Source organism: Thalia democratica, chromosome 5, assembly GCF_965202585.1.
Source record: "Thalia democratica chromosome 5, ktThaDemo2.hap1.1, whole genome shotgun sequence".
Lineage (NCBI taxonomy): Eukaryota > Metazoa > Chordata > Thaliacea > Salpida > Salpidae > Thalia > Thalia democratica.
This window is the reverse complement of record NC_139169.1, coordinates 77,988,017-78,060,105: the sequence shown is the minus strand read 5'-3', so window position 1 is coordinate 78,060,105 and position 72,089 is coordinate 77,988,017. Positions and strand designations below refer to the sequence as shown.

General features: G+C 25.6%; 2 protein-coding genes across 2 annotated transcripts; one reads left to right on the top strand and one right to left on the bottom strand.

Moving 5' to 3' along the window:
• Positions 1 to 13,693: 13,693 nt before the first annotated feature.
• LOC145835409 (coiled-coil domain-containing protein 77-like) lies at positions 13,694 to 29,855 on the bottom strand. The gene is made up of 13 exons (XM_082942981.1): positions 29,738 to 29,855; positions 29,466 to 29,529; positions 27,996 to 28,088; positions 25,113 to 25,244; positions 23,809 to 23,907; positions 23,250 to 23,399; positions 21,827 to 21,937; positions 21,164 to 21,263; positions 19,124 to 19,274; positions 18,617 to 18,715; positions 16,056 to 16,149; positions 15,647 to 15,718; positions 13,694 to 14,144 (listed from the first exon to the last, which is right to left on the bottom strand). The coding sequence occupies exons 1-13, from the start codon at positions 29,824 to 29,826 to the stop codon at positions 13,998 to 14,000; spliced, it is 1,401 nt and encodes a 466-aa protein (XP_082799107.1). The 5' UTR covers positions 29,827 to 29,855; the 3' UTR covers positions 13,694 to 13,997.
• A 2,269-nt stretch (positions 29,856 to 32,124) lies between these two features.
• LOC145835410 (macro domain-containing protein PG1779-like) lies at positions 32,125 to 35,011 on the top strand. Its single transcript, XM_082942982.1, has 2 exons — positions 32,125 to 32,158; positions 34,358 to 35,011. The coding sequence occupies exon 2, from the start codon at positions 34,363 to 34,365 to the stop codon at positions 34,978 to 34,980; it is 618 nt and encodes a 205-aa protein (XP_082799108.1). The 5' UTR covers positions 32,125 to 32,158; positions 34,358 to 34,362; the 3' UTR covers positions 34,981 to 35,011.
• The last annotated feature ends 37,078 nt before the right edge of the window (positions 35,012 to 72,089 follow it).

The window sequence follows — 72,089 nt, the reverse complement described above, 5'->3', positions numbered from 1 at the left end:
AATCAAAGTTAGCTTTCTTTTGAAAAAATTATTGATTATGTTAGTGACAAGTTTAACAAATAAACTAAATAAATAAACACTAATTAATTTAAAAAACATTATAAACATAATTAAAGTCTATATTACTATCCTAGCTTTTACATCGGTTCATGTTTTCTTATTTGTGAGTTAACTTCCAAATATTTAATTGTTTTAAACTAAAAGCAGGTAAACCTCTTTATTATTTACATATTTTTTTATTTGTTATCTACATGTTTTTATTTTATACTTTTTTGGTTCAAACGATACAAAAAAAGTATTCGAGCAACAAGTTAAACTGAAAGTTGTTTGTTAGAATTATTTTTTTATACATTTACAAAGTACAAGATCAAAACAAAAAGTGTTTACTGGGGCAACTTATTGCCAACTGAAATCTTTGCAATTTATTTTTTCAAGTAAAGCTGAATTTTCAGCGAGGCCCTGCCACAATAATGAACCCAAAAATGTTTCAAATTTGATAATTTTGGTAAAGATAAAGGTTTGTTCTTTAAAACAAAAAATATACTGCTTTATATAACATAATAGTATTATTATTTAGAAAAACAAACTTATATTGATAAACTAAAGACGTTTCCCTTTAAAAAAGCTGTTTAAAATATGTATGCCTCTGAAAACAATTACGATTTAGGTAAGTGTTACAGACAGTTGATAAATTTCATTTTCCTTGTTTTTAATTAATTTTATTCTCATTGTACAACTATATAGTTAAACTTCAGACATTAAATGTTATAAAGCCTCACAAAAATTGTAATTAATAGCGCAAGGTTTTCATATATTTATTTTACTAAAATTACAGTGCAACTTAATTTTATTAAAACGGTTTATTTTGAAAGATTTCTTAGGTTGGTTATGAGCAGCAACTAGAATTATTGTTTGGGTATCAATGTTCTTATTAAGTGTTTTGGATAATCAAAAGTTCACTATAATGTTGGAGTTGTATACATGATTGCCATACAAAAAACTAGCTACTCCAGACACATTTAAACTCACGTAAGGTTGTTGTAAAAAAACGTTTCAGAGTTGTTCATAGGGTAAAACAAGGTTTTTCAAACTTTTTACAAGTGGCCCCCTCAAAAATAAAAAAGGTTATGGCCCCTCCGAAAAATACCATTTAAAAACATATAAGACCTGTTTTTGCTCCTCATCTGATACTCAAGAATATCTAGTGTAAGTTTCAAAAACGCCCCCTTTCCCAGCTAATACCCCTGACTTAATAAAAACGCCCCCTTTCCCAGCTATTACCCCTGACTTAATAAAAACGCCCCCGCACACTTTGGGAAACCCTGGTGTAAACTAAAACACTCACCTTTTTTCTCAATAGTTCATTTAATACGTTGAAAATCTCAAAAAAAACTACTACCGTGGTCCAAATAAAAACAGTTTAGTTTTTTAAGTTTCCTAAATTTTAAACAAATTCCTCACAAAATTTCTTTTTCCGTTTATTTTGTTGGGCATAATTATTAGCTATTAAATAATCGATAGTTGTTTCTTTCGGTTGTAAATGATACCTTCAAAACTTTCTACAATTGACATTTCTAATATATAAAACCGTTTTTTTACAAAAAATGTTTACAAAACAGGTGAAATAACAGGATTTTGTTTTATAAATTTAGTTTCGGAGCTGTGGCATTTTAATGTTTTTATTTGTCATATCGTGTTTTGAATACTTTCTCACAGAAGTTTAGCTGCTAGAATGAACCCTCACAAACGTAAATTTTTAATTTTTTCACGATTTGGGAAGATCCACATCAGTGTTTCCCCATTTTAACAGTATTGACTCTTCAGGTGCGACTTTTGTCATCAGAGGGGCGTAAAAGTACTAAAGGAGCAACGTCTAAAATGGGAGATAATTTTTATCAAAGTTTTTTATGAAAACGACTTATCTAAATCAACACAAATAACTTTTTAATTGGAAGGCATGTTTTTTTTGTTAAATATTTTATGCAGGCCGTGTAATTTCTAATAACTGTTTCTGGTGGAATTTTCAAAAAAAAAACTGTTAAGTTACTGTCAACTAGAGAAACATTTTTAACTATGTTATGTTGAGAATTTTATCTCCACAAGATTTGACGAACTAAATTACATTGCAGACTCAATTCGGACCGTACGAAGCCCACCCCTAATCTACACCATTAAAAAATACCCAGTCCCAAAAATCCGTTCAAAACTTAATACAAGTAAAATGTTTTTAACAGAAGTTTGAATTATACAACCAAGTTTTTAAGCGCAACTATCATTTTAACAACAGTTTTGCAAAGCCTCAAAAGACGAAATCAAAACAATTTATAGTTGATTAAAATAAAAACTCTAATAAACAGTTGAAACTGTATTACTAAAAAAAAAACTTCTAAGGAATTTTTATAAGGCTTGCTGTAAAATTAAGCAATTAGTTTTAAGATATAAATCTTTTCAAAACTTGATTTCTGTTTTTGAAATGTAAATACAGATCGTCGTTACCAATTTATCTGAACAATTTTGTAAAGCTAAAATAATCATAAATCGAACCATAATTTTTCAAACATTAGGAAACTTCAAGAACTTATGATTATTAAAAGGAGGTACTTCATAGTAACTTAGATGAGTATGTTTCAATTTATAACTAAAATACCATACTTATAAAATGTAGTAGGGCAACATTTTATAAAAAATAAATAAACTGATCTCGCAAAACATATCTAAGTAACATGTTTAAGTTTCACAAAGAGGCTAATAATACACACTTTAAGACCCTTTGTTACTTACAATAATTTTGATGTTCATAAATTAGAAAAACCTTAACTCTAAAATGCTAGTTTGGAGCTACTGAAACTTTTTTGTAAAACTTAAAGATGCTACTTACATATATTTCGCGAGATTAGTTTATTTATCTCTTTTTTGATTAATTAAAAATTAAAATTATCTACTTAACAAATCTATACAAAAAACAACTAACCAGTACAACAAAAATACACAGAAAAAAAAAGCGAAAGATAACCAAACTGTTAACAGCAAGAAGTAATAATTTTTAGTTAACATTTTAGAAGCATACAATATTAAGTACAACACAAACTGCAAAATTTTGAAAAATAAAACACTCAAGTATAGTTTTTGGTTGAGCTTGAAATTTTTAGATCTAAATTGATCAGAAATTTAACAGTCATAATATTTATATAAAACTGCAGAATATCAAGACTTGTTCACAAAAAGTTCATGTACATTTTACAGTTTTAAACTTTAAGAATACATGTAAATACATATTTATTAAAATAGTTATTATAAGTGTACAATAAAACGTGTGGAGTAATAATTAATTAAGAGTACTTACCTGTAACTTACATTATCTACAACAATATAAATTATCAGTACCTATGTATAATTAGCATATACATAACATCTTTTAAATAAAAATTGATATTATCTATACATATAGAATGATTGGTAGATTAACTTGATTTTACGACTTAAAAACTTTTGTAATGTAATGATTTTGATATATTAATGATTATTAAGAGAGAAAACACGTGGGAATGCTTTTGAAAGGGTTATAGACTTCTACTCATGTTCTTGTCGTTCTAAGGCGCTCTTACTAACAGTCGCTTTTTACCGATTTAAAAAGTTCATATTAGTTTTTAAGATATAAGGTAAAAAGAAAGAATGTTTAAGAAATTTCTTGTAATTACAGAAGGACCAAGTTAAAATAGCGAAAAAATTATATTATTATCTTCTGTTAAGTTTTTATGAAATAGTTCTCAATTTTTTTAGTTTCATCTTAGCCTTATTTTAATTCTTTAAAACTTTTTAAAATTGAGATTTTTTTAAATTATTACAATATATTTTTTCTTATAATGACATAACCTATAGTTCAAGAGTCAACTTCATAAAAAATAAAAGAGAATATAAACTTTTGATAGAATAGTTTTCTACATATTAGAAACTTTTAATTTAGAAAATGTGATATTTATATTTATTTTGAACTTTTTTACAAAGTAAGACTATACAATTTTTTATTTAGTTATACATTTTAAGCTTTCATACAAGAACAAATGTAAAATTTTGTAAAAGAAATCTTTGCCCCTTGTTCCTTTTAGTGAAAAATTATTAATACATACAAGCTAGTTTAATTTCGTAAAACTGCTATATATGTACAGAGATTCTATTACTAAGTATGTAGTTACTATATACGACTAAATTCGTAGAATAAAATATTTAAAACCTTAAAAATTCGTTGCTTACTACTAAAGCTATCAATATTTTAGAGTTAATTATATAGTCATTATAGGGATTTAAGATTATGGTGCTTATGTATGTTAAGGTGCTTATAAATGGCAACCAATAAGTCTTCAGATGTTTTTTTTTTTTTGTAAATTCTACAAAAACACTCTGTGCAAACTTATAAAACATTCGAAGAAACTCTCAGGATAGCACTTTTCGATTTTCTAAAAACCACCCCAATACAAATTGCGTGAGACCTTAAAGATTTTGGCTGGAAATTTTTTACATGTTATAATTATCACAAAAACACATTGTGCTAAAATTAGGACAATTTAAAGAAAATTTTGTGAAGGTTATTGTTGATTTAATGTAATTTTATCACTTTTTGTAAGTTTTCTTGGATTTTCCTTTTTTCTTTAAGAAAGAAGTGCCATCATAAGACTAGAATCGGGTCAGATAAACACTGAGGGACACTTTTGCATGAGAGTATTAAAAAACAAGAAAAAACAAGTTACCGACCGAGGGTAAGGTTTAGGGGTAACAGTGATAGAGTAACAAAAACTAAGGTTATTAAAAATTTGAATAACTAAATTCAACCTGTGCAAAAAGGTATTTGTGCAAAAGTGTCTTCGTGCATAAGTGTCTTTTTGTTCATATCTGACTCCTACACGTAGAGACTATATAGTTAATTTTAAAATATTGATAGCTTTAATAGTAACAAACCAATTTTAAGGTTTTAAGTATTTAATAATACGAATTTAATCGTATTAACTTATATTTTTTTTCGAATTTACAAAATACTTGACATATAAGCATAGTTGGTAAGAGTCAAATTTATCAACTGTTTCTGATCAAATTTAGTTATTTTCAGATGGTGAAAAGTATTAGCTCAAAAATTTAACTCCAAAAACAGTCATAATTTTTTAAACTTAAAATAAATAAAAAACTTTCATTGATAACTTTAGATACAAAAAGCTTCTTGCTGTAATTAACACAAACTATATTGAATATTGGTACTTTTAAATCTTCTCTAGTGAAAATTCTCATCTTTAAATGAAGATGATTGGCTGAATATCCTCATATCCTACAACGAACAGCTAGATTTAAAGTAGCCATCGTTGTGGCAACTCAGTGACTCCTTGAAACTCATTTGAAGCTGAACTCCTGTTGCATGACGAATCCTGACCAACTACAAAATAAATAGAATAAGTTTTTAATATAGATAGACAACTTAGGATCAAAAGTGTTGACATTTTAAATTCAAACTTTGAGCTTTTAAACTGCAAGTTTTTAAAATAGAAAAAAAGTATACTTTAGAAGTTTTGTATGCATGATTAAATAATAAAAAAGTTTAAATACAGTAAAATAAGGCTAAAACTTTCTAAAACTTGCTGTTCATTAAGAATTAATGAAAAAAAATGCTGAGAAATGTGTCTTGAAAGCTTTAATATCAAAATATTTACTACAATTTTTAAACATTTATCAAATAAAAAATTATCAATTGTTTGATTTTTGTTAATTGTTTGAAAATATCAGATTTTTCTCATCAAAACCAGTCACAAATAAAATAACAAATTAGCACATGCATTATTTAAAATACTTAACATTTTTTTTTAAATAATAAATCGTACATCTTAAAAAAAAAACATCAAATTGTGTTTAACTTACGTATTTAGATGCGAACTCTACATTTCCTAGTCTAACTATCAAACATGAAAAAATGGGATCAACCAAAATTTACACTCGCCATCCAAATATAATCTTTAAAATATTTATACTGTTTTGTACAACTTAGTATTAAAATAAAATTTTATGTTTGTTAATTCAAAAAAAAAGTTGCCAACATACAAACCTTGATTATTAATATATGTTTTAAGCTTACTGTAACACATATATGAGTATAACAACTAATTATGTATAGTAAGGTTATTTAACAAAAAAAACGCTAAAAATATTTGGTCCCAGGACCTGGTGTAGGAAGAACCTTTTGGTTATCGAGTTGCACACCACGGATACCTTTTAACGTCTTGTCAAGAACATTGTCTTACACAATTTCATACAAACTTTTAGTTGAAGTTTAGCACTTTTTACTTTTGCTTCAAATAACATTAAATATGCAAGAATGTCTTCACTTAAAAGAATTTAAAAACTTAATTGTCAGAGTGTCTAAGGTGTGTGAAAAACTGTAGAAATCTTAATTACCAGCACAACTTTATTAACACATTTATTTGTTAATTTGATAAAAAATTGGCGTTTAAGTCAGTTTCATAGCGTTCCAAACTTTGAAGCAACTTATGTCCATTAAAGTGGATAATATTAAGTACATAGAACTCAATTCATTAACTATTTAAGTAAACAAAATATTACTGAAAAATAACAATAACTCGAATAATATATTATGATTTTCATAAAACAATTTTTTTAAATATTTTTTATCAAAACTAGTCAAGAAAAACTCAATAAAATAATTAGTTTTCATAAGTTTATAATAAAAGAAAAGGATTTTAAAAAATCTTAATTTTTTTTGTAAGCTGTATAAAATATTAGATATAAAACATAACTCAGCTTTTATAGAACATTGAAATTTTAATTGACTATTGAAATGGAAATTTTTTTATGTTTCTGATACAAACTTATAAATTGAATCCTTGAAGCTTCAAAATTCACTAACAATCTATTTACTTGTTTTAAGGTAGAAACTTTATAAATTTTTTGGAAACATTCCTTTAATGGTTTAAAAATTTAAATCGTTACAAACTTTTAAGTTGTGAAAAAGAATTTAAGACCTAAAATAAACATAGTTGTTACTTTATAAATTATCTTAGAAATAGCTAATAGTAAAATATTAATAATACTGATTAAAAATGAAATAGAGTTTTTACTCGGCGTGCACTTCCTATAAACTCACGAACTTGTCTCTTTTATCTTAAATCTGATATCAAGGATAAAACTCTACAAGATATAAGATGAATTTTTAAAAACAACGTGGACTTTTCAATACCCTTAACCCTGACTAGCTTTAGTTAAGAAACAACTCTGTTTAGCAAAAGGAAGCACTTTAGTACTTCATGTTAAACTAATTTGAATATTATGAAACTTCCACTACTAGTTTATTAAAATTGATAACTTTAGTATGTTACAAAAAGTTATATCTGCTATTAGTATTAGTTCCAAATAGTATGTATAAAATTTATACTATTATTACTACATGTGTAAGACCAAAAAATAATAAATTGTTATACTATTATAAAAATATTATTTATTATATGAAAAAAATATGTAAAAGGCAAGTCTTTTTTGTTTTTCATATTAGTATCATGACATACCTTACAAATTACTTTTTTCAAAAATAATTTTTAGCACCTTAAAAATAGTTTTTTAATATTAAATCATAGTTACAAATTCTTATAATTCAATTTTTATAAAAGCATTTTCAGTAATACATGAGAATTTATAATAATTTGTTACACTTTTATTTCAAGCAACACATGTAGATATTTAATCATAAGCTGATAATGTATCAATGTATACTTTTTTACTAAAAGGATTGCCTAAAAATTACTTCAATATAAATTAGTTTAATAACTAACCTTTTCAAGAGATTTATATTTATTGTAAGAACTTGTATAAAAAATCTTGGTGTACAAGATAATAAGGTTTGTGAAAGGTAGGATGAATATTGAATGTTATGGTAGATTACTTTAAAACTTCAAAATAACTTATTTTTAATAAGAATTACACTACCTAAAGTCCTAAATGCATGTTTATGATTTAAACTAAACATTTTGTTAATAATTTTGTATTTATAAAACAACATGGTAATGTTTTCAAACAACTATTTATGCTTTGTAACTTATTCATTTAATCTTTACGAAAATTTTAGTAAAGTTTTGATATATCATAATAATGTAAAATGTTATGTTAACAGCTTTAAGTTTTGTGTAAACAAAAGACAACCTAAGATATGCTTTATAGATTCATAATTAGATTGGTAGTTTTGTGAATAAACATAGACACAATATTTCTGGCTAATCAGTGATTGAAGTTAGTAATTAAAAAAAAGAAAGATAGTATTGTGTTTGATACTGGTTACAGACGGTTTATAGATAATTTCTGTTTTCACAAACAAACAAAAAATGTTTAAGAAATAATAATAGTAGTGTAAGTATGTCAGAAACAAAATAAAAATTATCTAGAATAGTTTTATAAAAGTGGGCTAATAAATCTATGTTACTATAAGCTGGGAAAATACAAAGCACTGCTTTGATTGAATTACAGTTTAACGATATTTCATTACACAGAAACAACTATAGCAAATTTGTTGATCTATTAAGACTTAAGATTATGATAATTTCTATGGCTGTCTTTATCAACTAACAAGCCTTTGTTTAAATAGAGAAAAGTCTTAAAGTTTAATACTTTTTTTACATAAGAAAATTACAAACATGAGACACTTTGGACATTTTCAAAACTAAATTCTTAGTGTTAAAATAATATTTATAAACTACACTAGTTGTAATGATAACAAGATTTATAAAAAAAAAACTGATTTGTTTTGAAAGAGATTAAAAATAAAAATTTAAAGTTTGCAGTTAGATTAAAAAATATCAACATTTTAAATTATTAGTTTTTTGTTCTATGAGTACATATTTCTAGTATAAGTCCTAAACATTCATGGTTAACAATTCATTTTACTTTGAAATCCTAAATTTATTATGAAATAGTTAAATTCAGCAAACATACATGGTGGCCACTGGTTTTCCAGAATTTTTTCCAGATTTTTAAGTGCAACTTTTTCTGCCACTTTAAAGGGGAAAACTTAGTTCATAAAGTCACTGAAATGATACTGTATTGCTACTTTAGATAATTTTAAAGCAAAAAGAAACTCTCAACAGTGTAAGTTTCTTCTATTGTACAAATTATTATTTTTTGTTTAATAAATTTATTTTTTAATTAAAGTTTGTTAAAAACTACAAGTTTTTATATGATTTTGTTTAAAATTCTTTTTGTTTTGTAAATTACTAAATACCAGGTTTTTAAAAGTATTTTTTGCTAATTTTCCAACTTCAAGTTTTAAAGTAAAGTTGCCACCCTGATACAAACTTAGCTAATTTGAAATAGTATGTTTTAAATAATTTAAAAACTTTCAAAATTTTGACAAAAAAACTATACTATTTGTTCCTTGTTGTTTCCAACATATTCAAAAGCTGTCAAAAGTATACCTATAAAACTTTTCATTGTATTTATTAGTAACTAACACATTACAACTTTCAATAACTATCGATAGCTAAGTTTGAAAATATTTTTACCAGAGCTTGCATTATTTTTAAAATGTTCACTCATTACAATAAAAACATTTCATGTACATTAATAGTTTCTAAGCTATTTTGTAGTAACTACAGAGGTGTAAGTTTTGAGAAACACTAATTTATTGAGTAGTACATAAGCTTTAAACATAATTATTTTGAAAATCTTACAACTTCATATATATTAAAATTTAATTTTTGAAACAATGCCCCACTCAAAAAAGAGATTATCAGTTAATAATAAAATCTTATTCAAATAGAATATTCTACTTGGATAAGATTTATTAATAACTGATGATCTCTTTTTTTTGTGAAACATATTCAAAATAAGATCTTAAAATACTTGAATTTTTATTATTCTCCTTATCAATAAGTTGAGATTGAGACCTATAGCTGTTATCTCTATAGATAAAACTATAACAAACTTTATAAAAACTGTTTATTATTTATAATTGGTAAAACAACAAAAGTTTAGTTATGAGAAGTTAAACCATAAAGTAAATACTTACAGTTCATAATTGAGAATCTTGCTGTATGTCTGAATCCATTCTACTGACCAATTCTTGCTGACAACAATTCAAAATTTGAATAATTTGATTGAAAAAACGTTTTTCAAAACAATGATTCAAAGCTATGTTTTTTAACTACAGTAAAGTATGAGCTGTCAGAGACTAATTTTACCAAGGAGTTAACAACATTTCATTTACTCATTTTACTTAGATTTTCTTCACTTAGAGATTTTATAAACTTGTAAGCTTTAAAGTTTTATAAATTTCCATTAGTCTGTATACTTGTTTTAGTTACTTTTGATTTATTTATAAAATATTAAAAGGCAATATATTGTTTATTGAACGATGAAAAACCGCTCAAAAAGTTTGGTATAAAGACCTGGTGTACGAAAGAACGTTTTTGTTATATAATATGTTTATAATAAACGATACTAAAATAATTTATAAATTGTATACTATGTAGGCATAACAAAGTAACGACTTGACACATTACTTTTCGTTTTAGTATTAAATTAAAAGTATAAAATACCATTTCTGTCTTAAGTAACTTAACTAATCTAAACTAAATCATACGTTTTTTAATCGAAAACTTAAATTTTTAAATGCTATTAAATCTAAAATGTTTAGTAGGAATGCACGCAAAGTTGCTATTTTTTTAGTCCTTGACAAGATGCTAAGCTGTATCCGTGGCGGACTTGGTATACATGAAAAATCGCTAATTACAGCTGATTTATTTCTACACACGCTTGGAGCGCTGTAGTAAAAAGAGATAAAAATATTGAGTTAGAAAAATAAAAAACGAAAAAAACTGTTACTTGAGTGCACTCGACTTGTTATAATTGTTAAGTGTTCTCGACAAATCATTAAACTGCATCCGTGGAGTGTGATTTAAATCAAGTCCTAAGACCAAGTTTTAGAAACTTTTTTTTTTGTCTTTTGATAAACAATAGTATCAAAACAGCAAAAGTTGTTGATCAAAAAGTTAATAAATTTCTAAAATCGATATACAATTTAATATAGATATACTAAAAAGTTTTCACCCGAGCTATGTTGAAATAGTTTATTTGAAAAAACCCAGCTGAGAACGAATAACTTGGTCAATCGTTCCTAGTTCGGTTTAATATGAACCACAACGATCGGAAAAAAATTTCTAGCTGTTTTATATACTGCTGAATACTTGAAGAATGATAGCTTGTTTAACTTAGGTTTTTACGATAATTAGAACCATGTACCTTTATGAAAGAGTTTTAAGTTGTAAAATTGAATATTGGCGAAAGAATATACTTTATAATAGGTTTTTATCAACGTAAACTAACGTTATATTCTTTTAAATTTTTTGATATCTTTTTTAGTTTTACTGAAACAACTTTTTATAAATTCATAGGTATTGTTCTTTTATCATAACCGAAATCCAGCAGTCATGCTTTAGTAAAAAACAATTATATAATAAAATACTTTTTTCTAAATCAGCCAAGGGTATGTTATTTTATAAAAACTTAAAAAGAAGCTAATTTCATTTTAAATAAATAAAAAGACAACTATAACTTTTTATTGGAAAAATATATTGGAAACCAGCTTAAATAAACTAATTTATCAGTATAAAAAGGAATGAGTTTATGCATAACACTACTTTAAGTGTTAGATCAAGTAAAATAGCAAAAAAATTGAAGTTTATTATTTTTAATTATAAGAATTCGATAAATTTTAAATAAACAATAGTTTTAGATAAAAAACTTTTCATAAAGAAAGGTTTGTATCGTTAAATTTACGGTATTTTAGTTGTTTAAAACTTTTTTAATTAAAAGTATATTTTTTCATAAAAAAAGATTAAAATACAGTTATTAAACAGTATAAGTCAATCTAGTTATAAAAGGAAGCGTAGCATATTAAAAAAGAAGCTGAAAAACAAAAATGATTAAGTTTTTAAAGTATGTGATGTCAGTCTTACTTTAGTGATTTTAAGAAGCAGTTTTAATTTATTTAAAATATGTGTTAATTAAATTATAAATATCGAAATGTCATTAAGCTAATCATGAATTGTTAGTAATATCAGTACTTGTAAGTAAGAGCACACAGAATAGACTCATTTTAAGCTTAATAACAACAATCATGATAACTTAAAACTTTGTAATTTCAATTTGGATGCTAGCACGTTAATTTGTGTTATATTGAGCTATGAGAACTTCTACAGGTCTTTAAGATTAATTACAGTATTTACCTGTGCATGCATATCAGTGTGTATAGAAATTCTTTTACTGCACACAGAAAAATTAGTAAGTAGAAACATACTCTTAAATGACGTTTGTCTTGTCTTTCTTTACTATAAAAATGCTACTTGTACTATAGTCTCAAAAAATTAATTATATACTTAAACACTCACAAAACAAGTATCTGTTAATGAAATTATTTTTTAGTCTGCTGTGAAGAATTAATTTCCCAGTAGTTAACAGGTTTCGAAAAAGTTGATGACCACTGCAGCAACTTTTACGGACAACTTTTTTTACATACGTTGTCATTGGTAAAGTTATATTTTGTCACAAAATAAACATACTTAGATGATATTCTCTTAACACTAACAAGTACATTTTAAAAATAGAACAAATAATTAAACAAACACTGAAATGTCGTAACATTTAATAAATTATTACTAAAATTAAACTTAATAATATTTTCTCTATCCTTCTAAGATATAACTTCAACGGATGTTTTATTTTAAAACAATGCCTTTAGATTAAGATGTGCAAATTAAATATTTTATTTACAACCAGGTTTCGGCGACAAAAAATTGCGACCTCTTCAAGTAAAATAAGTCCTTTAAAAAGTATTTATTATCAATTCAAACTTTGTCGGATTGTGCACAACTGTAATAAACTAAAGTTTTTTTAAATAATGGGTTAAGAAGATCAATCATTTTTATTCATAGAGTTTTATAAGACTTTTACAGGGTTGCCATTTGTTTTATCAAAATTTGTTCCAGGTTTTTAAATGTAAACATTTTTGGGTCTATTTTAGTTTAGAGTTAAGTTTAAGGGAGGAAACTGTGTTAAAAACATTGAAAATATACAATATATTTTTTTAAATACGTTTTTAATAAAAAAAAAATTTGATTATAACAAAATACTTGTCTATATAATAGAGTTTTAGTGTCAAATCGAAATTTTACGACTTAATATGGTTAAAAATTCCAGGTTTTTTAGCGATTTTTGTTCAAAATTTTAAGTTTTTTTTTTAATTTCTCAAGTTCAAGGTTTTTTTGCCTAAATTGTCAAATTCCAGGTTTTTCAAGGTAAAATGGCAACCCTGCTTTTATTACCAATACTTACATATCTGTCCGCTTAAATCTCTAAACTTACATATAATTTTCGATCAGTTTTTAACAATATATATTTTTACTTGATAATTCAAAATTTGTTCTCAATATGTTAAACGGTTCACTTTAGCTAAATAAACATTACAATGAATCAAATATGGAATGAAAAATATAGTTATAACTAAAAATATGTTTTAATATGAGTTTTTTCGTCAGTATAAAAAAGGTATATAAAAGTATATCAACGAGTTTAGATTAAAAAAAAGAATTATATAACATTTCAAAATTTCATTTAAAAATCTTACTTAATAATTAACTTATTAGTTCTCTGTGGGAGTTAAAAATATTTATCTAAACTCTAAATTCTCTCACTAGCACGTAGAAAAATTATTTCATTCACATATATACTTTACTGACAGAATGAATTAAAAAAATGAATAAAAATTTTCAAAAACAGATGTTAAGATACAAACATAAATGCAGGAGCGATTTAATAAATTTAACTTATATTTCTTCTTAATTTTTATGTGTAAATGAGTTAGGATAGTTTCAATATATGAACATAAAATACAAAATATGAAATAAAAATACAAACAGAGCTCAGCAGACGAAAATACTTAATAAATTTAATAACTTAATAACTTAATAAATATGTCTGAGGTCGCCTTCTAAAGTGTATAATTTCGATTTTAAATTTTTCAGGTCGCTCTGTATCAAGTTTGATTTTTTCGAAGTTTTCTTGACGACCTGAAGCATTTCGACATCTGAAACTATTCCTCCTACAGTAACCTGTTATGAAAACCATTAAATTTATCAGAAAAATATTAGTAAAAATTATTACTTAAGATTTGTTACATGACATTTGAGTTATTTATAATTAATGTACTTAGGTAATTAAGTCTTTTATGAAAATAACAAACGTAATTTATTATAAAATTATTAGTAAGAATTTATTAACAACACAAATACAATAAAGCTCTTATCTCAAACATTTTATTATTTGTTACTGAATAATTATAAAAAATGTTTTAGGTCATAAAAAAATGAAACAGAGTTTTATGAGTGATATACACATAAAATTTGAAGAAATAATATGAACTTTATACATTGTTAACTTTTTAAAATTCATAAATTTGTATAAACTAGTTTTGATGATCATTACCTTAAGTTAGCTGCAATTATCTGGGTGCTTACTTAAAACATTTAAATTTAACAATCTTCAAAGACACTTTCCTATTTCACTTATTTGAAAAAACTTTGTGTCAGTCAAAATTGTTTTTAGATTTAAAAGATTGTGAAAATAGTTGGACCAGTTATTAGACGATTTGAAAAAAAAAGTTATCTAAATAACCAGGTAGGAATATTTCGTTATGGACTTTCAAGTAGATAAAACCAATTGCTAAAAGTTAAATTTTCTTTTTTTTGTTCTTACAATTTTAAATGAAGTAAGTAATAACAATTTTTAACTAAAATCTAAAAAGGTAATACATTTAATTTCTGCTTCATAACTTAATTAAAAAAATTAATTTCACCTAAACGGATCAGTTACAAAACAGATCTAATAAATTTGTAGATATTTTATGCAAAGCATAATAATTTAAGTATATTTATGTACTTCTAGTATATTTACTTATTGTTATTATATTTTCAATCATTAAATAAAGAACTTTATATGACTTTAAGTACAGTCATGTAAGCTACAGATGTTTAAAATTGTTCAGGTATCAACAAAATATTCCAAAGCTAAAATCTAAATACCTTTTTAAGATTCATATTGAGCTAAAATCATGTTTCTCTAAACAGCTTAAGAAATTAAAAATGAACTTATGTATAATTCGTTCTATCTACTCAGCACCAAGCTTTTCAAAAATTTTTAGCTAGTTGAAAACTAAAATACAGTAAGACAATATAACTTTATACCCTGCATATTGTGTTAAACTTCCTTAAGTCATAAACAATATAAACCTGACTTATTTAGTTATTACATTTAATTTTCAAATAAATTAAAATTACATCAATGACTTCAAAAAGTAGAAAAAAAGAATTCATACAAAATAAACTTTTTAGTTTGAACAATTTTTAATCAATTTTATCAACTATAAAACATTTCTTTGGCCTTGAAATTGTTTTTCTTTAACCGTGATTCAACAAAACTAAATCAAAGATCCTTCATAAATGAATTGCTCAATTATATTTTAAACAATATAACTAAACAAGCCCAGTAAACACAGTTAATTTAGTTAATGTAAAGCGAATTAATTGATTAAACAAATAAAAATACAACTTCTTACTCTGTAAAGTTGTTTTTCAACTTCCTTTAATCTCTTTCTCAATAATTTGATGTCAGTTTGAAATCCTTCAACCTGAATTAATTTAACTTTAAAACAGTGATTTGTAATTATAAAACAATCTAAGGTATATTAATTTAACTTTCCACCTATAATAATCTACATAAAACAAGTGTTACTTAAAATTATAATCGAAATGTATTAAATAAACTTTCCACTTAAATCAACTTTTAAAAATAAAACAAGTGTAACTTGATAGTGAATAACATATAACTGTAAATATATCAAGTTAATTTTTATAAACATAACAAGTGTGATTTGCAGTTATCTTATAGTTGAATAATAATGAATACATTTTTGATCTAAATTAGTTTCTAAATTGATTCTAATTTCAACAATAGTAAATAAATACCTCGCACGATCTTCTTTTCTCCAATGCTGCATATTTCACTGTCATCAGTTTCAATCGTTTCGCCATTTTTCCAGTTCTATCCGTGAAAACGTCTCTGTAAAAATACATATTTTTTTATATCATAAATTTTTTTTATTGAAAATTACTTTAGTTTATCTTTTCAGTTCTATCGGTAAAAACTTCTCTGTATTTTTTGATAAATCTTATAATGTTTTTTAAAAATTCTTAGAATTCTCTTTTCAGCCAGTGAATACGTCTCTGCTTAGGGACTTTTTAAAACTTTAACTTGATACAAACGTATCAACTTAACAAGTACTTATTATAAAAAAGTGATCGATCAGATCAAAAATCCGGACCCAGTTTATTGGAAACACTAAGCTTTCCGCGATCACCTTATATCAGTTTTATACTTAGATTATTGTACTTTTGATTAAAAAACTTTTCTGCTCTTTGGCGCGTTTTAAATTTCAAACAAATCAATTGAGATTGTTTTTTTGACAGTTTCAGAATTACTTATTTATTAGAATCTATTTTAAAGAAGAATGCATATACGAAAAGAAATTATATTGAAAGTAAAAAAATCTTAGAACTGTGAAACTTTGTAACAAATTTTTAATAAGTGACTTTACTAAAAAGATAAAAAAAGAAAGATTTTCACACTAAGTGTATACTTTTAAATTTGAATTTTGTATTAAAATTATGGTTTTGAAAAGACTAGAAAGGTCAAAATAAATGTCCGGTACTACTTGGTTTACAACAAATTTGATTTAAATTGTACTGTTACAGCTGACGAATGGCAACTTGTTAGCCACATTATTGAACTGCTTTAACCTTTTTACACAGTAAAGCCACACTATTGAAAACCTTTTTACACAGCAAAGCAGCAGTACAGACTTTTTTAGTTTTTAAAGCGAATAGACCAAAAAATCAAAGTGTGGTTCTACAACCTTGCAAAGTTGGCAGAAAATATAGAAGAAGCTTTCTATAGAAGGTTGTATACTACTAAGAACAGCACACGAATAAACCTTCATGCTAACGACTTTTTTTTACTCACAGCAGCTGTTGATCCACGGAATCGACTTTACATTTTCCCATCCTATCTTAAACAATGATAAGCTGTTGAAACTATAAGTTTTAAAGCACAGCTGCCCTGAGACTGATCAAAGTAGTCACTTTCCTCTAGTATCGCTAAACAATTCAAAAACTCAATTTAAATCAAAATCATCGTTTTACTCTACGTTTGAAACAAAAACAAGTACAGCCATTCACGAAAGCGAGCAACAAAATTCAGTTGATCAAGAGATTGAAACAGGAGTTAAGATTTTTTGCTGAAGAAAATTTACGTTAACAAATTAAATAAGCTTATCTTATCTAAAGAAGCTTACTTGGTGGAAGTCAAATAGAAAAGATACTCAAATCTCGCAAGATCTGCAAGAAGGTATCTTTCGGTACTTCAATCTTCTGTTCATTCTGAAAGGTTGTTTTCTGAAGCTGGTAAGGTGTACGAGCAAAAGCAAAATCGATTGCTTCCAAGACCAGCGAAAAAACTTTTATATCCTCATCATATCATTAAAAAACTAGAACAACACATTCTTTGTACTTATATAGCGTAGATATGAATAAATTTTACTTACTAAACTGCTTACTTTCATAAATCGAAACCAAGGTTTTCCAAACTTTTATTCAAAAGCCCCAAAATTTTCAATAGATGTTAAAAAAGCTATGGCCCCCTTCAACAAAATATCTCAAAAACTACCATTGAAAACCCCTAAAATTGTTTTAATTTCTCTCCATCATCAACTCTAGAATATTTAATAATTTAAATTATGAATTCCCTGCTGCTTATGGCCCCCAAGGGGACCATTTGGTCCATTTTGGGAAACCCTGATCTATACAATTATTAAAAATGTTAATCTTCATCTTTTATTACAAACTTTTGTTTATAAAAGTTTTCTTAAGCTTACCACAAAAAATAAATTACAGTTTGTTATTTTTTAAGCATTGCAACATTTAATTTCATTTTCTTTTACAACATACAAGGTACAAAATTCAAGTTAAATCGTATAAGTGGCTAGAATTCATATCCTGAAACGTAAGCTGAGATTTCGTACAGACAGATTTTTTTTCTCGTTTGTACGACATTTAATTTTTTTTTACTGTGTTTCTTTTTTAAGAAGATATATGATTAAACATTTTAAATTTAACTAGTGGTATTATAATAATTAACATGTCTAGGTTTGTTCTCTGTTAACACCACATAAAGCTTAAAATACTTAGGATCCTAATTAGGGGTTTCCAGTAGATCACTACTATTAAGATAGTGAACATTAAGAATGAAAATTAAACTGTATTCACAGGTTTGTTTTCTAAACTTTAAACGTGAACATTTAATTAAAATTGAAACTACTTATCAAATTATTAATTTAAATTACTCAAATACAAACTTGTGGACATTTGTTTCTTCTCTAACTCTGGCGAGTTCGTTTATATATATATGTATATATATATATATATGTAATTAAAACAAACAAATAAATAATAAAATTGAAACAAATACAAACTTGTGTACATCTGTTTCTTCCCTGACTCTGGCAAGTTCGTTCTCTGCTTCAATACATTGTTCTCTGTATAGTTCCGCCAACTTCGCTGCTTGCTCGCATCTAGACAGTTTGTAGTTATGTTCAGTTTAAAATTTACAAATACAACTTCTACCAATTAGTTTAAAATACTTAAACATATAAAAAATAAAACATTTCAAGAATTTAACAACAACCGATCTAGAATTTAGTTTAGCTCGCATATAGATGACATAATAGTTCAATTGTTTTCACTTTAAAAATTAGCAACAATTTATTTAACATCAAGTTTAAAATAATAAATATTGTCTACATAAAATTCCATCAAAACAAACTTTTGAACAACTTGCTCGCATCCATTTAAAAACATTTTAAAATTTGCAAATAACAAATTTAATATTTAACATAAAAAACCATAGTTAATATTCTGCCAAACCAAACATTTAATGTGGAAAATATTTAATGCTAAACAACTTGTCAAACAAATGAAACCTGGCAGACATTTGATCGAGTTCAGCCCTGGTCTCCTGATCGTTAACGTAATCGACCATATTAGTAACGTTTCTCATGTAAGGGGTTTCACCTTGTTTCGACGGCTGCTGCGTTTGAAGTTTGTCGACTGCATCCCGCAATTTGTCCATTTCTGCGATTAATTATTATTATTTTATATTATTGTTTTATTAACAACTTAAACTCTTTAACAATTGTGATTACTAAATTATATATTAATTTTTACTTAATTACTGGTTATATTATCAAGAATTGAAACTACTTATTTATGACTAATAAAAGATGAACTTTTGGGTAGCTTTGTAAGATACAAATTTACTACAAATGGGGTACATAGTTTTTTTTTAATATTGATATAAATAATCTAATTTCTTTGTTTCGGTGTTTAATTAATTATTAGTTGAAACCAGTTATTGTGTTACTGATTACAGTATTAAGAACTGAAACTTTTTATTTATGACTAAATAAAAGAATAAAAGATGAAATTTTTGGGTAGTTTTGTTTATGTAAAATATATATTTACTTTGAATTGGTTACATAGCCATTTTTTTAAATTAAAAAAAAACTACTAATTTCTCATTTTCAGTGTTTAATTAATTATTAGTTGAAACCGTTCAATTAATTTTAAAAGAAAGAAATTATTGACAACCTTGTACATACAATATACATTATCTACTTAGGAATTTTTAACATTAAATTAAATTTTTAACTTTTTAAAATCAACTTAAACCAATATGATCCAACCAGTAATTGGTTAAGAAACAACTTTTTTGTTAAGTAAATAAAAAATACTTTATTTTTTTATTTATACTAACTTTAAACAAAACAATATTACCTTTTTACAGATAAGCAATTAAACTAAAAAAAAACAATTTAATTACTTTTTAGTATACTTAAGCTAACTTTTATATATTAAAACTTTTGTGCCTTAATTTTACCAAAATAATTTGATTTCTTCTTTTTAATTTAAACATTACTTTGAAAATCTCAATTATTACGTGAAAAAGTTGTTTTATCTCAAACAAACTAATACAAATTCTATAGAATGTTGTTATTTTTTTACTTGAAAATCTTAAAACTAAAGATGAGTGTTACGTCACTATATTATATGTTTTCACTTATTTGTACTAACTTAAAAATGCTCTGTTCATAATTATAATATCTACTTGAAAATGATCATCTTTGATCGAAACTAGTTGTAGAATTTTAAGAAAAACAAAAGTATTGCAGATTTCTTTTGCAATTTTACAAGTATAACTTCAAAAATAATTTATTACGAATAAGATAAAGAAACCCAATACAAAAAAAACTGTGCTGGAAGGAAAAAATTTGAGGTAATTTTCAATTAAATTGTATTGTGTTTATTTTTATATACTGATCCAGAAGAATTTTGTAATAAGCCATACTTTACTAAGAGTTGCCACTCGTTTTTCAAAATTTTTTCCAGGTTTTCCAAATTTCTTCCAGGTTTTTAAAAGTAAACATCTTTGGGTCAATTCTTAGTTTTAAGTTAATTTCTATAAAATAAACTGTGTTAAATAATACAAAAACCTTCAAAAGATGCTGTAAAGTTACTTAAAAAATTTTTTTTTTATAAAAAATTTTTTGATGATGACAAAAATCTTATTTATATGATAGATTTTTTGTGTCAAATGAAATTTTAGTACTGAAAATGTTAAAATTATTAAAAATTCCAGGTTTTTTCAAAATTTCTCAAATTCCAGGTTTTTCCAGGTTATTTTTGCCTAAATTGTCTAATTCCAGGTTTTTCAAGGTTTTTCCAGGTAAAGTGGCAACCCTGTTTTCTTCAACCATAAAAATGTTTTATTAAATTTATAACAATTTATTTCAATCAGTACTAGACATAAACCTTGAAACAATTTATCTTTATCTCGAAAAATAAAAGTTACTTTAATATTTGTTATGTCATTAAAATCCTTGTAACAATTTATCTTTTTCACAAAAAACAAAATTATTTCTTTTAACTTATAATAATTTATTTTAAATATTTTAATAAAAAACCTTGCAAGAGTTTATCTTTTTCACCGAGCCATTCTTTTTCTTGTCGTCTATGTTCTCTTTTCAAATTCAAAACATTTTGTGTGCTGTCATGAAGAAGTGCCTGTGAATATATTATTATTTATTACATGTAGATTTAATACATTTTGTGTGCTGTCATGAAGAAGCGCCTGTGATATATTATTATTTATTACATATAATTGAAATTAATCTACTATATACTTAATAACTCCTTGTTTATATGTATCAAGTAGATAAATAAATATTTATAAATATATATTGAAATACATATTTACATATTATTTATTACGTGTAGATGGAAGTAACTTACTATACACTTTGTGTTTGTATTTACGAGTATATATTGAAATGAAATGATCCACATCAATATAATCAAATATTCTGTAACTTGTCTATTTAACTCTAATCGAACTAAAGCGCTGTATAGTTATAAGAAAACATGTATGTATAATACTTTAACTTAAAAATTTTGTTTTAAATACTTTAGTTTGAAATTATGAAACTTATGGTTTATATAAGTTTCGCTGTTGTAAAAATCAACTTAATTTTTCTTTGAACATTTTTAAAGTTCATCAAATTGTTTTAGTTTCCAAAGCCTATTTAATTTCATCTTTATGAAATATTCCAAATATCAAACATACTAACTTGTACTTGCTTCAATCTTTCTGAGTATCTGTCGAATTTTTCATTATCTCTTTCCCTTTGCAGTTCGTTTTCTTCTTGCAAAAGTCGGCGCTCTTCTAGTAGTGTCGTGTTCTGTTTTATCATAAAATTAAAATGTCGCTTAAAATTTTTAAACTGTATAATCTTTTATGATAATTTATGTACTTTTACCTACTTATTAACAAACGTTTGTCGATATTTTTTATAAAAAGAAAATCTTAATAAAACAGTGTTTTTAAAAAATGTTATAAATTATTAACGTACTTTTACCTTATAACTTTAAATTTATCAAATTTAACAAAGTTATAAAAGCCCATTTTAGTTAAAATGTTAATTGATATAAATATTTCTGAATGTGTAAAAAGTAGTATAAAGTTACATAGCAACTAACTTAATGTAAGTATACATACAAGCTAAACAACTAAAACTAATATAAATTATTTTTTAAATTAATAAGGAAATTTTCTCAAAAACTTATGTAGTATGTAATCTACAATAAAAACATATCAGGTTAAAATATTTAACTTATTAAGTAATACATATATATATCATAAATTTTATCTTAATACAACTATTTATTTATTTAATATACAGTTAAGATAATCAGATATCTAGACTTATTCAACTAAATAACTGAGGTATACAGTCTCTAGGTAAGTTATAGTATTATTTAGTTTGTTAAATAAAACCTGGTTTCTTGACAACTTAACTTACCAATTATTATACAACTAAAACTTTGATTCTAGAAAAAATAACTTATCGATTTTTATATTCTAATATAAAACCTGGTCTTCTAACAATTATAGTTATTATTTTATTTGTATAAAATCTGGTCTATGGACAATTCAACTCTTTAATTGTTATACAATTAAAACTTTGACTCTTGAAAATTTAACTTGTTAAATTTTTTATTCAAATGAAGCCTGATCTATAGACAGCTTAAATTATTAATTATATAATATAATTAAAACTTAATCTTTTGATATTTTAACGTATTAATAGTATAATACAATTATACCTGATCTCTCGATAATTTAACTTGTTAATTATTACATTTTAATTATTACCTGATCTCTTGATAATTTAACTTGTTAATTATATAATACAATTACTACCTGATCTCTTGACAATTTAACTTATTAATTATATAATACAATTAAAACCTGATCTCTTGACAATTTAACTTGTTAATTATTACATTTTAATTATTACCTGATCTCTTGATAATTTAACTTGTTAATTATATAATTTAATAAATACTTGGTATCTTGATAATTTATGATGTTAATTATTATATTTTAATTAATACCTAATCTCTTGATAGTTTTACTTATTAATTATACAATTTAATCAATACCTGATATCTTGATAGTTTAACTTATCAATTAATATTTTTAATTAATACCTGATCTCTTGACAATTTAACTTGTTCTTCTAACTGATGCTGTAAAGCTTCTACTTGTAATGATAAAGTGTGACATTCGTCTAACTTAAATTTCTCTATTTGTTTGTCGTTTGTTTTATTTGTTGCTGTCTTTTTCGTTGTTACTCTATTCTGTGTTGGTTTTTTATGCAATCAAAACTTTGAAATAATTAATAATATGGGCGATTTTTGAAATTAGAAATATTTATTGTAGACAATATTTTAAGAAATTATATAAACCTCAATCATCAACAGTACAGAGTACATTAATTTTAAATAGTTTAATTTAAACATACTCTCACAATATAATTTTTAACTGTATAAACCAATTTACTTTTGAGCTGGTGTTGTAAATTCAATTCTTTTTGGTTACAAACGTTTTTATTTTTGTTTAGCTGACCATTTAAAGAATTTAATTTTAAATATAAACATAATATATTACAATAAAAACAAAAAACAAACTTTTTTATTTTTGTTTAACTGACAGTTTAAAAAATTTAGTTTCATTCTAAATAAAATATATTACATTAAAATAAGAAACTTTTTTATTTTTGTTCAACTGATCGTTAGGAACACTGGGTTTTGGTATGACTTGAGGGACTGCAATTTTAGACGGTGGCTCTTTGTGAAAGTATGATACCTGTAAGAAAATTATCTTTCAAATACTAGATTTGTTTTAACTTAAATCATTTTTATATAGAGCGCCTTGAGAAAGTGTAATACAATAAAATATTTAACTCTGGTGTCTGTTGTAGTAAAAACAGATTTTTAAAACTTAAGCAGAATAATCAAATCATTGTTTCAAAGTAAACTGTTTGAGATATACTCCAGGAAAAAAACAACAATTTTTATTATAAGTAACTCATAAACATAAGATTAACAAATCGTTTAAGTACTTAGGTAAACATTTAGTTTATTTATATACTCTTGATTTTTTTGTTTTTTTATATTTACTTGTTTATTTTTGAACGGACACTCGACCACTATTAATATTACTACAACTGTAAGATAGACATGATAAGTAGTTACATTCATTCAATTTTTGTCAATATTGAGGTTATTTTCATATGTGTAATATTTTAAAACAAACTATAGTATTTAAATAATTTTTGCTGAACAAATAAAAAGTTTAAGATTTTAATTAAAAACTTCTTTCAAAAGCTCATTTTGGTAAACAGTCATTTCAATTTTAATAGTTTAAGTAATTTAATTAGTTTATTATACAAGTTGGAAAACAACTACTTGAGGTAAATAAAAATTAAGTATAAATTTAAACAGTACTTTTTCAAAAACTTGAGTTAATTAGTTTTAAATTGTTAATATTTATTTCTACAAACATGTTTATTAGGACTGAAAGATTAAAAATTAAAATGCAAATACAAACTTTAGGTACCATCAACATACTCATTCATAAATAAAATGAAATAAAAGTTTTTACGAAAAAAAATAACACAAGACCAGCAAAAACAAATAAGCTGCCTTAATTTTTTATTTATTTTAATCAAGTTTATATTTATATACAACATCATTGCTCTAGATCAGTTACAATAGCTTAATTAATCAAAACAAAATATTGCTTTTCAATTCATATGTATTTAAATAACTACTGGAACTAAAATAACTTATCACACATTGCAGACGGAAATTAATATAAAAAATATTAGACAAACTGTAATATTTAATAACAATAAAAACTTAACTGAGCAGTTGTAAACACAAATTAAAATAAAAAAGAAAAGTTAAAAAAAATTTGTTTTTATACTTGCTTAGCAGACTAAAAAGCGCAAACTTCTAATTTGAATTTAATAAAAGTATTTAATTTAAATAAAACTTGTTATTTATAACCTCTGAAGCTGCAGGTCCGGCAATTGCTAACAAATGCTGAATTTTTTTCTTGTCGTTTATTTCTCTTATCTTCAGCCGGTCGTTTTCTGCATACAACCTCAAAACTTGCTCTCTTTCTTGGAGGACACAAACCTGAAATATTTAATTTAATAAAAAACTTGCTCTCTTTCTTGGAGGACACAAACCTGAAATATTAAATTTAATGAAAAACTTGCTCTCTTTCTTGGAGGCCACAAACCTGAAATATTAAACTAAGTTAAACTATTTTCCTGGAAATAACAAAACTGAAATATTTAATTTAATGAAAAATTTGTTCTCTTTCTTGGAGGACACACACCTGAAATATTTAATTTAATGAAAAATTTGTTCTCTTTCTTGGAGGACACACACCTGAAATATTTAATTTAATGAAAAATTTGTTCTCTTTCTTGGAGGACACACACCTGAAATATTTAATTTAATGAAAAACTTTTCTCTTTCTTGGAGGACACACACCTGAAATATTTAATTTAATAAAAAATTTGCTCTCTTTCTTGGAGGACACAAACCTGAAATATTTAATTTAATAAAAAACTTGCTCTCTTTCTTGGAGGCCACAAACCTGAAATATTAAACTAAGTTAAACTATTTTCCTGGAAATAACAAAACTGAAATATTTAATTTAATGAAAAATTTGTTCTCTTTCTTGGAGGACACACACCTGAAATATTTAATTTAATGAAAAATTTGTTCTCTTTCTTGGAGGACACACACCTGAAATATTTAATTTAATGAAAAACTTTTCTCTTTCTTGGAGGACACACACCTGAAATATTTAATTTAATAAAAAATTTGCTCTCTTTCTTGGAGGACACAAACCTGAAATATTTAATTTAATAAAAAATTTGCTCTCTTTCTTGAAGGACACAAACCTGAAATATTTAATTTAATGAAAAACTTGTTCTCTTTCTTGGAGGACACACACCTGAAATATTTAATTTAATAAAAAATTTGCTCTCTTTCTTGGAGGACACAAACCTGAAATATTTAATTTATTAAAAATTTGCTCTCTTTCTTGGAGGACACAAACCTGAAATATTAAAATTAATGAAAAATTTGCTCTCTTTCTTGGAGGACACAAACCTGAAATATTTAATTTAATGAAAAACTTGTTCTCTTTCTTGGAGTACACAAACCTGAAATATTTAATTTAATAAAAATTTTGCTCTCTTTCTTGGAGGACACAAACCTGAAATATTCTAATTAAACAAAACTATTTTTCTGAATAAATTCAACCTGAAAAATTATTTGAATAAAAATATATTTTCTGAAGTACACACACCTAAAGTATCTAACTTTTCAGAAAAACCTGAAATTATCTGTTAATTTATGTTTAAATAATAATGATTAAATCAAAAACGTTAAATGAATTATGATGTCTATAACAAACTTGTTTCCTTAGCTGGAGGACAACGACTAAAAAGATTTATTTGAGTTTAATACTGAAAATAATTGCAAAATGGTGTTTGGTAGTTCCAACAATGGTTTAAAAACTTGAAACATTTAATTGTTAGATAGTTTTGGATCCTGCCGGTTCCAGATCAAGATTTATTATTAATATTTGAATGTGAAACTTTCAATTTTCCCGGATTTTCTAATTAAAAAATATTGTCAACAAATATTTAAGCTTAAAAAGTGTTTCTAGTTACAGATAGCTGTTTTATTCATTTCTATTAATCATATATGTGAGATACAATTAAAATAAAGAAAAACTATCCAGAATTATCAATAAGGGCATGGGGGGGTAAACACCCTATTTTGGTTTTTGATCTTATTTTATATAGTTTTTACTAAGCTACAAGATGCATTTTACAGATTTAAAAAAATCAAAATAATTTTTGAGATATAGCCGTTTAAAGTCGGAGGCAACAATAGGATCTTTATGGGAGACGCAAACTAAAACGGCAAAAATAGACTATTTTTTTAAAAATCTATCTTCTCCTACGGTTTTTGAGATAACTACCTCAAACCTTCAGGAAATGTTCCTTGATTTATTTAGAAAATTCTGTCGGAAGGAATTTAAAAAAAAAAATTAAAAATTTATATTAAAAATAAACAAAAAAAACAGTTTTTCAAAAAAAAACATAACTTTTCAAAGAAATTTGATCAAAGTTCTATGTTTTTTAAATTTATTTTGCATAAATTTTCAGTTTTTATTATTTTCTAGGATTACAGGTTTTATGGCAGTAAACATAAATAATATTTACATGAGAGTTAAGATAAATACAATTTAATTTAAGTATAATAAATCGTAAAATTTAGAACAGGGTTTTCAAAGAGGACCATATGGTAAGCTACAAAAGGGAGCTATAGCTAGTAATGGGGCCATAAGGCAATGTCAGGGTTGCCAAATTTAAGGCGGACAATAAAATTCTATTAATTTTACACAAAAACTTGTATCAAATGTGAAATAAGCCTATTCTGACTAAAAATTAAACTTTAGTAGAATTGAAATATTCCAAACTTATTTCAGAATGAATGTGCAAAGTAAAAAAACAATAAAACGTTTTTTAGTTGTTTTATAACATTGCCTACTTAAGTTTATAACAAACTGCTTTTCTTTTTTATACACAATCTAAAAATACACAATTCAAAAAATTTTTTAATATATAAGTTTATGCATTTTAACAGTACATAAAATTAATACAAAAACAAATATGCAAACTATAACAGAAATAATATTTAAAGGCAGCAAAAACTGATAAAAAGCTTGTGTTATAACTTTGAAACTATAAATCAAAAAAAAAACTCACAGCGTTTTAACAAGAACAATTCAGAGTAAATTAGTCTAACTAGCAATCATAAAAAAACTTGCAAGTGAAAATTTTTAAAACAACTTTTTACCTGAAGGTCGCTTATAGCTTTTTGTAGATCGACTATTTCCTGCTCTCTTTGGGACAACTCCAACTCCATTTTCTGCTGGTCTTCATAGCTGACCTTAAAAAAAGTATTGTTTTATATGGGAGCCATTTAAATATAAGAAACACTAAAATTTCAAAAAGTCTGAGACCTTCAATAAAAATCAAATTATGTTAGATACATAGAGTATTAAAAGACTAGAAAATTTTTAAAAATGTTTGTAGATTTTAAAACTAATTAAGTTGCACAATGTCTACTAAAGTAAATTATTTTACTTAATTAAAATAATCAACAAAGCATCACCGAAAGTCTACAGAGCAGAAGCCTGGACTTTCGTATGCCGAGAGACAAGCTCAATTTTAACATAAGGGTTGATCATATTCATGCCAATTCGTTCATCAGACCACAAGCGACCGGTTTCGTCCTTATTAGCACACTAATACGAGCGTACCAGATGGCTAGCCTAGAGAACTATGTATTAAAGGTTGCACGGCAAAAGACAACGCTGAGGTCACTGATCAATGACAGCAAATGGTTGCTTCATGTGAAAGCATCATAAACCAGTTGTATACTGAAGAATTCAAGTTTTTTGGTTGTGACTGACTGATGAGTCCTAATAAGGACGAAACTGGTCTCAGTCTGACAAAGTGTGGTCTGATGATCAAATCAGTATGATCAACCCCTTTGTTAAACTTTATTAAAACAAAACAGCTTAAAGCTTAACAGTAGAACTAGTTAAAATTGAGCATATAAGTTATTGTTGCAACTTAAATTTCCAAAAATGTACAACTTCCCTTAATTTCTTTATAAAATTTTGTTGAACATTTACTCAATTTTTCTTTTTACTTATTATTTACTTTTTTTTAATACTTACTTTATTTTCTTTCAATTTTTCCTTTAGTTTTTAAATAATTTCCAACAACTATTTTATTTAAACATTATTATTATATCCACTCAAACACCTAAAGATTTTCTGTTATACTTCACAGTACTTACTTTATTTAAATACTATTATCATATTTCCTCAATTATTACTTAAATTTTTTTATAAATTTTTGCTTAACTTATACTTTTCAATTTTCTGTATTATTTAATTTATAAAAATAGTTTACTATCAGTTTTTCATTAAAATATTATATTATACAACTTTCTTAAATATTTTTTTATTTATTCTCACAACACCTTACCATATACTTCTTCGTATTATTATTATTATTATATTTTCCCAGTTTTCTACTAAATATTTTAATATACTTTTACAGCAGTCTCCTCAAACTTCTTTAATCTCTTAATGTTAGTTTTTTAATTTTTAAAAACTTACTCAAATTATTCATTTAATTTTCACCTCACCTTCTCCATTTCTGTATTATTTCTTAGCGAAATATTATTATGAATTTATGAAATATTTTTAGTGTATTATCTTAATTTTTAATTATAAATTTTTGATTTTTTAACCTTATATTTCTCCATTCTCTGTATCATTTCTTCGTGTTCATCATCAAACTGAGCCACTTTTTTTCTGTAAAAAATAAATAATTAATTAAATGTTGCCAACTTTATTTTATGTTTTTATTTTTATCTGAAATTGTTGAACATGAGTTTATTTAATTTTTCTCATTGCATGTCCTCTTAAAGTGGCTCGGGTTCTGAGGCCTGAGTCCACAATAAAAAATATGATAACAATCAAATAACTCATAACATTATACATAATAATGTGACATAATAACCTGTAGTACTCCAACAGTTCCCTGCTAGGTCTCAGCTGGCTCAACCTTTCTTCAATTGAAGGAATGTTGTCTCCACCACCGTCGGCCATTATTAATTGTTTTTTTTTTTTAATTTTTATGAGCTGCGTGGTGTACAATTTAAAACATTTATTAACTAAATGCACCTATCAGTATTTATTATCATCACCACCATCATTGGTCATTCTTGAATTTTTTACTAAAGTGAAATGTTTTTAATACTAGTAAGTATGATAAATATATATATGTGTGTTTTACTAAACACCATTTTACTAAACACATTTATTTTTACATCAAGTTTTGTTTTGAGTCCCAAAGGTTTTGAGACCTCATATCTAACAAACATAAAAGTTGCGTGGTTCACACGTTTGAATGCTGTTATTCAAACAGTATTATGGGTCAAACCTCTAGGTACCTTGAAACCAGAATTAAAGAGCACATTTTAAAAAGTGTAAGTGATCATATTAGCAAATCAAAGACAACTAGTACAGCAACTTCAAATGCAAAGAAAAGATCCTCAATATCAGAACACTTAATTAAAAACTCTAATTGTGGAAAAAGTTACAATAAAATGAAATTTAGAATATTAAGAAATTGTAAAAATATTCATGAACTCATCAAAATTGAAGCCATATACATTCATTTAAATAAACCAAAATTAAGTAAGCAGAGAGAATTTGATTATTCCTTATCCTTGTTTAGTTGATTAGAGCTCTTATGCTATGTTTAATTTGTTTATTTAGAATTATGATTATTTTTTTGTTTTGTGTTTTGCTTGATTAACTAATTTCTGATGCAATTGAAAGGCTATATAAGTTAAATATTTTCTTTATTTTGTAACACACTGAAGAAAATTGTTGAAATATATTTGTGATTAGTAAAAGACGTTGTTTGTTTTTATAAAATACAATATCAGACTAATGTTTAATATGTATATACATGTGTGTTAAAGGAGGCATTTATGTTTTTAAGATTTTATTTTTAATTGTTTGTAGAACCTTGAAGTGTATTCTTTTTAACTTTTCTATATGTTTAATGCAACTTCAAAACATTAACAAATTAGTTAGCTAACGTTATTAATTTTTAAAACTAAATCAAGAAAATGAAACACTAGATAAGTGGTTATCAAGCTAACCAAAATCTGTGCACCAAATGTACGCAAAACAAAAAATTTGTGCCCCCAATGTAATCTTTATCAAGAATATCTAGTAAAGTTTCAAAATTAGCCATAAAAACATTTAAGACCTTTTTTTTATGTCAAGAGCTCCAGGGTATCTAGTGTAAGCAGGGTTGCCACAGATCAAACTGAGAAGAATTTCCTGACTTTTCCCAACTTTTTACTAAAATTTTCCTGACTTTTCTAAATTAAACTCTAAATTTAAACTTATCTAAAATACATAATCAAAAACTTAAAGTTATATAAAGCTTTCAATTTATTTCTATACAGGTGAAAAATAGTAATCTTTTTTCTGAGTTCAATCATCTAACTTACATTAAACCACTTGAACCATCTGTGTTGATTTATGTATTTGCAATATACAGCTCTATCAGTAAAATACTTCTATTTTCAAATTTATAAAAACACTTGAAACAATATTTTGGCATTTCTTAGCATTAATGTATTTAAATGTTACATATTCAGAGTTCAAAACAAATAAAACAACAAGTAAAATACAATAGATTCATTATAAGTAAACAGCATACCTACTTTGACTTATTTTTTAAATTTAAATAAGTTAGAAAAAATTATATAGAGGTAAAGTAAATAATATAATAGTATAGTAAAAATTAATAAAAGGATATTTTATTTATTTTTACCAGATGAAGGCATTGGAAATAAGGAATTTTGTAATTCTGAACTGACAAAATCTGACATTTTTCAAATTTTGACAAATTTCCTGTTTTTTTCAAAAACCCCTATTTTTCCTGACTTTTCCTTACTTTTGTCATTTTTTATAGTTTTTTCAGAACTTGTGGTAGCCCTGCAAATGACTTTAAATATTTTAATATACAACAAATGTAATAGTTTGACTTTATGCAGTTGTACTAAAAATAAATTAGGAAGTAAGGAGTACAAACTTTTAATCATTTACTTATCACCATAGGCAAGCATATTGCAAAAGTTACTCAATCGTGTTATTTTCAGTTAAAACAAAGATATGATAATCAGTATTCAGAACTCTTTATTTAAGGCATTATGGTAACTATGCTTATCACTCTTCAGGCTAATAACAAATTAGATATAAACACTGCTAGTTGACTATTATGGCCTGGCTAAAAAGCTTCTGGTGAAATACTTTCAAAGTAGTATACATTATGGCTTTTTTGGAATCATAGTTTAAACAAAGTACTTCATTTATTATCATTCAGACAGATACAAGATAGAATGAAGACATCAGGCTAGTAAGTTCACTTATTATTTTTTAAGTTGAACACAGGGAGGTAGCACTGAAATTATATCCAGGTTTTCTGATTTTCTTCTAGGTTTTTTTAAACTTTCCAGTCCCTTTTTAGTATAATTATAAAAATAATTTTTAGCATAAATAAATTAATAGTATAAAAATTAATGTTTATTTAAATCTGTAATATAATAAATTTAGTTCAGAATAATTAGAAAAAAAAGGTTGCATATAAAACAATTTCTTGTCTTATCTAAATTCTACTGTTATACATATGAAAACTGTTTAAAAACTCATGCTTTTTAAAAAGTATAAAATTCAAGGTTTTCCATGTTTTTTTTTTTGGCTAAATTATAAAATTTCAGGTTTCCAGGTAAAATGGCCATCCTGTAACTTAAGTATTATACTTAAAAATTTTGTAATTAAAAACCATTAAACTTACATTTAATCTAACAAGTACATAAATATAAATATAGATGATGTATAGTTCACAAGTACAGTGTAGTAGTTTAAATATGTATTTGAATACGAATTTATAACATATATAAATCAGTTTTTAAAATATAATTTATATTTTGCTAGAAATTTTAAATTATTTTACCATTATGTTTTTATCATGAACAAGCATTAGCAGAAAGCAAAAGTTATAAAACTGCTACAATAGAAAAGAAATTAATTTCAGTTAAAAAAGTTGTCTGTATTAGGATATTAAACTTTAAACTTCTCATTTAACTTTTACATTTTGACTAAAGAATTTTACATACAAAAAAAAATAATAATTTGTTCATAAGTTATTTATTATTTTTAATTGAGATTTTTTTGATTTCTTTCAAGAATTTATTTACTAAGTTTATACAGATTCTAACCATATCTAAAAATTTTTGTAGCTCATTTTAAATGTACCTATAATAGACTATTTCTCATAGTTTTTGAATTTTACTTATAAAATGCAAAATTTTAATACCATTTTGTTTGGAAAATTAGAAAAAGACAGTTTGAAAGATTAGGAGCTAGCCAAAAAATTAACTTAAAACTACTTTAGGATGAGTTATTTTTCAAACTCATGAATTTTAAATGATGTATTTATAAACTGTCTCCTACAAAAACTAATAAACAGAGTTAAACTTGCAAAACTCAGAATCTGTTTTCTTATTTATATCCTGTCAAATTCTAAATATATGTAGTAAAAAGTTAAAATATTTCTTTCAGGTACATGCAAGTTAAGTCACTTTTGCCAAAATAAAGTTATTAAAAAGTTATCTTAATTTAAAACTTGTTTACTTTTAAAACAGCAAATCTTACATAATTGACTTTCTGAAAAGTTTTTCCAGATTTTTTGAATTTAGGGACAATACTTTATCAGAGTCATTAGTAATGAAACTGTATTTTACCAAAAGAAATTTAATAAATCATTTCTAGCTAAGAGAGCTGGCATAAACCAAACATACAAATAATTTAAATTGACATTTAAAGTTTCTATACAAATTTTTCTGATAAATTAAATATTAAACTTACAATAATGTAAGTATGTTCAGATGAGTTTAGATAACAGTATTACTAACTTAAACTGCTAATTTACAAAAATCTGAGTTTCCATTGGTTTTTTGGAAATTTTTTCAGTTTTTTATATTTCTTAGGTTTTTAAATGTAAAAGTTTTTGTTTTCCTTTTTTAATATAAAACTAAACATAAGGTAAAAAAAAATTTCTTATTCTGTCATATTAAAACTAAGTAAAACATTTAAGAAACTTTAGTAGTCAAGAAAAATGTTTTATATACAGGGTTTCCAATTTACCTGGAAAAACCTGGAATTTGAGGTATTTTGAAAAAACCTGGAATTTTGATCAAAAAACCTGAAATTTTTAATAATTTTAACATTTTGAGTTGTAAAATTTTTATTTGAAATAAAAAACTCCTCATATAATTAAGATTTTTTGTCATCTTCAAAAATTTTTTTTATAAAAAAACACATTTAAAAGTAACTTTACAGTATCTTATCAATATTTTTATACTATTTAAGACAGTTTCTTAAATAGAAATTAATTTAAAACTAAAATAGACCCAAAAATGTTTACTTATAAAAACCTGGAAGAAATTTGAAAAACCTGGAAAAAAATTTGGAAAAACAAGTGGCAACCCTGTATTTACTAACATTGACTCAACTAGAAAAAGTCAAAAATGTTAAACTGTAAAAAATTTTACAGACAAAATGGATATTTTAAACAAAATTGTAGTTCAGAAGTGGGACATCACAAAACTGCAGGTTGACGCCATCGTCAACGCTGCAAACAGCTCGTTGTTGGGAGGAGCAGGCGTGGACGGCTGCATCCACAGAGCGGCAGGTGGAGAATTGCTTGAAGAATGCAAAACATTAGGAGGGTGCAAGACTGGTCAATCAAAAATCACCAAAGGATACAACCTCCCCGCCAAGCACGTCATTCACACCGTCGGACCAATAGGAGAGCATCCAGAGGATCTTTCCAGCTGCTACGAAACCAGCTTGGACTTGATGAAGGAGAACAATCTGAAATCGATCGCCTTCTGCTGCATTTCAACCGGAATCTACGGATACCCAAACAACAAGGCAGCTGAAGTTGCCTTCAAAACTGTGATTGAATGGTTGCAAAGTAACCCGGGTGTTGTGGACCAGGTTATTTTCTGCTGCTTTTTGGAGGTTGACTTGCAATTGTACATTGATTTGATGACTGAGTACAAAGAGAAGTTTGAAGGTGAGAAATCTGAAGAAGCTCAAACAACTGAAGGAGCTTCTGCTGCTGAAAAAGAAGAGACTGTCTCAACTCAGGAAGGAGATATAAAAGAGGATTAAAATTCAACTAATTGTATTAAATTTTTTTTGATGCTTAGTTTTTATTATTCGGGTTGGCACTGTAAAATGTACTAATACCACTAGAGTCTAAGTAAATAAATATAATTTCAATAAAAGTTTTTTTTTTTTTTTTCTACCACTAGTTATTTAAATATAACTATTACAGTTTAGATTGTAAAATAGTTGAAAATTTGTATGCAAATAAGTTTCAAAATAGTTTTTTTCCACAACTAAATCTTATTTAGTGGAACTTTTGTAACAAAATTAAAAATTAATATTGTGGTACAGGATTCAACTTGTTTAGCTGAACAGGTTTTTAATGAATGCAAAAAAAGAACTTAATTATTTAGTTAAACAAAAACAAACACTTTGATTTTAAAATTCTACAAGATAAGCTTTAGTGTATATATCACAGATTTACTATGGAAGTGTCCTTGCCACAGATAATCAGCATACAAAAACTGCTTGTTTAAGAAGGGTTCTGTTCAATATATTAATAGAAAAACTTTGCAGTTTTATAAAGTATATTTTAATTTTTACCAGATTAAGGCATTGGAAAATAAGTAATTTTGAAAATTTATAGGAAAATTTTGCCATTTTATTCTGACTTTAGAGGATTTTTAATCTTTTTTAACCATTTGAAGGCTTTAGAAAATTAGGAACTTAGTATTTTAAACAGACAAAATCTGACATTTTTTTCAAATTTTGGTCAAACTTTAAAAAAGTTAATGAGTGCAGCAATGTCTCCATGAAAACTTGTCTGCTTGTGCAAAAATGTCTTTGTGCAATTTTTTGCCCATGTGCAAATTTGACATATTGTAGACCAATGGGTTAGTGTAATACTTTAAAAGATATTTTTGAAGATACTTAAAAAGGGTATAGTATAATATGGTAGAAAAAACAGTGCTGAAAATGGTTGTACATAATTTTGAATATGCTAAAATTTTTGGTAATTACCTATTATGATGTTGAATCAATATTGAACTGAAAATACATTATATTTGATGTCTATTTTAAGTATAATTTTAGGATAAAAATATAATTTGTTTTAAACAAGTTTTATAAATAAATAAATAAAGTTAATTTTTTTATTATAAACTAATAAAATTTAGATATTTAATAACTTTTATTTTACATTTGTAGTCAGTATAAAATATTGTACTGATATAATTGATTTATATTGTAAATGAAAGCAATTTAATAACCAAGTGTCATTGTTTTCTGATAAATAAGTTTGATTTTTTTATTTATGTATTTATAAAATATAATTTTTTGTTTTAAATTATTGTTAAAACAGACCTCGAATAAAATATAATTAGGTTCAATATTGGTGCGACATCATGCTAGGTAATTACTAATTTTTTTAAAGTGTGATAGAATTTATAACAAATCAGTTTGTTGAAATATTTTAATTTTCTTATTATACATTACTAAAAAAAGACAGATTCTTGTTTTTTACCAAAACCTTCTGTTTAGAAAAGACACTGCACATATAGTTATGATTATTTGTACACATAATATTGAAGACATTTATGATTTATTATTCATATTTAAGTGAATCCATTTTTCAACTGTGAAGTCAAAACAAAAAAATTAAAACTTGTTACAAAAGAAAGGACTAACTTAAATTTTTATAATAAAACTTAATGGTCTTGAATATTATTAGAGTCACCTCTCACAAATTTACGCACTCTCTCTTTAGTAATGCATTTTAGAACTCTTAATAAATAAGAAAAGAAAGTTTGTAGATTTAGTGCATAATCAGCAACATTTCACTAAAAATACAATATATGAATTTCATATAAGGTATGCATTTTTTGAAGAAAGCTTTAGCTTGTTTATACAGTTATATAGCATAAATATTTATTAAAATGAGTTTTAATCAATAGCTTTTAGTAATAAAACTGATCTTTTGTTAACTAGGTTCAACTTTATAATTTTAAATCAGTTATATTATTTTTAAGCCCATAGCTATTCACCATGTATTTTTTACCATAAAATATCATCTCATCTTAATTTAAGTGCGTATTTAGTATGTTACATGATGTAAGGTTATAATGTAGTAACATTATTATTTTATAGAAAGCATGTATGCTTAGCAAACAGTCTTAAAAGTTTCAAAATATTTTTAGTCTCTTTTTTTTGGTTAACATACAAAATTGACCTGAGTATTTTAAATTAGAGCAAGTTGTGACCAACAAGGAAAGTCAAATATAAATTCAAACAAAATCTTCAATTTTACTAAGTAGTATTTTTTGGGTGCACAACTATTCAAATTTGGACAATTCAAATTCTTAATAAAAAATTGAAACAGCTAAAAAAAATGTATATTTGTCTAAAATAAAAAAAATATTATGTAAATCATAATAATATCTACAGGCCATTTTTTTCTTTTCGCAAAAAAATAATTAATTTTTGAAAAATGGCTTTATTTAAGTAAAAAATAAAGTTATTTTTTGTATTTTTGAAATATAATAAATATGTAATTATTGAAATAAAAAATGCGTATGTAGATCTTATTAATATCTACAAACCACTTTTATCTTCTTTGAAAAATTTAAAATATATTCAAAGAAGATAAAAGTGGTTTGTAGATATTAATAAGATCTACATACCCATTATTTTCTTTTATTCAAATTTGTATTACCTATTGAGATATAGTTTTTAAATATTTTTTTCGAATTTGAATTATTGGAATTTGAGTTGTCAAAATTTGAGTTGTCATGTAACCATTTTTTTAAATACGAGAAAATAGACAATATTAGGTATATTTGCTACCTTTTGTTTAGTTACTTTCTCTTGTTTACTTAGTGCACTTTTGCTCTGGACACAATGTGTGTAGATTTGTGAGAGGTGACTATATACCAAGTTTCATAACTATGTGTAGTAACATTTAGAATTTTGAGTAAAACTTTTTAAATAATACATAAGTCTTTAATAGAATGTAAACAATTTACAACTTGTGCAGCAACTTTTCCAAAAACAAGTATCTTAATCAGAAATATCCTCAAACTGTTTTACAATACAAATATTATGCATTATATAGGGTGGTCACTGGTTTTTGAAAAATTTTCTCCATGTTTTTGAAAGTACAAATTTTTAGGATTATACATTGATTTTAATTTAATATTAAGTTTAAGGTAAAAAGCGGTGTTAAGTAGTGTAACAACATTGAAAAGATACTGTAAAGCTACTTTAAATTTGTTATTTAATAAACAAAATTTTTGATGATTAATAAAAAAAGTTTCTAGGAGGAATTTCTTGGTTTCTTCAAAAAACTTAAAAATAATGAAAATTATATAAAAAATATTAAAAATCTAAAAATACTTCAATGAAACTTTCTTTAAGTTGTCTGAAAACGTGTAGAATGTGTTTTTGTGATGATTGCTACATGTAAAACAATTTTCACCCAAAAATCGGCGGTCAAAATTTTAAGGTCCCATACAATTTACATCATAATTGTTGTTTTCATAAAAATGTATAAAGCGCAACCGTGGTAAAAGCTAGGAAGCTTTTTTTTTTGTGCTGTCTATTTATGTGATTTCCCACCTACAAAAAAAATTGACTTAGCAAAATCCAATGTTGGGGAAACAGATGCACCCTAGGGCCACTCTGATTATATCACACATGCAGGAAAATGTGATTCGTTGCATCTAAATTTCCAAATGTTTTGTTGACCACTAGGTTTCAATCTTGTAACGTTTAACTTAAAAGTTGTCATTAGGACCCCAACACAATCAGGCCACACGTATTCTAAACTCTCAAATTGATTGATATTGATAACAAAGTTCAGTGGTTGAAACTTATACAAAAAAAGTAAAGCAACAAGGTAATTCTCAGGCTTTTACTATAAAAAAATGAACGCTTACAACTGTGGTCAATGGATTGGTGTGGAAAAAAAACTTTTTGGTCTTAGCTAAACAAAATTTACTTGTAAAGATTGTTTTTAGCTAATTATTTTTTTATAACTAAAACTATATAAACTTGTAGATTTTTTTAAAAAGTAGTCTTGCCTAATGGAGTAGGGGTCCTAATGACTGTTTTAAATATCTTTTAATTTACTAGATTAAAATCAAGTGGTCGACACATACACACATGGTTGCCTTTTTCTTGTCTTTTTACCAAAACTTTCATGACTTTTCTAAATCAAACTCTTAATTAAAACTTATTCTAAAATACATAATCCAACACTTGAAACTATGTAAAGCTTTCGATCTTATTTTAATACAGGTTAAAACAACGGTGTTTTAGATGAATTCAATCATCAAACTTCCATTACATCACTTGAACCATCTGTGTATTATTGATGTATTTGCAATAAACTGATCTATCAGCAGAATACTAATATTGTTACCTTATAAACACAGCTTGTTCATTATTATCCCAGCAAAATGTTTTCAAAATGTGGTCCAAGGCAAAAATTTATCATGTATGATAATTTTGTTTGGGCCATCTGACATGACTGTGCTTTTGCACTTTCAGGAAACATTTTTTTGTTCAGCTCCGCCAGTTTATTACACGAAATATCTGAGTAATTGTGCTCGACAGTGTGCAAGGCCCATAACATTTTAATGGTTGTGGTTTGTGACTTAGTTACCAAACCTATTGATGGGCTTATACCCCTGCTCTCACCACTTAGCCCACTGGAGCTTGATCCAGCATTATAAAAAAACTGTTGGATTAAGTAATCTCCTGGCTTTTTATCTCTATGTCCAGCTCCATTCATATGTACAGTGAGTACTTTTTTTTCTATATTTCACAGTGACAGAGTACATGAATACCACTTGCATGTAAACTTTTGTGTATACATCACAGTTTCACTATGGAAGTGTCCTTGATACAGATCATCAATACTAAAAAGTTTTCAATATATGCTTGTTCAAGTAGGGTACTTGTTTAATATGTTAATAGAAAAATTTTGCAGTTTTTAAAGGATATTTTACTAATTTATACAATATGAAGGCATTGGAAAATTCTGTAATTTTTTTCTGACTTTAAAGGATTTTTAATTAATTTTTACCATTTGAAGGCTTTGGAACATATGGAAATTTGTAAATTTAAACTGACAAATCTGATTTTTTTTTATCAAATTTCCTGACTTCTTTTCAAAACCCCCCACTTTTTCCTGACTTTTCCTGATTTTTGTCATTTAAAAAAAATTTCCTGACTTTTCCTGATTTCCTGACCATGTGGCAACCCTGTATACAATAAAAAGGGTCCATATTTTGTTACAGCTTTTTTTATAATTTATTAATTCTTTATTGTTCATGGTTAAAAAACATCATACTTACTCTTCCCTCTACAATGATAAACAAAGGTCACACACAAAGGTAATTAGAAGGCCAAGCATGAAATTTGTCATCACCTGTAATTCTACCTCCCCATTTAAAATTAAACTAACAAAAAAAATTACATAAACAACGTAGGTTTTAAATTCATCTTATTTCAGCTTTTACGCTTTTTAATTTATTTAATTAATTTTTTGGTATTTTTTTATAGGGTGCTAACAATTTTTAAACTTTTTTTTTTTTTTATGTATATCTAATTACTTATTAAGATTTTTTCATTATTGTTTTTAAGTCAGCTCAATGATCGAAGGTCTTTCTCCACACCAATCCATCGACCTTAGTTGTTAGCGTTCACATATTTCTTTATTTATTTAATTAATAGTTTATATATTTTTTTAGAAAGCAATCCTTGCCTTTTTGTTATAATGGGCATTTGTTTACATTTTATCACATGTAAGTTGTTGATTTCAAACTACTGTCAGTTGTATGAAAATAAAATGGATTTTTACAAACATAAAACTTGTACCCATAAACAAAAAATCAAACTTTTTTACGGGGTGGTAGCTATAAAGCAGAAAACATTAAATAAAGACCTTTATAAAGATAAAAAAAAATCAGTAGTATATTATATTCTGTAGCCTTAAAAAGTGCTCATTTTTATTACCCAGTTAAAAATTATCTTAACAAAAGAAAAAGTATTTAAAAAATACATTTTTTAATCTAGAGTTTGCATAATATTAAACACAAGTATACTTAAAGTTCAGTCTGAGCTGAACTGAAAAAAGCTGAGTCATAAAACTTTTTCAATTTATTTTATTTTTTTTTTATACCCTTACCTTTGAAGGCTATCAAACTTAAAAGTCAGACCATAATAATCACTCATGTTTGCTGAGTCAGAAATTTGTTCGAGTTTGAAAATAAAAAAAACTTAAATTTACTTGGTGGAGAATTTTTTGTTAAGAAGTACCATTTGATTAATAAAAATTATCCTACATAGCTTAAACACTTTATAAAATAAAGCGTACTTAATTCATTTTCAAACGAATTCCAGAAACAATAGTTTTGTGATCTGCTTATAACAGTCAATTTTAAACAATTATTCCACCTTGGCGCCACCCTTACCCAATCGCTGACCCGTCATCGAAAAAAGCAGCCCAAAATTTGCCCAAAGACAGTCGCTGCTTTGCCTCGCGAGTTCGTTCGAAATTGACAGCTTTCTATTTTCTGCAAAACAAAATTTTAAATTAATTCTATCATATTTGTTCTTTCAAGACTTTATTATGCAAACTAAGTTTCAGTCAAAGGCCTCGTCAGTGAGTCGTGAAATAAACCATAATAAATTCCTTAAAGAAAAATTCATTTCATGTTTAGTAGTTGAGTTGAGATCTCTTTGTTTTTTTTCTAAAAATCAAAACATATAAAAATAACTATCATAAAAATTTTCTTATTGGTGACATTTTTTTGTTAATGATTAGCAAATATTAAGTTAGTAGTGCAGAAGATAAGACGCTAATTCGTTTTGTAATTACAATAGTTTGCGACTCAAATGAAGATGTATTTTTTCTAGAAAGTTTTAGTTTGCAACAAAAATTAAAATCATAGATGGAGTTGAATTCTGTGATCATAAAAACATGATTAAAATGTGTAAAAAGTACATTTTTATTTTTCTATAAGCATTTAATTTATTTTACAAATTAAACATTGTCAGAATCTTAGGTATCAAATAATTGTGAAAACCTTTAAATTTAGAAAAAATAATAAAAACCTGTTGATCTCTTGGGGTTACTAGATTTATTTTTATTTGGGGTTTTCGAATTTATACCAGACACATTCGAGTCTGTATTAACTTTGTTCTTTTTAAATGATAATTTACCAATAATTAAGAAACAAACGGTTAAGGCAAAATTAGTTTGACAGTACTTAAAAGAATTGTAAAATCAGATATTGTATAAACTAATTTTTTATATCTGTGAGTTAATACAGCTATTTAAAAATTAAGTACAGAATTTTAACAACTAAAGCAAATTGTAGAACTAGTGTAGCCTGTTTCATAAAACTTTTAAAACTTATTTAAACTTTTTATTTCCACTTATTTAAACAACATCATTCTAAACAAAAGTTCAAGCAAGTAGAAATCAAAAATTTTTAGTTTTTACATTTGTTTTCAGCTATTTTAATCTACAGTTTGTAGTTAAATTTACTCAAAAGAAAGTATTTAATTTTTTACAAAAAATCTTTTTAGTAGAAGTACTGTAAAAGTGTATATGATAATATTACAACGATAAACTAAAAATATAAAATAACTATCAGATAATTATTCCACCATACGTAACGATTAAAAAGTTTTTAAGTTACACAAAAATAAAATGGAAGTAGTTTGCTATTACCAAGGTTAAAGGACATCGTATGAAAGAATAAGTGTTTATTTAATACACGTAAAGGCTTTCAAAAAGATAGAACTCAATGTTTTGTAATAAATAATCATGTTTGTCATGAAAAATCTAAGTTGTGAGAGTTTCCTATAACTTTTTAGTAGTTTTAAATATTTTTAAGTAGTAAAGTTAGTGTTCGGTTATATTAAACTGAATCCAAGTAGTTTACGACTCGATAACATATTTTTTTTTCAACCGAACTTTTTTTAAGCGTTTTTTTGTCGTTTAATAACCTTATATAAATTCAGCAACCCTTTAATGTAAATATAGTTGGTTTTAATAAATAAGTACAATTGATTAGCTGTGTGTATTTCAATATTTTTTGTGTAAAGTATTAACAATTTAATCTTTTGTGTTCGTAGTTGTTATGTTGATAAATAACTTAAAAAGTTTTGATAATTTTAATTATTAAACTAAATTTGAAAATATATATAATGTCCCTAAAATAAGTTTCTTTGAAATTGCTTTATCAAACTTAAGATAACGTTTGGTTACAACTGACTTATAATAGAATTTATTATTCTATTCCACATTTACCATACAAACATGTGCTTTGGTGGTTTTACTGACCATTGTGGCGATGATAATATCGCCACACAACCATGAACTTTCAGATCAGATTTGTTATAAATAAGATAAATCTATTCATTATAGAAATTTTGGCTTTTAGTTTTGAACACTAAAAAACGACAGTCTAAGTTTTCAAAAAATTATCAATTACAACCGCTACATTTACAAAAACTCCAATTATGTCGGCGCTGCTGTTGACTGTAACTTTAAGAATTTTTCTTAATGCTTGTTACTGCTCTGATCACATTAAATCTAAAAACTGATCTGCTGAGATTTCATGAAGAAAATAGCAAGTTTTCAAATTACTTGTCAAAACAAACGTTTTTAGGAGCATTTAAGTGAAATACTTATTATATTACTAAAAATGTTATAACTAAATATGTTATTGTTATAAACAAAGAAAGATTACTGTATAATTTGTTTTATAAATATGTTAAATTAATATATAGTATTAGTATAATAAAGTAGTGTACACAAATATACACTATTTTATTTGAATATAACTTAAGTGATCTTTATTTTCTGAAACATTAGATAACTAAATTAAGTAAACAGTGTTGAAAATCTTTAAAATAAAAAGATTGAACAAGTTGTCAAGCGAAGATGATGTATTGTAATTAATAAAGTTTTGATTTTTGAATTTTATACTATTCATTTTTACCATTAAACTAACTTTTTCTGACAAATTTCAAGAAATCTATGACAAAATATTTTGTAAATTTAAAAACACTTATTTATTTTTGAAGCTCCTGAGTAAACTTACAGATTAAATAATTCTTTTTAATATTTTAAATATATAAATTTATATGACCAAAAACACTAGGTTTTCTTACAATATATACGATGAAAGTTAAATATTTTTTAAGGTAATATTGTTTGAATAAAAGTAACAAGCTAAAAAAATAAAACTAGTACAAAAAACAATAGAAAATATTATGTACGCTTTATTTATTAGTTTTACACATCTTGCTAATTACCAAAAAGTTGTCTGTTTATATTTCGTTTATTAGCTGTAGAAGGACTCTGCTTGCGCTTGTCTGTTAAATATGTAAAATATTTTATATATACTTAAGAAAATATCTGTTAACGTAGTAAAGAAATTATTTTTTTAGCTAGTTTCTAATTTAAACTGGTGTTTACACTTATTTTTTGATTAAACATTACTAGAATCTAATAAAAAAAGTAAAAGTCTAAAAGTTTAGAAAAAACAATACACGATAAAAACCTGTTGATCTAGATTGGCTATTAGGTTGGTTTTCGTTCAGGTTTTTCGAATTTACACCAGTTGCATTAGAATCTTCACTGACTTTGGTCTTTTTGAAGTTGTTACTGTTTTCTTAACATAAAAAAAATATATATGTTAGTTTATATGACAAACTTTTATATATAAAAGTTAATTAGTAAAGTAGAGTTAGTAAAGTTAGCCTAAATATTTAATATTCTTATGATCTTGATGTCTTACGCTTTAAAACAAACTTGGTATTTTATTTTGTGTTTTATTTTCGAGCGATAAATACAACAATGCAAATTTTAAACAAACTTTTTTAGTTGAAGAAAAAAACAATATAATTTATCTATAACAAGCAATCATTTAGACTTTTACAAAGTATTTTACTCTGCAAATATTTGAAATCGTCTCCAACTCAAAATAACAAAATTATGCAGTGTTTATTGTACAAATAGCTTAATTATTTATAAAAAACTTACGAGGTAGTGATTCTTTACGCTTTTGACCTGTAAAAATATCAGGTTTTATTTATAAAAAATAAGTAATTATTAACTAAGATTAGAAAAAATAATTAAAATTTATCGAAGCTATTTGTTTTTAGTAATACTTAAAATATTAGTGCATGACTATTGGTAGATTGAAAATATATACATTGTAACTAACTTAATTGCTTTTATTTATCAGAAAACACTTATAATAAAAGAGTAAGAGTATAATATTCACAAAACCAAATACTTAATTTACTTATAGTGTAAACAGTTAGAATAATAACAAATCCTACGACAAAAAAAAACAATTTTTCAGTATTTAGTTTCAAACCAAGCAGTTTCTAGTTATAAAACGTCGCTAGATAAAATTAAAATTCTCAAAAGTAAATGCAAATATTTAACCTAATCCCTGAGTTTCATCATCTGAAGTATTTTCAGCTTTCTTTATTAAATTATCATTGGATTTCTGGATGGTATCTGTGCCATCTTGCTCAAAATCGTCTGGTTGAAGAAACAATTATTAATTAAATTGAAAATATTTTTTTCGAATGGATAAAAATACAAAGCGTTTGTAAGCTAAAAATCAAAAAAATTCGGTTACCTTTTTGTTTGTAAAGTTTAAAATATTGTTATGTAGATAAACAATTTCCCTAGAATTAATAAAAACTAATTAAATACCAAAAAATATTACAAAAATATTTTAGGTGTGAAAAGTAATTTGTTTAGAAAATATGTTCAGAGAGAAACTGATCAAACTTTGTCAGAATATTGTATGAATTGCATAATAAACTAGTCACAAAAAAGAAAGTTTAACAAAAACTAATTTAGACACGCACAACTGTCGAAGCCAGTTCAAAGCACGACCAGAAATTTGTTTAAGTCCAAGACTGTAGTAACCGCAAGTTTACTCTTGGTAAAAAAAGTTTAAAATTTAATTAAATAAAAGTAAGGCGATCTAATACAAACCGCTTTTTGCAATCAACGTTTTATATCTCAAGCGGTTGTTTGTGTCTTGTTTCTTTTTTGTTTGTAAGATTTAAAAAGTTGCTTAAAGTTAGAAAAATTTCGCTAGAATCAATAAAAACTAGTTGAATTCAAATATTTTTGTAAATTTTTTTGTGCGTTACTTTGTCATGAACCTCAATAAATAATACATTATCTTTTTGATATACTTTATTCAATTAAAACAATTTTTGTTCAAATATTCAAGTCATCTTTAATGTAAACCAATTGTAACAAAAAGCAGTTTACTTAAAAGTAAAATTCAGTAGTTAGCGTTAAGTTAAGTTTTAAAAGTTTCGAAAACTATTGAAGTATAACGACAAAATAACTAAAGGGGTATCAAACAATCTATTATTTCAATATATTAGGTATTTATCTATCAAACAAATTTTAAAGCTGCGTTTCTAGCTTTACTATTTTTAAAAACTTAACTAAACTGTCTTGAAAAACACATAAATATTTTTAGGTTTAAAAAATAAATCAGCTCATGTTAAATAAAACTGTATTTTTATTGAAAGTTTGTATATTGTAAAACGAATAACCTTTTTTTTTTGATTTCAGACCTTTAGGCGATTCCTTATCTATTGGAATTTTCGGAAAATTTTCAACTTGTCGACTTTTTGAGACAATAAAATCTCTAGAATGTCGTTGAACTGTTTTAATATAAAATAATTTTTATGGTAAGTTGATTAATTTTAAGCTTCTCGTACTTAGTTATCAAAAATTACGAAATAAACTCTATTGAACAACTTACAGCGACTCTAGCAAAATTGATTATAAATCGACTTAATAACTAATATCAACTTTAATCTAATGTTTTAAACCATAAATATAGAACAATGTAAGTTTATATATGCGATTTAAATTACCTTTAGCTATTTATTTTAAAAAATCTCGAAAATAGAACAAACGAACACGCAAAGTTTATACAAAAGTTTCGATTGTGTTAGTTTTGATTAACTTGTTACCAAAAATGAATTTTCGTATAAATTATAGCGCACCACAAGCAACTAAAAAATAGTGATGAATACCTGTTAGATTTTCGGTGCTTCTACAAAAAAAGCAGCAATTTTCGTACGCGAGTAAGTCTTGCACATATTGAAGTGTTTTTCTTGTATGTTCATTTGTAAAACTATTTAACTTGAAATTTTCTCGAAACTCTGATAAATCTTTAGGACGATAAGCTCTCTTGCAGGTTGAACACACAACTTTTTGCTAATAAAAAAATTAAAGTTCATAAGTTTGTTTTACAGTTTGTTTAGTTTAAAAAGTAGTAATTCGTTAAATCTTTTTTTTTTACATTAGTTGATTATTTAAATAAATTATTTTACATATACGAAACAGTTATCGGCTGATAAGAAAACCGAATTGGTTTTATTAAACTTGTCTTTATATACAAAAATAAAACAAAAACTAACTTCTTCGTCTTTGAACATAATTTCCTTTAAGTCGTCTCGTGTGAAGTAAACAATAAACGAATGTGAAGTGTAAAGACTGCTATAATCACTCAATGGTAGCCCAATGTTTTCTGATTATTAATTAATTGTACGCTTATTATGTTAATTTAACACGGCATACTCCCGTATACTAACTGTCGATATTTTATGTTAATATATTCTAAACAAAAAACAATATTTTGCCTTGTAGTGCTTGTCAGTTGTAATTTAAGTCTAAGTAATTAAACAAATGAGTCGAATATATTATAAAAAACAAAAAATAGTCAATTTTATGTAAAAAAAAGAAATCAAGCACAATAATTACAAAAAAACATGAAAGTTTTATGCAAACATTGGTTTTATTAAAAAGTTCACCGTGCATAATGTATTCTGCCATCTTCCACCGATAAACTCCTCTCGCCATCAGCTTGATATCCACTCTCAGCTTCTGTGGCATGTTAAATTGTGTGGATGTGTCAACTGCCTGCTTCATAGCGTGCAGTATTTGCTCGTTGAACTAAAAATTACCATTGTTAGTTGCTGCTGTGTCTTATTATCCGTGTGTTTTTATTAAAAATGTTTTTGTTATTTGTTCTAACTAAAGGATACACAAAGTACTTATCAGTAAAAGATTAAACGTTTGTTTAAAAAATAAAGATTTAAAAAGTATTTATCGATTCAGATATTCTTGAAAGATTTAAAGTTATCTTGTTCATTGAAGTATTTCACTGATAAATTTAATCATAAACCAAAAATTACATTCTTATATTAAAGTGCGCAAAAAAATAAACAACATTTAAACTAAAATATGAGCAAGAAAATTTAACTAACTTCAGCAGCAAATACCCCGCAATTGTTAGTGTCTGCTTGAAGGTCCCTTTGAACAACTTCTTCTACTTCCATTTGTGTACCCCAAAGTGTAAGGAACGCAGACTCAAGTTGTTTCTAAAAAAACAAGTTTACAAGTTTAAAAGTCAGAAGAAACACTCTATTTAGGTTATGTAGTTGATGTGTGTATTTTAAACTTGTTGAAAAAGAAACATAGTTTAGTTACATAACAGCTATCAAACGTATGACAGTTTTTGTTTGATTTTTAACGGATAAATGTTTAATACTGCACACAATAAACAAATAAAGTTAAATTAAAAAAAATACAACGGCAAGATTAGAAAGTATAATTTAAAATGATTACTAAAACTAAAAACAAATGTGTTTTTGCTTTTTGCAACGTATACGATCGTCAACCAAATAAATTTTACAGTTTAAAGATAAAAAACGTACGTCATGCGATCACACATGTACTGTAATCGCACATTGTGACTTAATAAATGATTATTTCGTGGCAACTTAGTTTTTAAAAAGTTTTCTAGTACCTTTTGAAAAGTAACTTTTTGTGGTAAATATGGTCTGCGAGAAATTACCCAACCCTACTATATTAGATAAGTCAGCTGAAAGCGATAATTTTACGACTCATGTTTTAAAAATAAGTGATTGGATAAACACTATTGTTCTGAATTTTTTTTAAACTAGGCAAAGAAAATTAAACAAACAGTAGAAGAAAATCATGACCAACTAACAAATTTTTTATCTTGACCTGGCCACTTTTTCGTATCGGAATCAATTATGTAGATTTTCCTTAGTTTCTTTGAAGCAAACTGAAATGCAATTTTTATAAAGTAGTCATGTAAGTTTTAAATTTACCAGAATCGCGAAGCGTAAAGTAATTTTTGTACAACTTTTATTTTTAAACATACCAAGCTTGCAAAATGTCGATTATCGTCGTTGTAAACACAAATGCAATATTCAGCTTTAGGCAAATTCTTTTCAGGAGAGTTGGAACTGTCCTTTGAAAACTTCTCACTAAGTTTCAGTCCTTTTTTGCTAACATTCTTCACGAATGACGAACTGCTGAAGGTGCAGTAGGAAACTGTGTCTTGCAGGTCGAACTTTTCTATCTGGCGGTAAGTGTAAAACTCAAGCAACTTATCAGTCAACCACTTGTTGTCGCCCAGGCTTGCCAAATCGTGGGCCAGCAGCGCTTGTCCGCTTTCCATCAACTTCACTGTGGGTTTGAAATTTTCGTCGTCAAAGCCCGGTTGACTGAAAAACCTTTGAACCTGAAAGTTCATTTTAAAAGGTCAATGAAGCAGATGGCTGAAAGTTGTGTTTTTTACCACCAAACTATTGTAGCAGTGGTTCTCAATGTTTTAAAGTTGCTTTGTTGCTTAAGAAAATGTTCTGAGTAAAGGCCCTTTAAGATTTGAACTAATTTTCATATGATTATGTTAGTACTATTTAAAATTACTTTAAAACTGTCAAAAATTAGTGTTTGAAAACAAGCTAACACACACTACGCACTTGAATTATTTTTACTACTGATATAATTTCATCAAAATAAGTTAAATGCCCAGTTGCACCCTTTGCGAAACAATGCTCTAGGATACTTAAACAATTTTCATAAGTTACTTAACAAATATATTGAAGAAAAAAAAAAGTAAATTAACACTCTGATCTATTTTTAATTAAAAGCACAACGGTTTTCAAGTTACTAATATTTATTTTATAGTTTTATTTTAAAAAAGTAAGCTTAGGTATTAATTTATGATTTATAAAAGTAAATGTTTTCAATGACAAAGTTATGAAATCTAAGTATTATATGAATATAACATACTTAATCTACTTTACATATGTTGTATTAGTTTTACTTAAACCTTAATAAAGTATTTAGTTAAGTTTTAAAACTATTTAAGTAAACTAATTCATTTTAAAGGTGTTAAAACCTTTAAAAAAATTGTTTAAAAATACCAGTGTTAATTTGCAAACAAACAAAGTTTTAAGTTTTGTTTAACTTTTAAACAGCAAAACATGAAATCATAAACAAAATATTTAAAGACAACTATTGCTTCGGTCTGTCACATACATTTAAGCAATGGTTTAGTTTGTAAAGGTGAACAAACTTACATCTGTACTTAAATGTTCTCCAAAATGAGTCTCCCATTTGGATTTTTCCGAAACACTTTTCCAACTTGAATTTATCTGCAATAAAAAAAGTTTTAAGAAAGTTTTTAAACTTTTACGTCTCAAAAGAACTTAACAAACTATATTTTGCAAATCGCCCTTGTCGATTCTGTTCTCGACGTCTTCAAAAACACTCTTGTAATTAGCTGAAATTTCACTCGATCTTACCATCTTTAACGTTTCGTTCATGGTTTTATCTGAATGTTAATTAACAAGATATATATCAAGTAAAGTTGTGAAACATGACATAGTGAGTGAAACTTACAAAGTCCAGAAGTTGGTTCTACAAAAAAAAAATAACATTTTAATAACACTTACGGAGAACTTAACTTTTTGTAAATTTAAGTATTAGTTTAATATTTATTAAATTAAACTCAATAAACTAACTTTTTTCCGTTTTATTTTCTGTTTCTGTTGTAATATATTTTAGTTATAGTTTGCATCATATTTTAAAATCTAGTAGTTTTATGAAATTGAAAAATAGATATAAGTATTATAAATCATGTCTAAAACTGAGTTAGTTTCAAAAAGATTATTTATTTTGATAAAAACTTTTGAACAAATAAGATTTAAAATAAAAGCAGATCTTAAAATAGAAAAAAAAAACTAACTTTTGCAGTAGATCCCTGTTAAATTTTTAAACATGTTAAAAGTTAGAAAGAAAAAACATTACTCTAGTTGATAAACATTAAGTTATCTAACTTTATTCACTGTAGTTGCTAGTTAACAACAAAACTAGTCAGCTAATATTAAAATAATAAAAAAAGTTTAAACTTGACCAGAAATATTTTTTTTTACTTCTCATATGGACTCAAGAAGAACAAAACTTACCTTTATCTGAATTTGCGAATAATTTTGTATAAAAATTGAAATTTATAAATAACTATCGAAATGCCAAAACAAGTAACAGCTTGAGTTAATTGCCATTTAATTTTACAGAACAAACTTGTTAAAATTTTGTTATCAAACATACATTTTGCAATTTTCTCAGCATAAAACCATGTGAGCACATCAAACTTTGTATAAACAGAACTTTCAATTGGACTACCATAATAATCATCTACCATATTTTGCAGCACCTATTTGTATTTTATATAAAATTAATAAAAAACGATGTCTCACATTTGAAAGATTCGAAGACATTTGTGTATCAAACTAGCATTTTAAAAGTTTTTTTTATACTGCATAACAAGTGTAAAAAGACATTTAAAAGATCGACTATTAATGTATTATGCAGATTTCTAGTAATTACAGTGTGGTTAACATTCAAATGTAAACTTACTTCCAAAGCATAAATTTCAGAGTTTTTTATCACTTGTAATTTTACTTTTTTATAGTCCCATACTCTGTATGTTCTAGTTATTAGTTCAATTTTCTGACCATTTGTACCAAAAAGCCTTTGCAACGCAACATAAAGCTGAAAAATTCACCAATAAGGTTTCTCATTACTAGTAAACTTTTTGTCAGATTTTAAAACAAATTACAAGCTAATATTGCAATGTTGCTAGATCTATGAAGTTGTATTACAAAAGCTTTGTTTTTTTTTTTGCCATGTTTACCGTAGATCATTTTATCAAAACTTCAATAGTTTAATTTTTCTAAGTTTTAACGTTTTAAAAATCTGTTTACGGTGAAACTGTGCAAATAAAAAAGCAGATCTAATTTATATTCATAAATGTATATGCGTTTTAAAATATTAAGTTAAATCTATTAGGTCGAAGTAACCCGCTATGTAAACTCAATATGTTAAGTAAATCTATGGCGTTTAGTCGTAGTTATAAAAAAATTTTCTTAATAGTTGTTTTAGCAAGTTAAACTATTTCAAACAGCTGTCTGTTGACAATAAAACCTTGATTTTTGTTGAATGCTTCCATAAGTGTTACAGAAAAATACTTTTGAATCATACTTTTCAAACATGTAATAGTTTAAAGTAAAGTTATGACACTAAGATTAGAATTTTTAAATGAAATATAGTTTTCTATTTTAGATTGTAGTTTCAGAAAGTAAATTTTATATAATCTATTAAAGGTAGTTTATAACCGTCTCTTTTATTACAACATTAAAAGCTTTAAAATCAGTATAATAAATTCAATAATTTTATCATAGCTATAACTAGTTCTAGCGAAACTTACTGATTTTACCAAACTAGAAAAGTAATTTCTTTAAATACAAAATTTGCTTCCTAAGTTTAGTGTTTTGATACATATGTAAGCATTATCAATTTTAACAGATAAAAACCTTTAGAAACAAGCAAAAAGCTTAAAGCTATTTTTTTAAATTTTACATCTCATAATTTTTTGTTAATATTTTCTATAAAATTTCAATTTAATTTAATAAGTGCTGATCAGTTCATAAAGTTAGTACAAACAACACTAAAGATAAAAATAATTTAAACTAGTTTGTAAGATATTTATTTAACCTTTTTATAGTAATTAAAAGAAAAATGATAAAACCTCCTCTCTACTTTTGTTGTTTTCGTCTTTTACGTCTATCTCTTCAGCAAAGAAACAATAAACTGTTCTTAACTTCTCATTTTCTTTCTTAGACTATTAATACTTAGTTAGTTTTTATAAAATAAAACAGTTTCAATCATGTAGCTACTTTGTGTTTTGTTGTTTTATATACTTAAAGTTTTTTGGAACAAGCTTCTGGTTAGTTTAACAACTATTAAACCTAATCAGATAAAAGTTGAAACTTACAAGTAAAAAAAAAAGTAAAAAGATTTTAGTTTTCAACGTACTCTATTTCACCTAGGTAGTAGAACATTTCAATAAAATAAAAACACTAGACTTAACAACAAAAGTTAAAAAAAAATGTAAAAGTTTTACTGACACTGTATACGGTGCACCATTCTCCTTTTTTGGTACGTAAACATCCGCCAAAAAGAAATATCTTATCAGGTTTCTTAATCTTTTCAATAAGCTCTTCTAACTTTTCTTGACTGGTAGGCAGTATATAATCGTATTCATGAAATAGGATATTATGGACGTAATACTCGACAAAATTCTCGCTCAACCGGCCGTCCTTCAAACTTTCCAAGTCCTCATCTTTTAATTTTCCTTTTTGTCCTTCGTAAACTTCGTAACCGTCCAAAGGCTCAGTGATTTTCAGGAGCATTTTAAGCTAAAAAAACAGCTTTGATTTCTTTAAGTAAACATAAAAATTGTACTTTTTACTGGTGCAACTTTTTTGTTTAGTGACATGTTTGTAAAATATTTGTTAAAGTATTCAAAAATTAATAATTTTAAATTAATCCATACTATCTTAAACTATGTTATTTTTAATTCCAAACAATGATTGATTTTGTAATCAATACAATTTAGTACAAGTTAGTTAATCTACCTCTATTTTCTGATACAGCTTGGTTTGAAAGAAACAAATTAAATGTAATTGGTGATAGTTTTGTATTACATAAAAAAATCTTACTTCTGGACTAAACTTTTCTTTGTATTGTTTAATCCAATCAGCTTTTGGTATGTATCCCTGTTAATTTTACTAAAATATTTGTACTGAAGTATTTGAAAAATATAGATGTTAAAAAGGTAATTTTAAAACAAATACTAACTAGCCAACTGTTAAGTCTTTAAAATGGCAAATAAGAATAAATAAAAGATTATTAAGTCAAATACACTATATGAAAATAAATGTTTTGTAAAGTTTTTAGAACTAACTAAATTTTATATAAAAACAAATATTAACTAACCATTATTACCACTGGGGTTTGTGTAACAATCTAGACTTTTTGAAAGATCTAAAGAGACAAAAGTTTCAAATAGATTTGTGATTTAATAAAACTAAAAAATGACTTTTTAACTAAGGTTGAGAAAGTTTGAAAAAGATAAAAACTACTTTCAAAAATTATAAAAATTTATGCTGTTTTGAGTTCATATAGAGAAATAAAGTGTCAATTATAAATAAATATATTTTGAACTGAAGCATATTATTGTTTTTTACACATTCAGGCCTTAGTTACTAATTTTAATAAAGATGATGACTTTATAATCTGTTTTTATATTTAAACCAAGTCTTTTCTTAATTTGTTTTTAAGTTAACAAAAAAAGTTTTAACACAATGAAAACACAACTGTAAATACATATTAGAAATATACAAAAGCTTAATACTAACATTGTTGGCTACCTCACTCCTATATCTCAACTCAGTTTCATTTATTCCATTTTCATAACTAGGTGTTTTCTTCAGATCAGCCTTCTCATAATACCATATAGGCATCACTTCATAGAAGAAGTCAAAAGGGTTTTTTTAATGATGAAATTCATTGTTTTAATATTGTTCTGTTAGAAGTTTAATAGTATTGTTAATCCTTAACTAAGCTTTTATTTGAGTTGATAAAATTTTTCTGTTTACATAACATTAAACTAATGTGTCTATTTTTAAAATACTTGTATAAATAGTTGTATGGTTTGAATGTCTCAGAGACTTTAAAGATTATTTTAACTACTTATAAGCACTAAAATTGTATATAAATGAAGTATTTAGACCTTTATAGCTCACAAGTAGCTTATGTTTATAATTAAAATTTTCCAAAAATTGACTGAAATTTTAAATATAATTTAGTCTAGCTAATTGAGAAGTATTTACAGCAGTATATTATCAATACTTATTTTGTTAGTTAAATACAACAAACAAATGACTGAAGAAAAATTTAAACTGATCAGTTTTGTGACCATCTTCTTTGTGGCTTACTACAGCTTGAAATTGATGGTTGGGTCATAACAACAGTTGTTTATACTTTCATTAAGTTATTTACTTTCAATTAAACATTATATGTAATTAATTAAAAAAAACATAGTTGTTTGTTGAAATCATTATTTAAATTATCAATGAATTGTTGATAAGTAAATCTAAAAAACACATTTAGTGTAAATGTAATAATTTAGTGCTAAAGACAAAAAAAATCAAGCCAGTAAAAATTACCTATTGCTTGTTTATCAAAACATTTCAAACTATCTTAATGTAATGATGGTTCTATTTGAGTAAAAATATCTTTATTTTCATAGTAAAATAAAAAATTAAAAAACTTGATCAGTTAACATCTAAGATTTAAAACTGTGTACATACAAATACTAACAGTTGTGTGAGTGAGAATCTATTTTTACAGAAGTAGATTGTTAAAGTATTTGAACTTCCTTTCAAAGTCTTCAGAGTTTTGTTCATGTTGTATCATATGGATCTTGTGGCTATATTTAGTAAGATTAGTTATATTTCACAAATTTCATTCATAGATTTTTTTATTATTCTGCTTTATTTAGCATTCACTCACTATGCACAATATGGTTTTTTTTCTACCTGCTTCAAAAAGTTGTCACATCAATGACTACAGAAAACTCTTGAAGTTTTGAAGTTTTTCGAAGCAAGTATGACAAAACGTTTCAAACTGAATTATAACTAAAATGATTTTGCAAAAGTTGAATGTAATGCTGTTACCTGATGAAAAGAAGGCTTTTAAATATAATTAATCTTATATAAATTATTAAATAACAAACATATTTAAAACAAGTTAAAAGATTTCGTAAAATTGATAGTTAAATACTTAATTTATGTACTTTTATAAAGTTTTCAACGTAGTTTATATGAGCATTATGAATGCTATGGCTTAAAATTTAAACAATATGTTTGACCAAGTATAATTTTTGTTTAAAAAACGTCGAAAAAAAACTTTAAGAAGAATAAATGAAGCATCATGAAATGAAACTAAGATTTAAACAATAAAGTTTGTGCAATAAAAGTGTTTAAGTTTTTACACTGTATAAAATGAAAAATACTTTATATTGGAAAAAGTTTGAAATCACCCTGCTATGCTAAGATAGTGTTTCAAATTGTAGTTTTTAATGAATTCTGTAAAATCTTACATTTTAATGTGACATCACAACTAAAATAGTATTTTGTAAAATATTTTTTTCAATGAATATTCATTTGAGAAAAGCACTTGAAGTATAAGCAGGTCTTTAGTTCTAAAACTTTTTTTCTTTCTTTCTCTGTGATGTGTGAATAAGCTAAGTAAAATACTTATGCAAACTCTATCTGATTGCCAATATTCTTAAAGATACAACTTGTTATTTTTATTCATCTTCTAAAACTTTATATTTCTACATTGAGTGAGTAACTTAAAGAAAGCATCTAGTTTGTCAACAGTCTTTAAAGTTTATGTTGACATTTAATTATTCTCACATCAAAACTTTGGAAAAACTCTTAATTTTATCTTTTTTTTTATTAAGCATAAAAATGCATGTTATAATTTTATTCACCTTTGGTCTGAAAGTTTTGACAAGTTTACAACACTTACAAGCATGTTCAGACAAGATCACTTGGTTTGAATGCACTTACATGATGCTAGAATGAAATCATTAAGTGGCTTTAAAAACTTGCATCTCAGTCTTTGAAATCTGTATGAGCTTAAAGATTGAAACATCATTGTAGAGTAGATCATTAGCTCAGTAAAAACGTTTTTAACTTCAATAAATGTCAAAACATCTGAGGTTTCTTCTTTGTAAGCTGTAACTTTTTTCTTTTCTTTATGTTTAGTTAAGGCAATGGATTATACTTATATGTATATGGTTTAGATTGGATGATGAGTTCTTACAGCAGGTGTTGAGGTCAGTTTGCTTAATGGTTATATAGATTGTATTAATTTTAGTTTTGCCAGGGTTACCAATCAGACTAGTTGAATATTCAGAAACAATATTTGAATGTTTTAAATAAATCTTGTTAACTTTAAAACCTTGTATGTCCTAAGATTTTATACACATCTTATTAAATGTTGGGTCTATATATTAGTATTTTAAATCTTTAAGTACTCAGACCTGAATAACAATAAACTTGTTAAACTTTTAGATGTTGAATATTTTTTACTCAAATTCAGACTAGTATTTTCTAATGAAAGAGTGGTAACCCTGGTTTATACCAACCAAATGTTAATTATAATTAACATATTAATTGGGCTTCATTCTCCTAGGCTACCCTAATTAAAAACTTAAATAAAACTCAAACATAAATGTTATCATTAAAACATAACAAAGACCATCAATCCTAATTTTTTTTTATACAAACAATAGATATTATGTACATGAATGAAGCCCAATGAGACAGTAACCAAAACAAAATGTGTAAGTTCAATTACAATAAAAAATTTAAGTTGATTGAGTTAATTAAGTACTTCAGCAGTTTGTGCATTTTAAGATTAATGGTCTCCAATAAGAAATCATTCTTAAAGTGTGCATGTAAGATGAGTAGCAAAAGTAAATCTTTATTAGTTTCAGAAGTAAAAAGTTTTATTAAAATGTGTACAAAAGAAAACAATTAAACCATATCAGGATAAAAGCAAAAGATTAATAGGGTACAATCATATATTTAAAAAGCAGTTCACAGCAAGCGATTTAAAGGTTGTTAGTGCATAAGTGTTTACTTTTACCTTTGTTTCTATTCTTCTATTACTAACTTCTTTCTCTTCTTTTATCTATTAACAGTTCCTTTTGTTCATATGAATGCACTAACAAACTTTTATCAACAACTTGCTGTACTGTTTTCTATGTATATGTCAAAAATCAATTATTTCATTTAAAATGTAAATACAGCTATCACCACAGTGTTCCATGTAATACATTTTTATATTAGTTTAATATAGTCATGAACATTTTAAGTGAAATGTTATGTATTTAAGATGCAACTTGAAATGAACATCAGGCTACCACATAAAGTAGTATGGTTTAATTGTTTTAGTTTGTAACAATTTATTAAAATGATAAATTCAAAACAGCAAATACATTTAATTTTTATGCACACTTTAAGAAACACTTGAATTCTATGATTAAGAACTAAGCAGTCAACGTTTAAGTCTGTTAGTAAAAATATAAAGTAAATTAAGTACACCAGTTATTACTAGTAATGTTAGTAACAGTGCATGAGAAATATTGCATTTAATAGTTTTGTAGATAAATATTAAGTAAAGTTATTCTAAAAGTGAAATTATTGATAGTTGTTGTCAAGAGTATATGTATTATTAAAAGATAAAATAACTCAAGTATAGAGAGTAAGTACATATGTATATGAAAGGTATACTTTAAAGTCAGTCTGATTTGCATACCTGCTGAGTCTTAAAGCTTTTTATCACTTATACCCTTACCCAAGCGTATTAAATAAGCTTTACCCTTACCCAAGTGTTTTGATAACTAAAAATAACATGAAAAAAGACTATTTTGCTGACTCAGTAAATATGCAAACCAGACTGACCTTTATTTAAGCCAACATATATATTGGTTATAATTAGCACCAAATTTTAAGGTGCTTGATACAGTAAATTATATAAAATAGTGCTTACAAGCCTTTTTAGTAGTCAAAATATTAGTGAAAATAATATTACAAATTTAATTAGTATTTGTATAACAAAGTTATCTAGCTAGTAACACTACGCTTGCAGAGCAATCCAGCTACTCTAGTCCCACATACTTTTCACGCCAAATTATTTTCAATTTTGGGAATTTCCCTAAGTTGAAAATTTTTTGGGGTTGTCTGCGGGTTGGATTATTTTAAAATTTCTTCTTTGAGGAGTTTTGGCGGCTTCGCCGCCAAAAAAATTTCCGCTCTTTTCCTTTTCTCTTTCACTCCACGGCCTTTTTTCTTGAAGGTCCCTTTTTCTGTCAAATAGACCGTGAGTAGCGTAACTGCCAAACAAATATACGTTAATGCGTTGTATTTGTACGGTCTTTATCTGTTATCTTTTACAAACCTTGAGCTTATGTGATCTAACTTATTTATGTGAAACCATTAAAGGCCTGACGGTAATATCAGTTATAATTACTTAATTATTGACTGAGTGGTTTTATATTGATGAGTTTGATTAGTAAGTTTTGAGGTAGCGGACAAGAATTAAAAAAAAACAAAGGGCTACGGCCGGTCGATGACACGGTGCTTCGCACCTGTCATCTCTCCGGCCTGCCCTTAGTTTTTTTTTAATTCTTGTCCTTTGGGCCCCGTTACTCTGCTGGTCGGCACCCCTTTTAGTTATGACTTGGATGTACGAGCAAATGTGCTAGTACTTTTAAGTCATAGCTGAACTTTATTCTCACTAGAAGTTATTTGATATATCAGACTAATTTCATAATAACAACTAATTACAATTAGTTGTATGAAAGATAACATATATAAATTAGTCATGAGCCACTTGTTTTAAATACTTCTTCAAAATATTTACGTCTTAAATTGTCCACATAAAGTTAGGTAAATTTGCATCAATTGTACAAACTTTTCGTTTTTTGCTTTTTTCCACTTTAAATCCTCAATTTTTTTTGCTATATCGTTGCGTCATAATCCATTAGTCTCTTTTATTAAAGTTTATTGATAAGTACTCTAGTAACAGTTATGTATAACACTTACCATATAGATATATGCAAGTTATTTTTAAAAACAATTAGTTAGAAATGCTTAAATAACAATGGTAACCGTAAACACAAAACTTTCTACATAAAAAATATTTAGTTTTAACAAGTTACAGCTTAATTATATGTGTGTATGTACTACTTGTTACTGCGTATTTTTATAAACAATATACTTAATCTAGATAGAACCTTATAATTTAATATGAAAAGTATATAAAAACTTGTTTAGTATACTCATAAACAGATTATATCTGTGACAAACTATAAAGTCATAAAAGGTTAACAAATCTTCCAACCGAAATGTTTAACTCTCTAAAGTTGTAACTTTACATATTAAATTTAAACAAATTAGTTGTTTTTTTCCAGTACATACATGATTTTCAGCTTTTATACAACATCAGTTAGTTGTTTTGGTAAAAATATCTAATGTTTTTTATAAATTTTAGTTAATCAAAGTTACTTCACATACAAGTTATAGACCTTAACGTATTACCAACAAATAATATTACCTCAAAGTATAAATATTTCAGGTATCAGTCATATTTAAGTTTTTTTTAATGGTTATGTTTCTAATTTTTTAACTTTATTAATTTAAATCGTAATAATATTTACTATTGTTAAATAAATACAGTTTATGTTTACGATTTTTATAGCTACGTTAGCTGTATTTAATATGTACAATCAGTGGTTCCTTTCTTAATTATTGAGTCTTTAAACAAAAATATTTAGTTTAACAATTTTTTAGTGATTTTTTATGTGGAAAGTAATGACTAATGTTATTTTATTTTTAATATATTTTTATTTGTGAACTTACTTGGTTTTTATAGTTAGTACTCTCATTATTAATCCCTTGCTTTTTATTTCTCGGTTGAATTAAACATGTCATATTTCATGTCGGGATACTGCATTATTTTTGTTAGTTAAAATTCATTTAAAGCCATTTCCTTTCAGTCAAAATACTTTCAATGAATTAAATCATATCCAGATTAAACTCCCTTTTTCAATATTAAAACAAATAGGGTGAACTCTTATGTACTTTGATTAGTTTAATTATATTAAAGTAGCTGCGATTTTAGTTTTATTAAAGCTCTCAGTTCCAGGGTTTTCCAAACTAATTTTTAAAATGTCCACTTGGAGTTAAAAAAACAAACTCTCTTTACTGTTGATTACCCGTTTACTTTTTCGATTCCTCACTTTTATTATTGATTGTTGCCCCCTATAAAGAGCGAAATTGTCTACTTTTTAGAAACTGTTGTAAAATTCGTACTAAACCTTAAAATTTCACATATACAGGGTTGCCAAAAAACCTAGAATTTCAATTAAAATTGTCTAAAAAACCCAGAAACTTAAACTATTTTGCATGTTAGTAACGAAATTTCGTTTATAAATAAAAACTTTTTTGTATCATTAAAATTTTATAAAATAACACATTTAGAGTAGCTTTATAGTATCTTTCCAATGCTGTTATACTAATTAAGAAAGCTTTTTAACTTAAGTGTAATTTTATACTAAAAGGACAAAAACCTTGTTTATGAACCCCTGGAATAAATTTCCAAAAAACCTGATCTATTCATAGCATTTCTGATTCTTTTTATTCTGTTTATCATTAGTATTACTATCGTCAAATAAATATAGCTTATAAATATTTTTTCTAAAACTTTTGATTTGTACTTTAAACTTGTAAATATAGGATTCGTTCTTCAAATATTTTGAATACCTTTTTATTCGTTTTAATTTGTTAAACACCTAAACAAATTTTGTTTAAATGTATTTCTTTATTTGTAAAAAGTTCTTAATAATATCTTTTTATTTAAAAAATATTATACTTGTCTTTTTGAACTTACTTACTTTAAAATGCTTTAAAAGTATTACTATTGGCAAGTGTTATTTCAATAATCACTAGTTTATTTTCGGGAGAACTAAAAATATCATTTTATTCTTAAGGTGGTGTTCTTTTTTTTTTTTTTTTTTGTAAATCAACTTAAAAGGTTAAATATATTTCGTATACTGTAACTACTGCTTGTTAACTGAAATTTTCAAATTAACATTACACACTACATTTTTAAAGTAGCTTTACAGTATCTTTTCAATGTTTTTATACTGTTTAACACAGTTTCTTACCTTAAACTTAGTTAGTTTTAACTAAAATTAAACCCAAAAATGTGTACTTTTAAAAACCTGGAAAACATCTGAAAAAACGAGTGGCAACCCTGTTTATACTTACTTGTTCGTTTTTATGTTTTAATTTTTTATTGTATTTTAAAATACTAAACCAAAGTTAAGTAGAAACTGAATAGAATTATATATAACTTTAGTTTTTGTCGCAGTTTAACTATCCATTATCCGTTAGTTTATCCACTAGTTTTTTCGACGATTAGGGTTTCAGTTTAACTTCATTTGTCTTCATTAGAGTAATTGATTCTTAACTTATAATATGCTACTAAAGAGCTAAAAACAATTAAATGCACGTACAGTAGACTACCGCTTAAGTACGCAAATTGAACCCGACCAAAAAGCGCGTACTTTTTGGCGACATAGTATAATATGAAATTTAGTTATTTTTCTTTTTTCTTACAGCTAGCCACCATATACTTAAACCAAATAAACAAGTCTTTTTATTTTTAATAACATTTAACACATAATTCTAATCTGCAAAATTTGTTAATAGATTTTGAAATGATTTATTTTTTCTATAAAAGTTTCTACATAATTAATACATACATTTAATATAGAAAGTCAATGATATAAAAAGAATATTAAGCCAAATTTTCATATTTTGTTTTGTTAGAGGGAAAGTACCAAACTACATTCTGTTTACCAAACATCTAGATTTATTTATTTTATGGCATTACAGCTCAAATATCATCATTCTTTTCACTTTTCTGCAACCACTACATAAGTAGTTAGTTTATTAACATTTAATAACAGGGCTGTCACAATCTCAGGCCACTTAGACTACTCGGAATTACTCACCCAAGTTTAAAAGTTTATCTAAATTTGATATTTATATATAAAATATTTATATATAAATACAAAAAAAATAGAATTTTTTTATCTTTCTGGATAAATGCGTACTTAAGGCGGGGTGCGTACCAAAAAAAGTGCGTACTTAAGCGGTAGTCTACTGTATTTAGAATTTTGTTCTTTTTTCAAAATTGTGATAATGTTTTAATAGTTTTAAAGTAATAAATTTTTAGTAACTAATAACGACTAAAATGCTTAAGAATAGGTCCTGAAAAAGAGTTTTTTTTAATGTTTTATTATAAACCATTCAAGTTCTAGCAATGTTGTTCGTAATTTACTTATTACACTTATTATTGATTAATTATCTATAGAACTATTTAGTTGGTTTGTTTGACTTTGGAGCTTTGACAATGTTTTACTCATGAGCGACTTGTTTTTAATTTATGCTACTACTACATGAATTAAATTCGTCTCAATGTTTTCCATATAAAATTGGAGGATTTTACAAATCACTTGCATTAATTATGCGAACTTTTCTTTTTCTGCTTTTTTCCACATTAAGTTCTTTAATTTTTTAATAAGCAACAAAAGACCATGATAAATTAATATTTTTTTTAGCTTTCAGATTATTACGTCATATTAAGATAGTTTCCTTTAGATAAACTTACTATTTCTTACTTGTTATACATGCATAGTATGTTTTAGATAACGTTTAGGTATGAAATGCTTTATTGGCGAAGTATATACATGATACAAACATTAGCAGCACTAATTACATTAAGATTATAAGTAGTAATGGGTAATATGTATCTTAATTAAACTCTTGTATATAAATATTAAGGTTTTCAACTATTAATGTTTTATTGCTATAATATTGTTATTTTCAAATGTCAGACTTCATTAAGAAACTATACACATATTCATTGTTTAGTATTCCTAATATTACAATTTGATACACAATTTTTTTTTTAATTAGACATTTATATTCATGTTATATTACCTTACAAAACTAATATTCGAACTAAAAATCTTATGATTTTATCATCATTTTTGTTGCGCTGTTTTTGTTATTGTTTCCAATATTTTGCATTAAAATATATTTATTTTTCTCTAAAATAAACGGATAACATATATGTTTAAGTAAAATGTTAATAATTCGTTTCTATGATTTTTAAAGTCTAGTTTTATGGTCTTTGTAAAACTGAATATATATTTACACTATAAAAGTGTTCCTACCCAAATAAGAATAACGAGTTGATAAAAAATTCAATTTAACCAACAACAATTACGCCAACTAAATAATTGGTTAACAATAGTTTTTGTAGTACAAACAAAATTTTTTGTATGTAAGATAAATGTATTGTCTAAATCGCCTAGATTTCCTTTCAATTAGCTTGAAAACATTTAGTATCCTCATATTCATATGTTTTAAATGCGTGTATATTTTCTCCAAACTTTATATCTTATTTTTGCTTGCTTAGGCGTAATACAATTTACATTTTAAAGTGATGAAGACATTTTTTCTACGTAAATACAAGGATAAAAACTTATCTAAAAACTGTAATTCTACGCTTAGTCTTTATGTAATTCTGTCAATGTTCTTTGATTTTAACGTTTTTATTAATCTAATTCCGAAACTAAGTATAAATGAAAACAAAATCTAGTCAATTTATTTTGTTCAATGTGTTAAAAAATCTTGTTATATCAAAACGATTTAAGCAATGTCTTGGAATTTAATATTTATCTTAAATTTAAGATAGTTAAGTAACTGGTCTTATATGTTTTTTATCGCTGATCTTCTTTTAACATTTCGGACTATTTCTTACCAAAGTAAAATTAAAATTTTCATTAGTTCTTGTTTTTACATTTCTGTAACTATTTACGTTGTAGCATTTATTGTAAACAACACGATTATTTTTGCAAATCTTATGGGGTCGTAACCCGTTGGATAAGTTTTAGTTTACAAAACCACTTGGTTTAATAAGCATGTTTTGCTTATGACTTATTTTACGTTAAAAAAATTAAAACTTGATCCTTTTTTAAGTGATAATTTCGAAGATTATTTTATAACTTTTCTGCGGCTTCTCTCGAATTGATAGCGTTTGTTTATAAAATCTACTTCGTTAAAATAGTTTAATTTTGTTTTTTGTAGTTAAGTTCTACTCTCTGTCCAAGTATAAATTGAATAAAATAATGTAAATTTTAAGTTTTTGTCGTTGTTTAGCTTTTGTCTTTCTGACGATTTAAATTTCAATTTAACTTCATTTTTCTACATTAAAGTCATTGTTTTCTCCAACTTAACTAAAAAAAAAATTGTATTTTTTTGAGAAACAGAATAGTTTTTTTTTATCTTAACCACCAAAACACAAGGTATAACTGGTTTGAATTTTAGTTAATAATTTAAAAACCACAGATGTTCTTGTGCTAAAACTTTATTCCGACTAACGGCGTTTCACTGCTCTCAAATAAATTTAAGAACAGATCTACGGAGTCTATAAAATGTTAACACACATTAGAAAAAAAGCAGAAAAAAGCATGTATAATTATGTATAGTGTTTATCTAGGTAGTAACTATAAATGGACTTTATGGTTTAAAAACAAAGTTTGGGATAAAAGCGTAAAATTATAAAATTGTCTATATAAAAAAAACAAATTTAATAAAAGTAGGCACCAACCTCAAAAAGCTCTAAGAATAGGCAAATTTTAAAAATGAAAATTAAATTGAGTTGTGCAGAAATGTTACGTCATAATAATTTTAACAAATTATTCAATAATTTATACAGCTTGAAAACATGAAGTATTAAACTTGCAAGAATATATAAGTTTTGTGAAATAAATTAGTACATAAATAGACAGAGTTATTTAAAGTAGAATCGTCGGTTATGGGGACAGATATTCGATAAATCTTGCCGCTTATTCAGAAGTAGGTCTTTATCTTCTACTGCAATTACTGCTCTTTCTGTATTGCAAGTTGGGCAAATTCTACTTACTCCGTTGGATGTATGTTTTATCTTTGAAACAATACTCCACTCCATGTTTGGCCTTTTACCGTACCTGTGAAAAAAGCTCCAGACATAATCCGATATATAATCCGACATATAACTTGCAATACAGAAAGAGCAGTAATTGCAGCAGAAGATAAAGACCTACTTCTGAATAAGCGGCAAGATTTATCGAATATCTGTCCCCATAACCGACGATTCTACTTTAAATAACTCTGTCTATTTATGTACTAATTTATTTCACAAAACTTATATATTCTTGCAAGTTTAATACTTCATGTTTTCAAGCTGTATAAATTATTGAATAATTTGTTAAAATTATTATGACGTAACATTTCTGCACAACTCAATTTAATTTTCATTTTTAAAATTTGCCTATTCTTAGAGCTTTTTGAGGTTGGTGCCTACTTTTATTAAATTTGTTTTTTTTATATAGACAATTTTATAATTTTACGCTTTTATCCCAAACTTTGTTTTTAAACCATAAAGTCCATTTATAGTTACTACCTAGATAAACACTATACATAATTATACATGCTTTTTTCTGCTTTTTTTCTAATGTGTGTTAACATTTTATAGACTCCGTAGATCTGTTCTTAAATTTATTTGAGAGCAGTGAAACGCCGTTAGTCGGAATAAAGTTTTAGCACAAGAACATCTGTGATTTACATTCCGATAAGCTTAGCTTATCAGGATCTCCAGGATTTAACGCCTTATAACGTTACATCTTATAATTTAAAAACCTAAAGTTTTACAAAATTTTATTAGTGTTGTTATATCATATTTGATTTTCTTACACCTGTATTTCTTACTTCATGTTAATTAGTATAATTGTAGGTTTTTATTTGAGTTTTAATTTAGATCTTAAAACTTGTTTAGATATTTAAACAATTATTGTAATTTTCCTTTGAGTTCCTTACTGTTTATTTGTTTGATGATAATTTTGATAATATTGTAGTCTGGCTTACTTTCATTTGTTGTTGATTTTGTTTAGGTTAACATTTTGTATCCTTATAGTTAGGAAAAATAGTTTGTTTAAACAGTTAATAATCAGATCATGTCACTCCAAGCAAACTCCTTGGCTTTAAATATTGTTTTTTGTTTTAACTCTTTCTTTATTAGTAAAAGTTTTATTTCAAAGTTTAGTTTTATTTCTCCTCGAGTTTCTTGAAGCTAACGCCATTTTTAACAGTGAAAACCCTTACTTTATTGCTGATTTAAAAACTAAAACTCTCTTGTTCAAAAGTGAAAGGTAGAGTTGCTAGTTTTTTTTTAATTTAAGATTTTTTAATTAACTGTTCAGATATTTGTCTATAATGTAAAATTACTAAACAAAATATATGAAATAAGTTACGTTTGTTCAAAAAACACACTAAAAACCCAAGTTGTATAACAACAACAGTAATATACAGAAAAAGTAGTACAAAAGTTTATTTCCATGTACTTTTAAGTTTTTAGAATTTGTAATAAGAATTATGTCTTGTGTCGGCATAAGCCTATCAACTCCTTTATTTTGTTTATGTAGATTTCTCATTAAGTTTACCTTATAACATAATTAGCTTTCTTTGCCTGCTTTTTCTATACTCTCAACACGAATTTCCTTTTTTTAGTTGCGTGAACGTACTTTTGATAGTTTTGTTTTCTGGGTTGCTTTAATGTGTTGCCATACTATGTTGATTTTGTTTCAAGCAATAAGTTTGTTGATTATCTATTTTTATTTTAAATATAGATGACAGATTTTTTTCTTAAAACAATCATTTTTGTTACAACTTTTGTTCTTACCTTTGTTTTATTTTTGTTTGCATTCAGTATTATCTTTATATCTTTCTCAGATTTTATTGTATCTTTTTGAAAACTTTATGTCTTGTGTTGACAACATCTCATTTGTTGTCGGATATACGTTGTACATTAAGCTTGAGTTATTTTTTGTACATCTTAAAGCCATTTTATAATCTTTTTTGTACCAGTCCATGATTTTAGATAATCTGATTAAATCTTGATACTAAATACTTGATTTAACAATTTCTGAGATTTTTAGGCTTTCAATCTCGTTAAATATTGAAATCAGTAATTAGTTTGTTGTGCTTTCTAAAGATTTTTGTTCTTAAATTAATTGAAGTTTTTAATACAGTTAATTGCTGCCATCATATAATGAGCAAATATTTAAAATACAAAGTTTCATATTCATACTGTGGTTTTTAGTATTATAATCTGGATATTTATTACAAATTATGCATATTTGTAGTAAATAATCCTGATATTATACTCTAAATCAAGTTCAACGATACTATGGAACTAATTCAGAGTGACATTCTTGCTTTATGTTGTTGCTATGGGTTTCTTGAATTAATCTTGTTTGTACGTTCTATCGTCGCCTGTTAATAATTCAATGTCTAAAACATTTTTATTTTGTGTTATTTGCATTAGTTTATTGCCTTAAATATAACAAGTTTAAACACACTATTTTGCTGAATAGTTTAATTGAACATCAGCTAAGTAACTTTTAAAAGTCAGTATAAACGTTGTATTTATGCAAACTGTTGCTTTTTCAAAAGTACGTAGAATATTTTAATAACTATTGATTATTGATTGAGTTTCATACTCAATACGCTCGATTTACTTTTTACAATCCATTGTGGATATTAGTAACAATGGACCATAACTTTTTATCTTTTTTTAGTTATAGTAAAAGTTTCTTTTAAAAGTTTATAAACTTGCTCTTAGTTTTATTTTCAGTGCTTATTAAGTGATTATTTTATCATTTAAATTAAACTTAGATCTTTATTTGAATTCATTGTATGTACCGCTTTTTTATGCAACTTTTTTAACAAATCCAAAAAAGAGAATTTCTTGTAACTTTTTAGTTGCATTGTAATTAGAAGTACTTATGTGTTGTTAATTACTTTTTGCTTAAAAATTAATTACGTTGATTGTATTTTCACTATATAAGCTAGATTTGAAATTTTATTTTTATTGCTTAGTATACAACTGACGAAAGAAGCATGAAATATATTTTATACTTAAAAATTGAGTTTTATTTATACTGTTTCAAAGAATTTATTACAGTGTGAAAAAATGTTTAAATTCTTGTAAACCGTGTCCAGTATACAAAATTAAGAAAATATAGAATATTAAGTAAAGTGACGTAATAATTAGAATATTGATATTATAATTGATGGTATACTAGTATTAATACTAATAATTACTTATAAGTTTTCCAACATTTGTAGAGTTACTTAACGTATATATATAGCCTGACAACTGTGCTACAAACTAATAAAATACGACAGTTAATAAAAACCTCATTTACATGAAAACAAGTACTGTTAAGTAAGGTTGCCATATTTAAAAAATTGATTTTGTTCGTTCTTTGAATACGTTTGGTTTTAGATGATTAAATTCTGACAACTACGCTTTGAAGCTTCAAAAACTTTGACTTGTTGCCTATACAAAGCTTTATATAAAATAATAGTCGAGTTGTTTTTGTCAAGAAAGTTAAAATTCACTTTCGTTTTTGTTGAAACTTTTTTTTGTTTGATTATTTAGCAAAACTGTATTTATTTCCGATGGGAAGAGCTAGTTCTTACGAATTTTAGAACACCGTGAAGCAATGTGAACAGTCTAACAACCATTCAGTTTTCTATAACTGCAATTGTACTACAACTGATGAGTTTGTAATTCAACAGTTTCTGTTTTTATTAATTATGTTTACCTAATATATTCCTATTAGTTTTTATAAGGTTAAGAGTCACTTATAAGTTTTAAACGATAGTTTTTATGACGTTCATGAAACTAAGTATTACATTTTTTTTATTTAAGTTATTTAATATAACTGTAGCTGATATAAATAGTTTTTAAACTATGAATTATAAGTAAAAATATTTTTACAGCAACAGCTGTCTTGAATTATAAAACTAACAGTTTTTAAATGATTACAATATACTTTAAGAGGCTCACCCTGTTTTCCATTTGTTTTTATTCTTATTTTAAATCAATATTTAGTTTATGTTTGTTTGAAAGTTTTCAATATTATAAGTGTTCAAGTCCGCACACCAGCACGATTTTTGATAGAGATTAACTGTTTTTTATATTGATATTTTGTAAGCTGTTATAAAAATAAGGTTGTAAACAATAAAAAAACTTTTTTTAATGATAAAAATCATGTAAAGATTGAAATATTGTAAATAAATATTGTAGTTTAACAAATTTTATCAAATTCAACTCGTGATCTCGGAGTGTATTCAGTATATTGATTTGCTTGTTTTCTTTTAGGCATATGTATCAACTGAGCTTGATGTACTCCGGGCTACTTGGGTCTCTGGCTTTATTTGAAAATACCACTGTAAGAGGTTCGGTAGTTTCGACAGGAGACAGATTCGCAATAGCTTCGGGGCCATTTTTATCTTTAGTTGCTACCTCGGTCTGCGACCGTGTGCGAGAGGGTTTAAAAGCTAATAGCCTCTTCATTTTACTTATAAGTAAAATATAGACTAACAAGTATCTATATGCTTTATTATACAATAAGATAAAAAACACATTAAGAAATGTTTACTACTTTAGAAAGCTTCTTGCAGTTCGCGATTCTAGTTGTGCTGTAACAAATGGTTGCTCGCACAGTTTACTGGTTCAGAACGTAGGGACTTATACTTCCTTGTTGACACCGGATGAAGAGCAATTAAAAAGATACAATATTAAAATAAATAAAGAACGATAAATGTAATAAGTTTATGTTTGAGCTTATAAGTAGAGTTCAATGTTCAAATTGACCCAAACTGGAATTTGTTGTTGGAGGACAGCTTGTCTGCTACGGTATGCGTAAACTTATGAGTATGGCACATTAACAAATCAAATCGCCCCGTCGACGTTACTAAAGTAGGTATACAAAATGTGAATAGAACAAGATATAAAAACTCATTCGCTCGGCTGCTTATGTACACCTCGATTGCATAACAGTTCCGCATGATCAAGGCATGATTCTAATTATAACATGCTGATTGAATTATGATACCCGGCGTGATTGGTAGTTAATTCTACCAGTAAAATGCGTCAACTAGCGTAACTATCGGTTGTTATTATTTGTTTGAAACAATATTTTCAAAATCAATGTATTTTTATCATTTTGAGAAGTATTAAATTATTTATTAATAAAAGAAAACGATCAAAATATAAAATTGTTTATCAACTTGACTTTTAAACTATCAAAAAAAAAATCAGGTTAAAATTATATTAGACTTATATAAAATTCTTTTTTTTTTTGAAAACAAACAAATAGTATCCTACTTCTTAAAAATTTCTTAAATTCCTTAAAGTCTTTCTATTCTATCTATAGAATTTAGTTTTTAAAGTTGACTTTAAAAATAGTTATCGATAGAAGAATAAAAAGAAGGATTAAAAAATCAGAAGATAATTTAATCTTAATATTATAAAGTTTAATTAAGACCTCAAGTTTAACGAATTATGAGATACTCCATAATCAAGTATCACAAAATATACTTGAAATAAATTAGTTTACAAACGAGATTTATTAAAATTGAATTAAGCACGTTTTTTGATAAAAATGTACTAATCATTATGAATACAAAGTTTAATTTAGACCTCAAGTTTAACGAGTTATGAAATGCTCCATAATCGAGTATCACAAAATATACTTTAAATCTAAATTAAATTAAAAACAGGATTCATTCAAATTGCTTTAAGCAAATTTTTTCGATAAAAATATACTAATCATAATAAACATAAAGTTTAATTTAGACCTCAAATTAAACGAATTACGAGAAGCTTATCAATCAAGCATCATTGTATGGGTTTTTCAATATTTTTTTGTGTGAAGTATTTACAACTATTCTTTTGTGATCGTAGTTGTTATGTTAATAGATCGCTTAAAAAGTTTTGGTAATTTGATTGTTAAATTAAATTTGAAAAGATATATAATGTCCCTAAAATAAGTTTCTTTGAAATTGCTTTATCAAACTTATCGCCACACAGCTTTACCGCAAACAACCATGAACTTTAAGATCAGATCTGTTATAAATAAGATAAAACTAATCATTGCAATTTTTTTCATTATTGTTTTTAAGTCAGCTCAAAGTATTTAGCTCAACGATCGAAGGTCTTTCTCCACACCAATCCATCGACCTTAGTTGTTAGCGTTCACATATTTCTTTATTTATTTAATAGTTAACATATTTTTTTAGAAAGCAATCCTTGCCTTTTTGTTATAATGGGCATTTGTTTACGTTTTATCACATGTAAGTTGTTGATTTCAAACTACTGTCAGTTGTGTGAAAAT

Coding starts and splice junctions, on each gene's coding strand:
- LOC145835409 (XM_082942981.1), bottom strand. CDS start 29,826: ATGGCCGACGGTGGTGGAGACAACATTCCTTCAATTGAAGAAAGGTTG. Junction 29,530..29,737: donor GAACTGTTGGAGTACTACAG/GTTATTATGTCA, acceptor TATTTTTTACAG/AAAAAAAGTGGCTCAGTTTG. Junction 19,275..21,163: donor AAAAGATAAACTCTTGCAAG/GTTTTTTATTAA, acceptor AATTAATCGCAG/AAATGGACAAATTGCGGGAT.
- LOC145835410 (XM_082942982.1), top strand. CDS start 34,363: ATGGATATTTTAAACAAAATTGTAGTTCAGAAGTGGGACATCACAAAA.